General features: G+C 45.5%; 1 protein-coding gene and 1 non-coding gene across 3 annotated transcripts; both read right to left on the bottom strand.

Moving 5' to 3' along the window:
* Nucleotides 1-7,666: 7,666 nt before the first annotated feature.
* Nucleotides 7,667-28,648, bottom strand: Psmd9 (proteasome 26S subunit, non-ATPase 9). Of its 2 annotated transcripts, XM_045133100.1 has the most exons (6): nt 28,357-28,645; nt 23,551-23,653; nt 13,628-13,839; nt 10,991-11,092; nt 9,051-9,139; nt 7,667-8,364 (listed from the first exon to the last, which is right to left on the bottom strand). In XM_045133100.1, exons 1-6 carry the CDS (start codon nt 28,492-28,494, stop codon nt 8,337-8,339), a joined length of 672 nt encoding a protein of 223 aa, XP_044989035.1. In that variant the 5' UTR covers nt 28,495-28,645; the 3' UTR covers nt 7,667-8,336. The 2 variants fall into 2 exon arrangements, with proteins under 2 accessions (XP_044989035.1, XP_044989036.1); XM_045133101.1 differs by lacking the exon at nt 10,991-11,092 and having other exon boundaries at nt 28,357-28,648.
* An 8,675-nt stretch (nt 28,649-37,323) lies between these two features.
* On the bottom strand, nt 37,324-37,451 carry LOC123454385. The gene has a single exon (XR_006633351.1). It is a non-coding gene; the product is annotated as a small nucleolar RNA SNORA33 (small nucleolar RNA).
* Nucleotides 37,452-52,547: the final 15,096 nt, after the last annotated feature.

The following is a 52,547-nucleotide window of genomic DNA, read 5'->3' as shown; positions in this document are numbered from 1 at the left end:
TGTGTCCTGGGGAATCAAGCCTCAAACCTGGGTCCTTAGGTTTCACAGACAAGCACTTAACTGATAAGCCATCTCTCCAGAACCCCCCTCTTTTTCTTTTAGAGAGAGAGAGGGAGAGAGAGAGAATTGGCACACCAGGGCCTAAGCCATTTCAATCAAACTCCAGACATTGGCACCACCTAGAGGGCATGTGTGACCTTGCACTTGCCTCACCTTTGTGCTTCTGGCTTTAGGTGGAATCTGCAGTCAAACATGGGTCCTTAGGCTTCACAAGCAAGCACCTTAACCTCTAAGCCATCTCTCCAGTCCCCTGTTTTGTTTGTTTGTTTGTTTTTTTCATGGTAGAGTCTCACTCTAGCTCAGGCTGACCTGGAATTCACTCTGCGGTCTCAAGTTGGCCTCAAACTCACTGTGATCCTCCTACCTCTGCCTCCTGAGTGCTGAGATTAAAGACATATGCCACCATGCCTGGCTTGTTTTGTTTTGTTTTTAATGTTCATGTGTGTGTGGTTAGTGTATTACAAATTCCTTGGAATTGAAATATTTCTTCTTGAAGGAAGGATGGAAGCTCAAGAGGTCAAGTCTGGGAGAGCTGAAACTTAAAAAGTCATAAGGTCACTCCCACTCTCTTAAAATTTTTTTAAAAAATTTCTTTGTAAGAAATAAGTGGGGGGGGGGGGAGAATAAATATGGGTGTGCCAGAGTCCCTAGCCATTGCAAATGAACTCCAGATACATGCACCACTTTGGGCATCTTGCTTTACATGGGTAACTGGGGAATCAAACCTAGGTCATAAGGCATTGCAGTCAAGTGCCTTAACTGCTGAACCATCTCTCCAGCCCCAACTCCCCACTCTTATAGGACCAGCTGGAGGGGAAGACTGACCAAGGCTATGTAACATTTTTTCTGAACTGAACTATTCCCTCCCAGTGGTGGTGTGCAAATGAGAGGAGATGGGAGGGAGACTCAGGAGTTAAACAAGACAGAGAACGCTAAAACTTAAAAGCTAAAAGAGTGTAAGGGGCTGGCAAGATTGCTTAGTGGTTAAAGCATTTGCCTGCCATGCCAAAAGACCCAGGTTCCATTCCCTAGGGTCCACGTAAGCCAGATGCACTGGTTGGCATATGCGTCTGGAGTTCATTTGCAGTGGCTGAAGGCCCTGGCAAGCCCATTCTCTCTCTCTTTCTCAAGTAAATAAATAGCCAGGTGTGGTGGCACATGCCTTTAATCCCAGCACCTGAGAGGCAGAGGTAGGAGGATCACCATGAGTTTAAGGCCACCCTGAGATTATACAGTGAATTCCAGGTCAGCCTGAGCTACAGTGAAGCTTTACATCAAAAACAATCAAATAACAATAAAATATTTTTTCAAGGTTTGTAAGAACACTTCCTAGGGTTATATAAAGGGAAAATAAATGCATGGGGGGGACCCTCCAATCAGGGAGCAGGCCTGCAAGCTTCTGTGAGGGGTCACCTATGCTGGAGTGGGCTTTTCTTTCTTTTTTTTTTAAATTTTTTTGTTTATTTTTATTTATTTGAGAATGACAGAGGGAGAGAGAAAGAGCCTGGGGAGGGGGAAGGAAGGGAGGGAGAGAATGGGTGTGCCAGGGCCTCCAGCCACTGCAAACGAACTTCAGACACATGCGCCCCCTTATGTATCAGGCTTGGGTGTGCCAGGGTCCCTAGCCATTGCAAATGAACTCCAGATACATGCACCTCTTTGGGCATGTCCTGGGGAATCAAGCCTCGAACCAGTGTCCTTAGGCTTCAGAGGCAAGTGCTTAACCTCTAAGCCATCTCTCCAGCCCTGGAATGGGTTTTTCATTGATGGAGCTGCCCTTGAGTCACCCACGCTCCATGAAGCAACCCCACCACCTAACTCTGTAAGTGACCCCAGTAAATTCACTGGTTTACCAAAACTGGTTTTGGTGCAATTGTGTTTTGGTCTGGAATCTGTGCCTTATCTGGGGTGAGGTAAATAGATGTGTCTGTGTGACCTCAGGGAAAAAGTTTCACGCAACAGTGGTGTATGCATAGTTTTGTGTACAGATGCAAATGTCCGGGGAACACAGATGTGAAGGCTGGAGGACAACATCACGTGTTTTCCTCTCTTGCTCTTCAGCTTCATTTTCTTGAAATGGCCTCTCACTGAACCCAGAACTTCCATTTTTTGGTCAAACTGGCTGACCAGAGAGCCCCAATGATTCTCTGGTCTCCAGTACCCACAAGACTGGGGTTATAGGGAGGTGTGGCTATGCCCATCTGTTTATGTATGTGCGAAGAATCAAACTCAGGTGGTCTTGGGTCCTTTTAGGTCCTCATGATTACCCAGCATGCACTCTTATCCACTGAGCCAACTCCCTATTGCCCTCAATTGCCATTTTTTTCTATCAATCTGCCTGTCATAATTGCTGCACTAAACATGGGTTTCACTGTGGGTCTGCCTTCCTATACACCTTGGAACTCCCTTTTTAAAAATAGGCTGTATCTTGCTTTGGTTGTATACCCCCATGGCCCAGCATTAACTAGGCATGCAATTAATGATAATGAATGGGATGCATTACAATTTCAACTTACAGAAGATCCTGAAGTGCTTAACTGGAATTCAATTCTTTCCTCTGATTCTTTTTCCATCTCCCCCTCCTCTTCCTCCTTCTCTTCTTCTTCTTCTTCTTCTTCCTCCTCCTCCTCCTCCTCCGCTCCCTTTTCTTCCTCTTCCCTCTCCTCTTCTTCTCCCTCTTCCTCCCTCTCTTCTTCCTCCTCCCCCTCCTCCTCTTCTTCCTCCTCTTCCTCCTCCCCCCTCTCCTCTTCTTCCTTCCCCTCCTCTCCTTTATCCTCTTGCTCTTCCCTATTTTCTTTCTCCTCCTTTTTCTCTTTCCCCTCCTCCTCCTCTCCTTCCACCCCCTTCTCTCTCTCCTCCTCCATCTCCTCCTCTTTGTCTTCCTCAATTTCCTCCTTTTCTTCCCTCTGGGCCTCCTCAACCCCTTCCTCCTCTCTCTCTTTCCCTTCCTCGCCCTCCTTCTCCTCTTGAGATTCTCCCCATGCTTGAGTGTCTTCTTTATAATTTGGGTTATATTCTTCCATTTCTGCTTCTTTACTTTCCCTTGTTTCTTCCCGGAAATTTTCCTCTACATCCGACATTCTTCTTTGTAGAGTTTCCTCTAGAGAAAATTTGACCATAAAAATCAGCAATCCTCTTAGGCTCCCACTCTAATTTCCCAAAGCACTAATCTATTGATGAAATGTGCAATACTAGCTCTGGTTCTTTCTCAAGGGAATAAAAAAGAATGGCACATTCTTGGGAAAGCCTGGCTCAAATCTTAAAAATATTGATTTCATGGTCCCTCATCTTTCTAAGAACAATCTTAAGAGTCTTCCAGCTCAGTTCAAATATATTCATATTGCTATAAGCAGCAAAAAAAAAAAAAATTTGCATTAGAAAAAAACACATATAGAAATAAGAAAATCAGGGTCACTTAGTAGTTTAAGAGTGAGCTTTGCAATTTATAATAGCTGGGAAATGGAACCAGCCTAGATGTCCCTCAACTGATGAGTGGATAATGAAGATGTGGCACATTTATACAATGGAGTTCTACTCAGCGGTAAAGAAAAATGAAGTTATGAAATTTGCAGAAAAATGGATGGATCTGGAAAGGATTATATTAAGTGAGGTAACCCAGGCCCAGAAAGCCAAGCGCCACATGTTCTCCCTCATATGTGGATCCTAGCTACAGATGACTGGGCTTCTGCGTGAGAAGGAAAATACTTAATAGCAGAGGCCAGTAAGTTAAAAAGGAGATATAAAGGGAAGAGAAAGGAAGGGAGGAGGGTACTTAATAGGTTGGTATTGTATATATGTAAGTACAATGATTGAGATGAGGAGGTAATATGATGGAGAATGGAATTTCAAAGGGGAAAGTGTGTGGGGGGAGGAAGAGTATTACCATGGGATTTTTTTTATAACCATGGAAAATGTTAATAAAAATTGTGAAAAAAATAAAATAAAATAAAATTTGAATCCTATTTCCAACGTTCTTGTTCTGTGACCTTAGACAAGTCACTCTGCCCTTCAGTGTTCAAATTTCCTTAGAGGCAAAGCTAAACTGGTAACCCCAAATTCTGGGGTGTCTCTGAGGACTACAGACACACGTCAAATGCTCACCACAGCCCATAGACTTGCAAAAACTGTCAGATATTATAGAGCTAAAAGCAACTCTAATTCTGCAGAGAACTTAAACAGTTTAAAAGTTTAAAGTTTAAAAGACATTTCCTCTCATTTTTCTTCCTACGATAAACAAGTGTTGGACATCCAGATGTGCCACGCTTGTAATCCTGGCACTCAGAAAGCTGAGGCAGGATGGCTGCAAGTTCTAGGACAGCCTGGACTCCATAGTGAGTAGTACCAACAGGGAATGCATTAAAAAAAGAAGGGAAGCAGAGGTAGGAGGATCACCCTGAGTTCGAGGCCGCCCTGAGACTCCATAGTGAATTCCCGGTCAGCCTGGGCCAGAGTGAGACCCTACCTCGAAAAAAAAAAGGGGGGGAGTGGACAAAAGTTTGAGGTTTCTGGGAGAAGAAATTTGGATGCAGTGACAGACCTTAAGTATTCTGTATCTCCCTTTGAAAAAGTGATGCTATGAGGTCCACAGAGGGCCCTGAGGCGGGTCCCTGCGCACAGCCCGGCTGCCGCAGGGCATCTTGGGTGGCCGGGGTGACTGGTGGGCGGGTCTGCTGGAGGCATAGAAGCCCAAGGCGCAGCTGGGACGGCGCAAGTCCCCCACCGGGCTGGGACCCCCGCCCCGGACTTACGGATAGCACCCACCTCGCTCCGCAAAAGTCCTGGGTTGTTCTGCCTCTCAGCCACCTGGTTTTTTTTTTTTCTCTCCCTACTGACAGTTGCTACCCAAGCTTTGTCCCCATGGCAACTACTGCACGCCTAGCCGTAAAGCGACGGGCGGGGACTGCGCGCCCCCTGCTGGTTGCTGGAAGAGCGGCTCAACCCTCTGGCTCTTTCCCGCTCTTTCCTCCGAAGAACTGCCTTCAGCCAACAAAGGCAAGATGAAGTGTAGCGCTTTGTAGCCATTTCCTCCAGCTTGGGGCATGTCCAGACGGAGGAGAGCCGGGAGGCTCAAGAAACTCACGAGAAAGTTAAAAAGAACTCGCAGGGAAGTAAAGGATTCAGGAGAGCCCCTCCCTAGGCAGTATATGCAGTAAGCAATTGCTGCAGAATGGCCAGGTGCCGCGTCACACACCAGCAACCCCAGCAGTGGGGAGGTGGAAGGATCAAGTAGCCTGGGTTACAGGAGAACTCGCACTGGGGAAGAGGAGACTTCAGTGGAGCTGTCTGCAAGTTGTAAGGGCAACTCCGATGAGGCATGGTGTAGTTGGGGGGTTGGTGATGTGGTCCGACACTCCTGTAGCCACCATCCTGTAGTAACCCCAATAACTGACTGACTCACCAAGCCAGACTTGGAGGGAATATTTTCTGGGGTAAGCAGACGTTTGCTCTTGCCTTCCCATGAAAAATCATGTAGTAGTGATAAAATTCTCTTTGTCAACAGCAAACCCAATTTCTTTTTTAATTTTATATTTATTTATTTATTGAAAGAACGAACATACCAGGGCCTCTATCCACTGTAAACGAACTCCAGATGCATGTACCTCCAATGAACATCTGGCTTGTACGGGTTCTGGGGAATAGAACCTGGATCCTTAGGTTTCGCCGTAACTGCTAAGCTCTCTCTCCAGCCCTAACCCAATTCTCTTTTTTTTTTCTTTATTTTTTACTTTTATTTATTTGAAAGTGACAGAGAAAGAGGCGGGGGGTGGGGGGGAATGGGCATGCCAGGGCCTCCAGCCACTGCAAACGAACTCCAGACGCATGCGCCCCCTTGTGCATCTGGCTAACGTGGGTCCTGAGGAATCGAGCCTTCAACCGGGGTCCTTAGGCTTCACAGACAAGCGCTTAACTGCTAAGCCATCTCTCCAGCCCCCAAACCCAATTTCTTCTCACAGATGTGACACACATCTGCAACCTTCTCATCAAAGCACTGCACGCATATTTGAGCTGACACTGAACATTATATGATCTCCCTGTCAACAAAAAAAAAAAAAAAAAAAGCACTTTTGCGAACCTAGCTTGGTTAAACCATGTCATTTGTGTCCAAGTGACTCACAGAGGAGCCCAAGAGGTAGCTATCCTAAGTTTTCCAAGGGGAGGCCTGTAGGGAACTGGCCTTCCTTATTCAGAACACTACACTGCTTCCACTTTTGTGGGTCTCCCTGAAACTACACCAGCAAGCCCCAATGCTAGAATGTTGATTCATATTCATACATCTCAGAAAAAAAAGGCAAATTGGATGGTGCAAGCTGTGTTTATTATAGTCTAGGACTTATAAAAAGAAGAGATTGGAAAATATTTCAAATTATAACACACAATTTAAACAGCAAACATTGGCAAACACAGCATGCTTGTGGCTACAAGAGAAGAATACATCATGTTGTATGGCTGGAACTGTTTGGGGAAAAACTTTCGAGTTAAATGTAAGAACCCATGGCTAGAGGCACAAACTGGTGCTGATGGTGTCTGCCCCTAACTTAAACAAACTATCCCAAGGAACACTGGCTTCCTCTGCAGAATGTATCAGTCCTTCTCCAGAATAGAAAGGGGCCTGTGAGAACTGGGAACATGAACGGACACTATGAGAGGAGGAAAGATAGATATACACTAGGAATCACTGAAACCCATTTTACCATCTTGAAAGATAAAGACAGCCAGGTGTGGTGGCACATGCCTTTAATGCCAGCACTTGAGAGGCTGAGGTAGGATAACTGCTATGAATTTGAGGCCAGCCTGAGCTACAGAGTGAGTTCAGGTCTGCCTGGGCTACAGTGAGACCAAGACTCAAAAAAAAAAAAAAAAAAAAAAAAGGCTAAAAGCAAACACAAGGAAGGAAGCAGCATTTCAAGGGATGAAAACTATACTGTTCCAATCAGCCACATCAGGCCTACCTTAGTTTCTGAAACTGCAGATCTCAGGGCATGGCTAGGGGGCTTATTGATAAAAAGTTAAATTAGAAGCTATTTGCAGGGTTTTTTATTCCAAAAGTCAAGGAAGCTTGCTGCTCTTCGGTGGGTTACAAAAGAGGAAGCTGGAATCACAATGGGCTACTATATACATGTGGGGCCTCCTGGCATTCACTATTCTCCATAGAGCTATGGTGGCATGGAGGCCCAACTTCTGAGGACGCAGGGACTATATTTACACTTCCTGTATAGCAGCAATGGTCCAGAGTGAAGATGTTGGTCAAGGGATGACTCCAGAGGCGACAGCCCTGTGGTAGAGCCTTGCCTAGCATGTGAAATCCCAGCTTCAATTTCCAGCACCACAAAAAAATCAAACAAAAAAGCAACCTGCCCTCAGCTCAGTAGTGGTTTGTTCTGGCCAACTTTAAGGGTGCTCAATCTCCTTATGATCTTTGGCTTGAGGGGTTCATTAAAAAATTCAGGTGGGGACTAGAGAGATTGCTCAGTGGTTAAAGGTGCTTGTTTGCAAAGTCTGACGGCCTGGGTTTGATTCCTTAGTACCCATGTAAAACCAGATGCACTAAGCAGCGGCAGGAGGCCCATTCTCTTTCTGCTTACAAATAAAATAAAAAGAAATTCAGTTGGGATAACATGGCCTTATCAGCACTGCAAAATTGGGTTTATTTGAAAAGAAAAAAAAAAAGTGTAAAAGGAGACAAGCATGGTGATGCATACCTGACGTCCCATTACTTAGGGACACTGGGCAGGAGGGCTATATAAGCCTGAGGCCAAGCTGGACTACATAATGAGACCTGTCTCAAAGAAAAAAAAAGCAATATACAAAATGAAAGAAAGGAAGGAAGAAACAAGCAAAGAAAATTCCTAGCCAGGCATGGTGACACACTCGCAATCCCAGTATTTGGGAGACAGAGGCAAAAGGATCAAGGATCCTCATCCTGGAATACTCAGGCTACATGAGACTCTCTCTCAAAAAAACAACTTAAAAGAATAGAATAAAGCCCTCTTAGCACCTGCCAGGATAAGTCTCACTCACTGTCCTACAATCCAGGGAACTCCCCCATACAGCCATGGCCTGGTTTTCAAAAGACAATAAACACAATCATGTTTTTAATAATGCCTCAACCCAGAGGTCAAACCAGGAGGCCACAGGACTGCACCGCTTGCACGGTTAGGCTGCTACCCTCTTCCAGATCCTTATATGTCAGTCAGGGCATGAAGAGAACCAGGAAATCCCCACCAGGCCCAAGTCCAGGTAGAAGAAGCTTCGCCGCTCCTGTTCCCCAGGCACAGTCATCTCTGCAGAGGAATAATATTGCAGCTGCAAAGGAAAGACAGAGGTGGCATGAATTCAGTGGCTTCAGTCAGGAGAATGAGCAGATGAGTAAACCTCTCTGACTTTTAAGCAATGTTCCTTCATTCTCTTAAAGCTTGTGCACAGGGAATGAAAGAACCAGAGATGGTTTAGAGACCTGAGAGCTCCTGCTGCCTCTACATCTGCAGCCTCATTCCCATCACAGTTTAGACCCCCCCCCTTTTTTTTTGTTTTTTCAAGGTAGGGTTTCACTCTAGCCCAGGCTAACCTGGAATTCACTATGCAGTCTCAGGGTGGCCTCCAACTCATGGCGATCCTCCTACTTCTGCCTCTTGAGTGCTGGGATTAAAGGTATGTGTCACCATGCCCAGCTTCATTTTAGATACTTTGCCACAGCAAATGAACTCCAGATGCATGTGTCACCTTGTGTATCTGTCTTATGTGGGTCCTGGGGAGTTGGACCTGGGTCCTTAGGCTTCACAGGCAAGCGCCTAATCCGCTAAGCCATCTCTCCAGCCCCCATCAAGTATTATCACTAGTTTCTATATGTTCTGGGATTCCTGTCACCCAGTGGAACCACCAATGTACCCCACCCTTATGTCTAAAAACTAATCCACTGGCACTAGAGTGTGAAAGGGTGAATGAATGAAGATATTATTCCAGACAGAAAATGAACAAAGCAGATACATTACCCCAACAGTCCTTTTCCTGCCCAGCGTGTTGGAACAAGCCTAAGCTGGTGTTTTCCCCCACTACGGATCACCGTCACATTCAGGGGCTTCTGAAAGGGGACATTAAGATCATTTCAGCCTCAGCTTTACTGATATAAGAAACTCAGGTCAAAATGCCAAGATGCCATATTTGCCTATCACATTGACAGATTTTTTAAAAATTGTTTTAAAGATATTTTTATTTATTTGAGAGAGAAAGAGGCAGACAGTGGGAGGAAGGAAGAGGGAGAGAAGGGGGTAAAAAAACATGCAATATGCTCTTTTTCAGTAGTAGTCAAGATCTGTAAACAACTTTTCAAAAAAATTTATTTGCATATGTGTGTTTATGGGTGTGCCAAAGTCTCTTACCATTGCAAACATATGCCCATCTGGCTTTAGGTGGGTGGCTGGGAAACTGAACCTGGGCTGGCACACTTTGCAAGCAAGAAAGCAAGCAAGGGGCTGGAGAGATAGCTCTGCAGTTGAGGCAGTTCCTGAAAAGCCAAAGGACCCTGGTTTGATTTTCCAGGACCCATATATAAGCCAGATGCACAAGGTGGTACTTGTGTCTGGATTTTATTTGCAGTGGCTGAAGGCCCTGGCGTACCCATTCTCTTTCTCTCTATCTGCCTTTTTCTCTCTCTCAGAATAACCCTACCTTCTGATTTCTACCTGAGGAACATACATGTGTACATAGTCATATAGCCAACTGCTTTGTACTGGCACAAAACTGGAACTATCAGAATGTCCCCTGAGAGAGCAGCGGTGGACAACTACACTCCATTCACAGCTGTGAATAAGAACAAAGTAGGGCTGGAGGGATGGCTTAGTGGCTAAAGTGTTTGCCTGCAAAGCCAAAGAACCCTGGTCCGATTCCCCAGGACTCACATTAGTCAGATGCACCACATTGCAGTCGCTGGAGGCCCTGGTGTGCCCCCTCTCTCTCTCTCTCTCTCTCTCTCTCTCTCTCTCTCTCTCTCTCTCTCTCTCCCTCTTTCTTTGTCAAATAAATAAATAAAAATTTTAAAAAAGAACAAAGTAAACATTCACTTAAAACCAGGTAAAGGGCTGGAGAGATGGCTCAGTGGTTAAGCGCTTGCCTGTGAAGCCTAAGGACCCTGGTTCGAGGCCCAATTCTCCAGGACCCACATTAGCCAGATGCACAAGGGGGCGCACGTGTCTGGGGTTCATTTGCAGTGGCTGGAGGCCCTGGCGCGTCCATTCATTCTCTCTCTCTCTCTACTTCTTTCTCTGCCTGTCTGTCACTCTCAAATACATAAAAAATAAACAAAAAATATTTAAAAAAAAAAACAGGCATAATCTGAGTGTGGTGGCACATATTTTTAATCCCAGTATCTGGGAGACAAGTGTCCAAGGTCATGCTCAGCTGCACAGAAAATCTGAGGTCTGCCAGAGTACATTAGATCCTATCTCAAAAAAGATAGTTACTGTAAATATGGAGAGGAAGCAGAAGATGGGAATTTCAGACAGGGAAGCCAGGATTGAGGTACCAGTGGTATAAAGATGAGTGAAGTGGAGATGTAGGGAAGAAAAGCATCCCAGTTAGAAGGAGCGTAAGTATAAAGGCCCTCAGCAGGGACCACTCCGGCTTACAACACTGAAGCCAGCAAAGGCCCAGCAACATTTTCTGGGCCCAGAAATTTCAGGGCAGTTGACAGACACCCAGTGCTGTGGGCTGACTGTTTGTGTTTCCCTCCGAAAGTCCGTGTGCTGAAAGCCAAACCCTCACTATGATGGTACTTAGAGCTATGGCACTGGTGCCCTTGTAAGAAGCCCATTGTGGGAGGATGCGGTCAGAAGATGCCATCTGCAGACCAGGAAGTAGCCTCACCAGACCCTGCATCTGTGGGGCCTAATCCTGGGGTCTACAAGACACCTAGCTGCCAGCCGGCCCAGCTCACCCCCTCGCTGTGCTGCACCACACTGCCAATGTTCTGAAGTGACTGGAAGTTTTGGGTGTTCACAGAGCCAAACTCCACAATCTCATCATCCACTTGCAGACCCTACAGGAAAGAGAAAGTGAACAGTCCAAAGGTTAAATCTGCTTCTGGTATTGTTTACCCTCTAACACCCAGTGCATTGCAAAGCTGACCCAGACAAGGAGCCCATTTCCTACCGGGGAGGACGGCAGGCGCAAAGCAAAGAGGCCAAAGATTTGGGCCCCTGGTATAGGAAGGGTCAGTGGGCACAGCAGCTACCTCTTCCAGAAGGTTCCCTTTAAGGCAATTGTAGTCAAAGGTGTTCAGGTCTACCAAATGGTGGCTGTGAAGGCCTTGAGGAATATGGGAAAAGCTGGAGAGATGGCTTGGTAGTTAAGGTGCTGGCCTGTGAAGCCTAAGGACCCAAGTTCAATTCCCTAGTACACATGTAAAGCCAGATGTACTGTGACACATGCATGTGGAGTTCATGTGCACTCAATCTCTCTCTCTCTCACTCTCAAATAAATAAACATTTTTAAAAGAGAAAAAAAATGGATAAGCCGGGCATGGTGGCGCATGCCTTTAATCCCAGCACTCGGGAAGCAGAGGTAGGAGGACTGCTGTGAGTTCGAGGCCACCTGAGACTCTATAGTGGATTCCAGGTCAGCCTGGGCTAGAGTGAGATCCTACCTCAAAAAACCAAAAAATAAAAATAAAAATGAAAGGAGATCTTTACAAGGCTGCTCACAACCAGTGTGGCCTTTTTGTCACCACTCATTTCATCCCTCTTTAACACAGTAACAATATCCAGAAACTGGGGACTGGGGAAGAGTGCTTGGTGGTTAAAGGTGCTTGCTTATAAGGTTTGATGGCCCAGGTCCAATTTCCCAGTACCCATGTAAAGCCAGATGCACAAAGGGGGCAGCTGCATGTAGAGTGCATTAGGGGCAGGATCCACCCATACTACCAATCTCTCTTTTCTCACTCTCTCTCAAACAAATACATAAATATATATTTACATAAAGAAAATATTCTAAAGTTGTGGTGGTAGGTGCATGAACATATAAGCTACTGAATTGTATGCTTTAGTTGAATACTTTGTGTCATATAAATTACATATCAATTATATACTACTAACTTTTTTATTTTTGTTTCTTCAAGCTAGGGTCTCACTCTAGCCCAAGCTGACCTGGAATTCACTGTGTAGTCTCAGGGTGGCCTTGAACTCATGGTGATCCTCCTACCTCAGCCTCCTGAGTGCTGGGACTAAAGGCATGAGCCACTACATCTATTTTTTTTTTTTTTTTTCCTTTTTCAAGGTAGGGTCTCACTAGCTCAGGCTGACCTGGAAATCACTCTGTAGTTTCAGGGTGGCCTTGAACTCATGGATGGCAATCCTCCTACCTCTGCCTCCCGAGTGCTGGGATTAAAGGCGTGTGCCACCATGCCCGGCCACCTTTTTTGTTCATTTTTATTTACTTATTTGAGAGTGACAGAGAGAGAGGGAGAGAGAGAGAGACAGATAGAGAAAGAATGGGTGCGCCAGGGCTTCCAGCCACTGCAAACAAACTCAAGGTGCGTGCGCCCCCTTGTGCATCTGGCTAATGTGGGTCCTGGGGAATTGAGCCTCGAACCAGGGTCCTTAGGCTTCACAGGCAAGTGTTTACCCGCTAAGCCATCTCTCCAGCCCCGGCCGCCTTTTTTTATTTTTTTTTTAATTTTTATTAACATTTTCCATGATTATAAAAAAAAATCCCATAGTAATTCCCTCCCTCCCCCCTGACACTTTCCCCTTTGAATTTCCATTCTACATCATATTACCTCCCCATCTCAATCACTGTACTTACATATATACAATATCAACCTATTAAATGCCCTCTTCCCTTCCTTTCTCTTCCCTTTATGTCTCCTTTTTAACTTACTGCCGGCCACCTTTTTTTAAACATTTTTTTTAAGCCATGTGCCACCACACCTAACTAGATTTTTTTTTTTTTTCCTAATTACTTATTTATTTGAGAAAGAGGCAGAACAAGAGTATCAGTATGGATGCTAGTGTGCCCACCAGGTCTGGCCCTAAAAACATTTTCTGAATTATGCTAAGATACAACTCATTTCATAATGGCAGTTCTTAGCCAGGTGTGGTGGCACACACCTTTAATCTCAGCACTTGGGAGGCAGAGATAGGAGGATCACTGTGAGTTCGAAGGCAGCTTGGGACTATAGAGTGAATTTCAGGTCAGCCTGAGCTGTTACAGTCAGACCCTACCTCAAAGAAAAAAAAAAGGAAGGACGGAAAGAAGGGAGAGAGGGAAGAAGGAAAGAAAAGTTCACCATGGCTGCTCTTATCACTCTCTTTTCTTCAGTGTCCAGCTAAAATGAGTTCCCAGGAGAGAGCCTCTTTCCCAGCTGGTATTCCCCTCCATAGGCAGCAGGGTTCAGCCCTTTTCTCCCAACAACCCTGGCTCCCTGCATCAATAGGCCCTGGTCAGTGTTTGTTACAGGAGTAGACAAATTCAGAGCCATAGCAGGGAGAGTGAGTTTGGCTCCTGACAGGTGCACTCCTGACCCACAGCAACGACAGTGGACTTCCAGGGGGTAGGAGTAGGGACGGGGAATTACCGCTAGACTGGCTGGGGATCCAGGACTGACACTGTTCACTTTGGCAAAGGCCTGGGGAGCAGTGCTGTTCTCTGTTGAACCCAGCCTTTGACTCATGGCCTCTCTGTGGGCCTCAGCCATGTCCCGAGCCTGCTTCTCCTTGTCTCGAGCATGCAATTGGTGCAAGGCCTCCTCCACTTGCTTCATCACTGCCTTGTGATCATTCTGTAGACCTGGAAGGAGAACCACCATGTCAGGGGCCAGCCTTAATGACTGTTTCTTACATTTTTTTTTGTTTTTTTTTTTGAGGTAGGGTCTCACTCTAGTCCAGGTTGACCTGGGATTTACTATGTAGTCTCAGGGTGGTCTCGAACTCACAGCAATCCTCCTACCTGTGCTTCCTGAGTGCTGGGATTAAAGGCGTGCACCACCACACCTGGCCTGTTTCTTAATATTTTTTTTAAATTTTTTAAATGTTTTTGGTTTTTCAAAGTAGGGTCTCGCTGTAGCCCAGGCTGACCTGGAATTCACTCTGTAGTCTCAGAGTGGCCTTGAACTCAAGAGATCCTCCTACCTCTGCCTCCCGAGTACTAGGATTAAAGGTGTGTGCCACCACACCAGGCTTCTTATTTTGATTTATATATTTATTTACAAGCACAGAGACAAGGCACACACAAGCAGAAAGAGAGAAAATGGGTGATCCTGGGCTTCAGGCCACTGCAAACAAACTCAAGATGTATGTGACACTTGTGTGCATCTGGCTTTACGTGGGTCCTAAGAAGTTGAACCTGTGTCATGAGGCTTTGCAGTGCCTTAGCCACTAAGTAATCTCCTCAACTCTTACTGATTTTTTTTCTTCAAAGTAGGGTCTCTCTCTAGCCCAAGTTGATCTGGAATTCACTATGTAGTCTTAGGCTGGCCTTAGAACTCCTCCTACTTCAGCCTGGGATTAAAGAGACATGTACCCCCACAATTGAGTTCTTGATAACTTTTTTTTTTCAGGAACATTTATACATCTTTTTAATTATATTAGCTTTACAAGTAACTTTGAGAGCTCTTTCATCCGAAACAAGGCTTTCAAGTCACAGGACTTGAGTTTCGGTATATGAATCCTGCAGTCCTCTGCCCGCCTGCCACAGGTCTGCGTTCTGCAGCTAGTTCACGTGTTGAATGAAGACAGCATTTTATAAAGCTTTCTTGTTAACCACAGCTAACACATAGGCCATGAATGCTTTCAAATAAATTTTAATGGGGAGGGAGAGTATGACCATGGGATTTTTTTTAAATTTTTTATTAACATTTTCCATGATTATAAAAAAAAATCCCTTGGGATATTTTTTATAATCATGGAAGATGTTAATAAAAATTGAGAAAAAAAATTTAGGTAAGTTCTGCCTGGTGACAAGTTAATGGTGCCACTAACATGAAATCAATAAATTTTGAATGGATATGAAAGAAATAGCTATCCCTGATTTCTTGATCTTGCAATGACTTCAGGAAAGTACATAAACTTTTCCAAGAAAAAAAAAAAAGCAATTTAAGACCTGTTGATGACTACCTCAAAACAACTTCCCCTATTGCTTTGGATTCTATTTCCTTTTCAAGCCAGGTTGCTCCTATAAGTCCCTCTGCAGAGTCTCAAAGAAGGCCGAGCACAGCAACACTGTCAGCCAAGCCAGCCTGCCACCCAATGTTCAGGCTTCCAGATGCTTCAGGAGCCTTCAATGGTGCGCCCCGGGCCACCTGACCTGGGTCACCATTCTTGTCACTGTGGAGCCAAGGTGAAGCCCTCAAGTGTTACAGGACCCAGACACTCAGCTCAAAGGAGATTTAAGAAAAAACCCAGACACACCTGAGCAGGAAGGCTGAAAGAAGTGACATTATGTCATATATGGTCACCCTAACTAGAAAACCCATCCTATGTGGTAAGGCCCATGAAGATCCCACTCTCCAGCAACCAGTATCCTCACAAAGCTGTTGGGTAAGAAGAATGATTTTATTGCTAGTATATTACAATTCTAAATCAGCATTTAAAAGGTTTTCTTTTCCTGGGTAAATGTTTCTGCAGTATATTTCAAAAATAAATTTGATGTTGCAACAAATGTATCAAAAGCTGTCATCAGGGGAAACTGGCTACATAGTATATGGGAGCTCTTTGTATTATTTTCCCAATTTGTATATAAGTAAAAATTATTATAAAAATTAAAGTTGGGGGCTGGAGGGATGGCTTAGTTGCCTGAAAAGCCAAAGGACCCAAGTTCAATTCCCCAGGACCCATGTTAGCCAGATGCACAAGGGAGCACATGCTCATTTGCAGTGGCTAGAGGCCCTGGTATGCCCATTCTCTCTCTCTCTCTCTCCTCTGTCAAATAAATGAATAAAACTTTAAGAAAAAAATTAGCCGGGCGTGGCGGCGCACGTCTTTAATCCCAGCCCTCGGGAGGCAGAGGTAGGAGGATCATCGTGAGTTCAAGGCCACCCTGAGACTACATAGTGAATTCCAGGTCAGCCTGAGCTAGAGTGAGACTCTACCTCGAAAAAAAAAAAAAAAAAAAAAAAAAAAATTAAAGTCAGGCTGGAGAGATGGCTTAGCAGTTAAGCACTTGCCTGTGAAGCCTAAGGACCCCGGTTCAAGGCACGACTCTCCAGATGTAAACCTGATATACAAGATGGAGCATGCATCTGGAGTTTGTTTGCAGTGGCTGGATGGAGGCCCTGATGCACCCACTCTCTCTGTCTCTTTCTCTCTCTGTCACTCTCAAATAAACAAATAAAAACAAACAAAAAATATTAAAGTCTGGGACTAAAGGGATGGCTTAGTGGTTAAAGTACTTGCCTCTGAAGCCTAAGGATCCAGGTCCAATTCTCCATGCAAAACGCAAAAGGTTGTGCATGCATCTGGAGTTTGTGTGCAGTGACTTGAGGCCCTGTCATGCCTCTCTCTCAAATAAATAATTAGTCTCTTTTTAAGAATACAATAAGGAAGCCGAGCATGGTGGTGCATGCCTTTAATCCCAGCACTAATGAGTCAGAGGTAGGAGGATTGCCATGACTTCAAGGCCACCCTGAGACTACAGAGTGATTTCCAGGTAAGCCTGAGCTACAGTGAGACCCTACCTCGAAAAACTAAAAAATAAGCCAGGCGTGGTGGCACATACCTTTAACCCCAGCACTCGGGAGGTAGAAGTAAGAGGATCGCTGTGAGTTCGAGGCCACCCTGAGATTACACAGTAAATTCCAGGTCAGCCTTAGCTAGAGTGAAACCCTACCTCGAAAAACCAAAAATAAATAAATAAATAAATAAGTAAATAAAAATAAAAAGGAATACAATAAGGAGCAGGGCATGGTGGCACATGCCTCTAATCCCAGCACTTGGGAGGCAGAGGTCAGAGAATCACCATGTGTTCAAGGCCACCCTGAGACCATACAGTGAATTCCAGGTCAGCCTGGACTAAAGTAAACCAGACCTCAAAAAATAAAAAAAAAAATAAAAAAAGGCTGGAGAGATGGCTTAGAGGTTAAGACACATGCCTGTAAAGCCTAAGGACCCAGGTTCAATTCTCCAGGTCCCATGTAAGGCAGATGCACATGGCAGCACACGTGTCTGGAGTTCACTTGCAGTGCCTAGAAGACCTGGCATGCCCATTCTCTCTCTCTCTAAAACACAAATAAAAATAAATCTTAAAAGAATAGTTTTAGGAATACAATAAGGGTTCAAAAGATTGCTTAGTGGTTAAGGTGGATGCCTGCAAAGCCTAAGGACCCAGGTTTGACTTCCAAGAACCCATGTAAGCCAGATGCATAAAGGCGACACAAGTATGGAACATCATGCAAGTCCACAAGATGGTGCACACATCTGGAGTTTGAATACAGTGGCTAGAGGGCCTGGCTCTCTCTCTCAAATCTCTCATAAATAAAATATTTTTAAAAAGAATAAAATAAAATAAAATTTTTAGAAACATTTTTCAAAAGAGAATACTGGGCTGGGAAAATGAATCAATGGTTAAAGGCACTTGCTTACAAAGCTTGCCAACCTGGGTTTGATTCCTCAGTACCAACCTAAAGCCAGATACACAAGTATTGCATGTTTTTGGAGTTCATTTGCAGCTGCAAGAGGCCCTGGCATGTTCTCCCTTCCTCCCTCCTTTTCTCCTTCCCTCTCTCTCTCTTTCTCTGTCCTCACAATTAAATTGAAAAAAAAATTTTAAGAATATTTTGCCAGGCATGGTGCCACATGCCTTTAATCCCAGCACTCAGGAATAGAGGTAGGAGGATCATTATGAGTTTGAGGCTACTCTGAGACTACATAGTCAATTCCAGTGCAACCTAGGTTAGAGCTCCTACCTCAAAAAACAACAACAAAAAAAGGGGGGGGGGCTGGAGAGATGGCTCAGAGGTCAAGGTGCTTGCCTGCAAACTCTAAGGACCCAGGTTTTATTCCCCAGTACCCATGTAAACCAGATGCACAAGGTAGCAAATGTGTCTGGAGTTCTCTTCAGTGACTAGAGGCCCTGGTGCACCCACTTACTCTGTCTCGATCTGCTTCTCCCTCTCTCTAAAATAAATTAGGGCTGGAGAGATGGCTTAGCGGTTAAGTGCTTGCCTGTGAAGCTTAAGGACCCCAGTTTGAGGCTCGGTTCCCCAGGTCCCATGTTAGCCAGATGCACAAGGGGGCGCACGCGTCTGGAGTTCGTTTTCAGAGGCTGGAAGCCCTGGCGCGCCCATTCTCTCTCTCCCTCTATCTGTCTTTCTCTCTGTCGCTCTCAAATAAATAAATTAATTAATTAAAAAATATATATAAAAAAATAAATAAAATAAAATTAATTAATTAAAAAGAATAGTGGAGGCTGGACATGGTGGTGCCTGCCTTCAATTCCTGCACTTGGGAGACAGAGGTAGGAGGATTGTCATGAGTTCGAGGACAGCCTGGGACTATAAAGTGACTTCTAGGTCAGGCTGGGATACAGTGAGATCCTGCTTTGAAAAAAACAACAAAACAAAACAATGAACAAACAAATGAATGAAAGAAAAAAAGTAAAAGAGAGAATACTGGGGATGGAGAGCTGGCTCAGCAGTTAAAAGGCATTTGCTTGCAAAGCCTAATGGTCTGGGTTCAATTATTCAGAACCTCTGTTAAGCAAGATATACATGGTGCATGTGGAGTTGGTTTGCTGTGGCAGGAAGCCCTAGCATACCCATACTTCTTTCTCTTTCAAATAAATAAATGAGGGCTGGAAAGATAGCTTAAAGCATTTGCCTGCAAAGCCAAAGGACCCAGGTTTGATTCCCCAGGACCCACATAAGCCAGATGCACAAGTAGAGCATGCATCTGTAGTTCATTTGCAGTGGCTGGAGGTACTGGTGTACCCATTCTCTTTCTCTCTCTATCTGCCTCTTTCTCTCTCAAATAAACAAAGTAAAGAAAGAAAGGAAATAAAAATATATCAATGAAAATATATTTAATATACTCTAAAAAGAAGAAAGAAAGAAGGCTGGAGAGATGGCTTAGCAGTTAAGGCACTTGCCTGTGAAGTCTTAGGACCCAAGTTCAATTTCCCAGTGCCCACATAAGCTAGATGCACATAGTGGCGCATGCATCTGGAGTTCATTTGCAGTGGCTAGAGGCCCTGGCACACTCAGTCTCTCTCTTTCTCTAATTTGTTTGTGAGGTGGGGTCTTACTCTAGCCCAGGCTGACCTGGAATTCACTATGTAGTCTCAAGGTGGCCCTGAACTCATGGCAATCCTCCTACCTCTGCCTCCTGAGTGCTGGGATTAAAGGTGTGTACTACCACGCCCAGCCATTCTCTCTCTCTCTATAATACATACATAAATATATTTTAAAAAAAATACTCATAAAGAGGAATTACTCAAAAAAAATATTTTTTTTTAAATTTTTTTTTTATTTATTAACAGACACAGAGAGAAAGACAGATAGAGGGAGAGAGAGAGAATGGGCGCGCCAGGGCTTCCAGCCTCTGCAAACGAACTCCAGACGCGTGCGCCCCCTTGTGCATCTGGCTAACGTGGGACCTGGGGAACCGAGCCTTGAACCAGGGTTCTTAGGCTTCACAGGCAAGCATTTAACCGCTAAGCCATCTCTCCAGCCCTTTTTTTTGGTTTTTTGAGGTAGGGTCTCACTCTAGCTCAGGTTATCCTGGAATTCACTATGTAGTCTTATGTGGCCTTAAACTCACAGCAATTCTCCTACCTTTGCCTCCCAAGTGCTGAGATTAAAGGTGTGTGCCACCATGTCTGGTTTAACTATATTCTTATTTTTATTGATTTCTTTGACAGAGAAAGAGGGAGAGAGAATGGGTGCACAGGGGCCTCTAGCCACTACAAATGAATTCCAGATGTGTGTGCCCCCTTGTACATCTGGCTAATATGGGTTCAGAGGAATCGAACCTGGGTCCTTTGGCTTTGCAGGCAAACGCCTTAACCGCTAAGCCATTTCTCCAGCCCTCAACTACATTCTTTTTTTTTTTTTTTTTTTTTTTTTTTTTTTTTTTTTTAAATTTTTTTTTGTTTGTTTATTTATTTGAGAGTGACAGACACAGAGAGAAAGACAGATAGAGGGAGAGAGAGAGAATGGGCGCACCAGGGCTTCCAGCCTCTGCAAACGAACTCCAGATGCGTGCGCCCCCTTGTGCATCTGGCTAACGTGGGACCTGGGGAACCGAGCCTCGAACCGGGATCCTTAGGCTTCACAGGCAAGCGCTTAACCACTAAGCCATCTCTCCAGCCCTCAACTACATTCTTGATCCTCCTGCCTCCACCTCTTCAGCAATAGCCTACCAGCATGCACCACCACAACCAGTACAACCAGTACCAGTAAGATATTCTTATACATACTAAAGTCATTAAAACTATATATTAGCACCCCAAAGAATACATCAATGGAACAGGGTAAAAAGTTCGGAATAGGGCTGGAGAGATGGCTGAGTAGTTAATGACCCATGTTCGACTCCCCAGATCCCATACAGGCCAAAAGCACCAGGTGACATATGCCCAAGGTCACACATGCACACAAGGTGGTGCATGCGTATGGAGTTAGATTACAGTGGCTGGAGGCCTGGTATGCCAATTCTCTCTCTCCACCCCCCCCCACCCACTCTCTCTCATTAAAAAAAAAAAAAAAAAAAAAAAAAAAAAAAGCCAGGCGTGGTGGTGCACGCCTTTAATCCCAGCACTTGGGAGGTAGGAGGATTGCTGAGAGTTTGAGGCCACCCTGAGACTACACAGTTAATTCCAGGTCAGCCTGGACCAGAGTGACACCCTACCTAAAAAAGAAAAGCCAGGGCTGGAGAGGTGGCTTAGTGGTTAAAGCACTTGTCTGTGAAGCCTAACAACCCATGTTCTACTCTCTAAGTCCCAAGTTAGCCAGACACACAAAGGTGAGACAAGCACAAGGTCACACATGCCCACTTGGTGACATAAGCATCTGGAGTTCAATAGCAGTGGCTGAGACCCTGGTGCACCAATTCTCCATCTCTCTCCCTCTGTCTCTCTTTCTCTCTCTCTAAAAATAAAATAAAATAAATGTTAAAAAAAAAAAAAAAAAAGGCTAGAGAGATGGCTTAGCAGTTAAGGTGCTTGCCTGAGAAGCCAACGGACCCAGCAATTCCCCAGGACCAACGTAAGCCAAATGCACAAGGGGCACATGGGTCTTGAGTTTGTTTGCAGTAGCCACAAGCCCTGGTGTGCCCATTCTCCCTGTCTCTTTTCTCTCTGCTTGCAAATAAATAAATAATTTTTTATTTAAAAGGGCAGTCTGTTGGGCTTGCCTCAAGAAGAAAAATTTAAAACTTAAACAGGGGGCTTGGGGCATAGCTCAGTAGTAAAGCATGTGCCACAGGCCCTAGATTCAAACCCCAACACCTTACATAGAAAAACTCCAAACAATATATAATAAAACTGGCATTTCAAATTAGTGGGAAAAGAGCTGGGTGTGGTGGCACATGCCTTTAATCCCAACACTCGGGAGACACAGGTAGGAGGATCACCATGAGTTTGAGGACACCCTGAGACTACATAGTGAATTCCAGGTCAGCCTGGGCTTGAGTGAAACCCTATCTCAACACACACACACACACACACACACACACACACACACACACACACCCATTAGTGGGAAAAGAATGAACTATTATATAAATGGTGCTGAAACATCACACCAATCACGTGGAGAAAAACAAAAGGTAATGCTACCCCTGCCTTGTAGCACAGCACCCCTCAAATTTCCTCCAAGGTTCTGCTAGTGCAGAAGTGAGCAGATCACATCCCTGGGGAGTCTTGATGGTTAGACGAAGCACAGAATTTCCCTCAAGCCTGGCCATCTTAATACGCTTTTCTCATTTTTTTTGTTTGCTTGTTTATCTTTGCGTGAGCGTGAGCATGCAAGCCACAGATTCGCCAGCCTTCATCTCCCATCACACTGTGGGGTACTGAGCTTGTAACGTGTGCTTCCGCACCTGGCCTTGACATGGATGCTGGGAATCTGAATTCCAGTCCTTAAGCTTGTACGACAAGCCTTAATCTATTGAGCCATCTCCCCAGCTTCTTTGTTTGTTTTAATGTAAAAAAGAAATGCCTCTTTCCCTTCCTAAAATCTTCATGGGAAAGAGATACTGAGGTGTTTGCTAAGGAATCACTGGCATGGTATGCTGCATCCTACCATGAAAGGCCTGGCTTCATGCCAAAACATCCTACAGCTGAAGTCTGGGTTGGCATATCCTCAGTGTAAGTCATTAAGTCTAATACGACTCTAGACTAGGCTAGCGACTGCTGGTTGCCCATGAGGGGCAAGTGAAAGATGCTCACATCCTCATGCACCCCCAGAGCCAGTGCACATGTGACTTCAAGAGGTAAAAGGGATTCTGCAGACAATTAAAGGCCTTGAGGTAGCAAGACAATCTTAGACATTCCAGAAGAGCTTGATATCATCACAGGGACTTGACAAGCAAAAGAGGGAGGCTGGAGGTTGAGAGAGACGTGATGAGAGGCTGGAGAGACAGGATTGCTAGTCCTGAAGGTGGAAGCTGGGAAAAGGAAGGAGTATGCCCCCTCCCCCAATCCTCCAAGGGAGACAGCTCTGCTGACACCCTGATTATAGCCAAAAAAAACCCATCTGGACTTCTCACCTCTACAGCAGTCAGAAAATACATGCCTATGATTGTGTCATGGCAGAAACACAGACTTAATGTCCTAACAATCACTATTCTCTGCCAGTTCCCTAATTAAAACAAACACACAGAAGACTTTACTGAGCAGAGTGGTGGGCCCACAGGAGTACCTTTCCCCAGCTTTCCTGGCAGGCACAAGGGCCTATGAGAGGGAAGTGCTAACTGACACAGGTGGTAGAGGGTGGGGTGCCATCTGGCATAGGAACTTCTGCACTATTACCTTCTTCCTTTCTGCCTGGAACAAGGGCTGAGTCCTGAAAATGGATACAGAGCTTGGCTCTCCCTGTCTCCAAGTGCCCCTACAGAGAGCTACTCCACGTCTTGTATGTGTGAATGACCCCTCGGGTCTCTCTCTTGAAGAGCCAAGCCTGCTTCCTAACAGGTATGGAATGGACATGGTGAGCAATACTGGACTCGCGCTGCTGTTGCTAGTCAGTCAAGTTTTCACAATGAAGTAAAGTTCTTTGGGTCTGTTTTTTATTTGTTTAGCCAAGGTCTCACTTAACTCTTGATCCTCCTGCCTCACTTCCCTTGTGCTGGGATTACAGACAGAGCCACCATGCCCTGCCTGAAGTGAAATATATTAAATGATAGATAAATGCTATCCATGGGGCCTACACTGTACCCCATTTCCCTGGTTCTCAGACCCCTGACAGAGACAATGAGAAAATCATGTAACATGTATACTGGTCATTCCACAGGTGAGCTTTTAGCATCCCCCATCACAAGATATGAGAAAGTCCAAGGGAGGGCCACTCACAGATGATGTTGTGCCTTGCTGTCCGGACCTGGTAGAGATCCACGTCCGCCCGGGGATAGCCCTCACGGTCCACCAGAGGTTCATTCATCCCAACTCCTTTTTGCTGAGGAGAGACATGTGTTTAAAAAGATCTCACAGGTAAAAACAGCAACTCACCATTCCCTAGACCCTTTTGCTTACAAGTCATGATACAGGTGACAGTAATGAAAAGTACCACATAGTGACCTATTAGCACAGAGCACGCTCTTTATCCAAGTCCTCAGATACCCTCTGAAGTAGGAACTGATTTTTTTCAATGAAATTTTAATAATATAAACAATACACTAGGTCAGTGCACACAAAAACCAAAGATCCTAGCCAGATGTGGTGGCGCACAACTTTAATCCTACCACTTGGGAAGCTGAGGTAAAAGGATCATTCATGGTAAGTTCAATGCCTCACTGGGCTAGAGGGAGACCCTGCTTACAAAACAAACAATAGGGGCTGGAGGGATGGTTTAGTGGTTAAGGTGCTTGCTTGCAAAGCCCAAGGACCCAGGTTCAATTCCCCAGGACCCACATAAGCCAGACGTATGAGGTGGTGCATGCATCTGGAGTTTGTTTGCAATGGCTAGAGGCCCTAGTATGCCCATTCTCATTCTCTCTCTCCCCTCTTTCTTTCTGTCAAATAAATAAAAATAAAATATATTTTAAAAATAGGTCAGGTGTGGTGGCATATGTCTTTAATCCTAGCACTTGGAAGGCAGAGGTAGGAGGCTTGCTGTGAGATCGAGGCCACCTTGAGACAACATAGTGAATTCTGGGTCAGCGTGGGCGAGAGAGAGAGAGAGAGAGAGAGAGAGAGAGAGAGAGAGAGAGAGAGAGAGAGAGAGAGAGAGGGGGGCAGGCCACCTTAAAAAACAAAAGACAACAACAAAAAAAAAAAACCACCTAAAATAACCTTCAAAGATTCTAAATTCTGGGATTGTACTTCAGTGATACAGTGTTAAGCATATGTAAGACCCTGAATTCAATTCCCAGTAGCACATAAAATGAACCAAAACACATGGGCTGGAGAGGTGGCTTAGTGACTAAGGCACCCACAAAAAGCCAGATGCATGAAGTGGGGCATGCATCTAGAGTTTGTTTGTAGTGGCTAGAAGGTGTGGCATGCCCATTCTCTCTGTGTGTCTCCTGTGTCTCTGTCTCTCTCTGCTTGCAAAAAAAAAAATGATTTTTTTTTTTTTTTTTTTTTTTTGGTTTTTTGAGGTAGGGTCTCACTCTAGCCCAGGCTGACCTGGAATTTACTATGTGATCTCACGGCGATCCACCTACCTCTGCCTCCCAAGTGCTAGGATTAAAGGCATGTGCCACCATGCCCGGAGAATTTTTTAAATGAAACAAAAACAAAAAAGGGCTTCAAAGAACCTCTGAGCATCTTCTCTAATCCACATCTCCATCCTTATTCCTCCAATCCCTCATCCCACAAGCAGCTGACACCTGGCTGTGAGGCCTTGACATTAAAGGGAGCAAACCCCAAAGAGCACCCAGCTGTAGCCAGGTTTTTTGTTTGTTGGTTTGGTTTGGTTTTTCAAGGTAGAGTCTCACTCTAGCTCAGGCTGACCTGGAATTCACTATTTATTCTCAGGCTGGCTTTGAACTTATGGCTATCCTCCTACCTCTGCCTCCCAAGTGCTGGGATCAAAGGCATGTGCCACCATGCCCAGCTACATTTTATATTTTATTTACCCACCAGCTGAAGGATACTTCAGTTGTTCCTACTTGCCTATTTCAAGCAATTCTTCTGTGAACATTTGTGTGCAGGCTTTTTGACTTATTTAAAAATATTTTTAAGAGCCAGGTGTGGTGGCACACATCTTTAATCCCAGTACTTGGAAGGCAGTGGTAAGAGGAGCATCATGAGTTCAAGGCCACCCTGAAACTACAGAGTGAATTCCAGGTCAGCCTGGACTACAGTGAAACTCTACCTGGGGGAGGCGGGGGACGAAGAGGGAGGGAACATTGTTAGGGCTGAAAAGATGGCTTAGCAGTTAAGGCGTTTGCCTGCAAGGCCTAATGACCTGGGTTCAAATCCGCAGTGCCCACATAAAACCAGATGAACAAAGTTGTGCATGCATCTGGAATTCATTAGCAGTGGCTAGAGGCCCTGGCATACCCATTCTCTCTCTCTGCATGCAAATAAATAAATTAATTAAAATATATATTATTTATGGGCTGGGGAGATGGCTTAGGGGTTAAGGCATTTGCCTGCAAAGCCAAAGGAACTCGGTTTGATTCCCCAGGATCCATGTAAGCCAGATGCACAGAATGGCATGTGCATCTGGAATTCGTTTGCAGTGGCTGGAGGCCCTGACATGCTCATTCTCTTTCTCTCTGCCTCTTTCTCCTTCTTGCTCTCTCAAATAAATAAATAGTGTGTGTGTGTGTGTGTGTGTGTGTGTGTGTGTGTGTAGAAAGAGAATAATTTATTTGGGGGGGGGATGAGCATGCCAGGGCCTCTTGCCACCACAAACAACCTCCAGATGCACCAACTTTATGTGGATACTAGGGAACTGAACCCAGGCCAGCAGGCTTTGTAAGCACTTCCTTTAACCTCTGAGCCATCACCCCAGCCAATGTGTACAAGTTTTGAGATTGATGTTATTTTCAACTGTCTTGGTTATTATGGTAACTATATGGTAACTCTATGTTTAATCTTTTGAGGAAATGCTCAAATGTCTTCAACAGCAGCTACAATTAGCAATGTATGAAGGCTCCACTTTCTTCCACATTCTAACACTTTTTTAAGTACACCCATCCCAGTGGGTATGAAGTAATATTTCACAGTGGTTTTGGTTTGCATTTCCTTAACAGCTAAGACTGGTCAGCATCTTTTCATGTGCTTACTGATTATACATATTTGATTTATTTTTTATTTTTGAGGTAGAGTTTCACTCTAGCCCAGGCTGACCTGGAACTCACCATGTAGTCTCAGGCTGGCCTGGAATGCACAGTGATCCTCCTACCTCAGCCTCCCGAGTCCTGGGACTAAAGATGTGTGCCACCACAGCCAGCTCAAGGGTCTCATTTTCCACATGCAGTGGGATCACAAATTTTCCTTTTTCTTTTGAGACAGGGCTCTCACTATGTAGTGCCCTAGCTGGCCTTGAAGTTGTGATAATCTTCCCACCTATGGCTCAGAGTATTGAGACTACAGGAGTGACCCACCAGGCCAGACAATGTTCTTTTTCAAATAAAACAAGTTCATAACAAAGTCCAAGAGGTGTTCAATTCTGCTTATAACAGACAAGTAACTTCACTTTGAGAAATAGCCTGCTTGAAAGCACAGCTTCTGGATTTAACATACCGGAGGTGTGAATCCCACTTGTGGCTTTCAGCAAGTGACTTCCCCTTTCTGAGCTTCAGGGATACACACGAACATAATAGTGTAATTATAATAATTTCATGGAATAGCACACATACAAGCCAACACCCTTCAGGCATATTGTCACCAGAGAGAAAAATGGTACCCTGGCATCCATAAGTTCTATCATCTAAAGTGCATCCTACCCCACCTATTTGGGTATAATTAACTTATTCTTCCCTCCAAACTGCTTTGTGGTTTAATACTAGGTAGCATAGGAGACGTAGGTCTGGGAGTTGGAGAAATGGCTCAGTGGTTAAAGGCACTTTCATGCAAAGCCTGATGGCCTGGGTTCAATTCCCCAATGCCCATGCAAAGCCAGATACACAAGGTGGCACATGCATCTGTAGGTACTTTGCAATGGCAGGAGGCCCAGGTGCACCTATACTCTCTCTCAAGTAAATAAATATAAACATTTAAATAAAAGGGGTGGTATCTGATTTGGAAGTGGACCTATCAATGCCACTCTATTTTAGCAAGCATTTCCCCACTCTGCGCCTGTTTCCTCTTTTCACAGTAAAGGATAGCAAATGTATCTGTCACTCAAAGCAGTCCTTTGACATCACCATCTCCTGATGCTGGAAGTTGGGTAGAAATGCTGTCTGCTCCCCACCGCAATCAGAATCTGCATTCTATGTGTCTGTCTTTTGTTTTGTTTTGTTGAGACGGGATCTTATGCAGCCCAGGGTGGCCTCCAACTTATTATGTGGCTGATCTTGGACTCTTGTCTCTCCCTCCCGAGTGCTGGCTGGGATTATGGGCATGCACACCCTTCCCAGCTAGAATCTGTATTTTAACAAAATACCCAGTTAATTCTCACATATACCGAAGTTTAAAAAGCCCTGATGTCAGCCGGGCACGGAGATGCAAACCTTTAATTCCAACTTTTAGGAGGCACAGGTAGGAGGATTGCCATCCCGAGACTATATAATGAATTCTAGGTCAGTCTGGGTTAGTGCAAGACCCTACCTTGGAAAAATATAAAATAAAATAAAAAGTCCTAATGTCAAGTAGTTGGCAAAGCACCCGATACCTGGTAATGTATCTGATACCGGAAAACACCTGGTAAATGCTGACTAATGTAGTGGTAATTATCACTACGCCTCAGCAAATACTCTAACCTTGTGATTTAGGCAAGCTTAAGTAATGCCTCAAGCCGGGAGTGGCCGCGCAGGCCTGTCATCCCCGCACTCCGGAGGCCAGGCGGAGCTGTATAAAACCCAAAATACGACAAAATGCCTGGACCGGACATTTCGTCCGGGACTTCAGCTCTGTGGCTGAATGGGCCGACCCATGGAGAGCACTGGACGCAGCGCCCGGCACCCGGCGAGGGCCGGTAAAGTACCGCCTGGCGGAGCAGCCCAGGCCGCGCCCCGCCTTCCGCCCCGCGCCCCGCGCACTCACGCTCTCCAGCACGTCGTAATAGGCCTTGATCTGCGCCTCGATCTCCTCCTTGCGGCGCATCAGCGCCTCGATGTTGCAGACAGCGGCCGCTCGGGCCTCCGAGGAGCCTCCGCCCTCGCCAGCGTCCTTATCCGACATCGCGGACCTCAGCCCGGGGTCTTGGACTCACGGTTTCCTGGACACGGACGCCGGCGGAAACTGTGGCTACGGCTCCACCAGTGGGCCAAAATATCTCCAGCTGGTCCGCGAGTGAGAGGAAAAGTGAGGGACGGCGTTGGAGAGTAGGACTACGCACCGGAAGCCCCCGCTCTGATGGAGCGCGGTTTTCAGATGACCCGGAAGAGATAGGAAGGGGTGGGATGGATTTTCTTAGGTTTCGCTACGCTCATTCACTCGCGACTCACCCTAGCTCGGTTACGTTCGCTCGACAAACATTGACTGTGCCCCAGTATGTGTACGTATGAGAGAATTCTGCCCTGGCACTCCGGTGCAGTTCTTCACATCTACTAAACCCTACAGGATTTAAAAATTAATGTTTCAGGGTGGAGGGATGGCTTAGCGGCTAAGGCGTTTGCCTACAGAGCCAAAGGACCTGGGTTCGATTCCCCAGGACCCACGTTAGCCAGATGCACAAGGGGGCGCACGCGTCTGGAGTTTGTTTGCAGTGGCTGGAGGCCCTGGCTCGCGCTCGCTCGCTCGCTCTCTCTCTCTCTCTCTCTCTCTCTCTCTCTCGCTCCCTCTTTGTCAAATAAAATTTTTTTTTAAAATTAATGTTTCCTATGCCTCTTATTACAGATCCTACAATCCTGGGTTTAAGCTAGTATCTTGCTACTTACTGCAATCTATTTCACCTTAAATAAGTTATTTCACCTCTTTGAGCATGTTACTTCATTTGTGTGACATTGATATCAATCTCGTTCACAGAGCTGTGCAAGTATTCATTGAGTGTTTTTTTTTTAAATATTTAATTTATTTATTTGCAAAGAGACAGAGAGAATGGGTGCACCAGGGCCTTTAGCCACTGTAAACGAACTTCACACGCATGCTCCACTTTGTGCATCAGGCTTTACGTAGGCCCTAAGGAATTAAAACTGGGTTGTTAAGCATTACAGGCAAGCGCATTAACAGCCAAGCCATCTCTCCAGCCCTCACTGAATGCTTTGTGTCTAGCATATACTCATGTGCTGCTGGAGGGAATGGGGTTGAGGCGCAGCATTAAGGTCTCAACAAGTTTTGGTAAAATTATAACAATGGGGCTGGGGAGATGGCTCAGCAGGTAAAAGCTCTTGCCAAGCAAGCACGGCAGCCTGATTTGCCCCGAGTTCAATTCCCCAACACCCATGTAGACAGCTGGGTGTGGCCATGCACACCTGTAACCCCAGGCCTGTGAGGAATAGAAACCGAACAATTGCTGGGGCTCAGTGGTCAGCCAGGCTGCTGGAAAATAGCAGCTCCTGGTTCAGTGAGATCCTTCATGTCAAGGAAACACTTGGATGAGTAAAAAAAAAGGAGGATACCTAGTGTCTTCTCTGACCTCCCCACACACCACACAAACTCACCCCCCCCCACAAGTGGGGCTTGCACATATACACACATGCATACGTATATGGCACCCACATATACTACACCACACATGCTACACAAAAGACTATATATATAAACAATGAAGGACTAGGACCCCAGCTCAGTGACAGAGCACTTGCCTAGCATGCATGAAGTAGGACCTTGATTCCATCCCCAGGAGGAAGAAGGGAAGAGAGATGTATTTACCAAATACGTACTGCTCTAAATGACTTATATATAGTAATTCAACAACCTCTGGGTGTATTGTTATTGTTGTTCCTTTGTTTTGATTTGCTGAGGTAGGGTCTCATTCTAGGCCAGACTGACCTGGAATTCACTATGTAGTCCCAGGTTGGCCTTGAACTCATGGCGATCCTCCTATCTGTGCCTTGCGAGTGATGGGATTAAAGGTGTGTGCTACCACGCCTGGCTTTCTCTGGGTGCATTGTTACCCTCATTAAACAGTTAAAACTCACTTGTCTGTGGGCTGGAGAGATGGATCAATGGTTAAGGTACTTGCCTGCAAAGCCTAACGACCCAGATTTGATTTCCCAGTATTCACATAAAGCTAGATGCACAAGGTGGCACATGCATCTGGAATTCATTTGCAGTGGCTAGAGACCCTGGTGCACCCTTCCTTTCCTTCCCTTCCTTCCTCCCTCCCTCCCTCCCTCCCTTCCTTCCTTCCTTCCTTTCTCCCCCCCACACATAAATAAGTAAATTAATTACTTAAAATCCTTAAAAAAATAAAAACTGTTGGTGGGTGTGATGGTACATGCCTTTAATCCCAGCACTTGGGAGGCGAAGTAGAATTGCCAAGTGTTTGAAGCCACCCTGAGACTACATAGTGAATCCAAGGTCAGCCTGGGCTACAGTGAGACCCTACCTTGAAAAAGGAAAAAAAGGAAAAAAAAAAAATCCTGTCCAACTAGCAAAACATGGAGCCAAAATTTCTACACAGCCTAACCAAGTGACCAAACTCAATCTTTCTTTCTTTTTTAATTAATTATTTATTTATTTTACTTAGAGAGAGAGAATGGGTGTGCCAGGACCTCCAGCCACTGCAAATGAACTCCAGACGCATATACCACCTTGTGCAGCTGGCTTATGTGGGTCCTGGGGAATCAATCCTGGTTACTTAAGCTTTACAGGCAAGTGCCTTAACCGCTAAGTCATCTCTCCAGCTCTCAACATCTCTCTATTTTATTTTATTTATTTGATAGAAATAGGCACATACAGAAAGAGAGAGAATGGGCATGCCAGAGCCTCCAGCCACTGCAAATGAACTCCAGATGCATGTGCCCCCTGTGCCTCTGGCTTGTGTGGGTACTGGGGAGTTGAATCTGGGTCCTTTGGCTTTACAAAGTAAGTGCCTTAACTGCTAAGCCATCTCTCCAGCCCACCATCACTTAAAAATATATTTATTTATTTATTTGAAAGAAGAAAAGAGGCAAATGAGAATGGGCATGCCAGGGCCTCCAGCCACTGCAGACGAACTCCAGATGCGTGCACCACCTTGTGTTAGATGAACACGATAACCACTACACTACAGAAACAACCTTACCACCTTGTGCATCTGGCTGACATGGGTACTGGGGAATCAAAACTGGGTCCTTAGGCTGCGCAGGCAAGTGCCTTAACCACTAAGCAATCTCTCCAGCCCCAAACTCAACATCTTTTTTTAAATTTTTTTTTATTTATTTATTTGAGAGCGACAGACACAGAGAGAAAGACAGATAGAGGAAGAGAGAGAGAATGGGCGCGCCAGGGCTTCCAGCCTCTGCAAACGAACTCCAGACGCGTGCGCCCCCTTGTGCATCTGGCTAACGTGGGACCTGGGGAACCGAGCCTCGAACCGGGGTCCTTAGGCTTCACAGGCAAGCGCTTAACCGCTAAGCCATCTCTCCAGCCCTCAACATCTTTTTTTAAAAAATATATTTTTGTTTATTTTTATTTACTTATTTGACAGACAGAGAAAGAGGCAGGTAGAGAGAGAGAGAGAGAGACAGAGAGAAATGGGTGTGCCAGGGCCTCCAGCCACTGCAAACAAACTCCAGAAGCATGCACCACTCTGTGCAGCTGGCCTTATGTGAATACTGGGGAATCAAACCCTTAGGCTTTGTAGGCAAGTGCCTTAACCACTAAAATCTCACTCCAGCTTGCAACTCAGGATTTATTTATTTATTTATTTTAGAGTGAGAGAAGGGGGGAGGGGGGAGAAAGGCAGATAGAAAGAATGGGCACACCAGGGTCTTCAGCCACTGGAAATGACACATGCACCACCTTGTGCATCTATCTGTCTTACATGTGTGCTGGAGAATCGAACCCGGGTCCTTTGACTTCACAGGCAAGTGCCTTAACCGCTAAGCCATCCCTCCAGCCCAATTCATGATTCTTGATTGGATACAGGATTATTTTTAGTGGGAAGCAGCTGTTAACTGGTGAGAACTGAATCAGGACTTTATGTTAAATTAAGGTATATCAGGGCTGCAGAGATGGCTTAGTGGTTAAGTGCTTGCTTGTGAAGCCTAAGGACCCCGGTTCAAGGCTTGGTTCCCCAGGACCCAAGTAAGCCAGATGCACAAGGGGGCGCACGCGTCTGGAGTTCATTTGCAGAGGCTGGAAGCCCTGGCACGCCCATTCTCTCTCTCTCCCTCTGTCTTTCTCTCTGTGTCTGTCGCTCTCAAATAAATAAATTAATTAATTAATTTAAAAAATTACGGTATATCAGCCTGGTGTGGTGGCACATACCTACAATTCCAGCACTCCAGGAGCCTGAGGCAGGGAAATTGATACAAATTTGAGGCCAGCCTGGATTCCAGAACAGACCCTATCTCAAAAAACAAATAAAAGGAGTGGTGCTTAGGGATGTAGTTTAGTTTGAAGAGCGCTTGTCTGGCATGCACATTGTTCTGAGTTCTATCCTCAGTACAAAAATTTTTTGCAGGGCTGGAGAATTGACTCAGCAATTAAGGCACTTGCCTACACAGCCTAATGACCCAGTTTCGATTCCCCAGTGCCCACGTAAAGCCAGATGCACAAAGTGTACATGCATCTGAAGTTCATTTGTAGTGGCTAGAGGCCCTGGTATGCCCATTTCTATCTCTCTTTCTCTCTTCTGTCTTTCTCTGCTTGCAAATAAATAAATGAAAATTTAAAAAGTTTACAGTATATCAATGTTAAATTTCCTCAGTATGATAATGGTATTGCAATTACACAAGACAGTTTCTTTTTTTTTTTTGCTTTTTCAAGGTAGGGTCTCACTCTAGCCCAGGCTAGCCTGGAATTTACTATGTAATCTCAGGGTGGCCTCAAACTCATGGCAATCCTCCTACCTCTGCCTCCCGAGTGCTGGGATTAAAGGCGTGCGCCACCATGCCCAGCGACAGTTTCCTTTTGAAAGGCAAGAAGTGCCTTAACATGCAGGGGTGTGCAGTCATAATTTCTACAATAATCATTGTAAGTGGTTCAGCAAAAAAAGATACAGACTATGAAGAAGCAAACTTAACAAGCTGTAAATTTAAGTGAAAGGGATGTGAAATCATAACTCTTCTGAGGTTGGAAATGTATCCACAGAACAATGGCAGGGAAACTATTCCCATGTAAGCCAACTGAAACCAGAGCTACTTGCATCACTGCCATATGCTGTTACTGTCGGTATGGCTGTAATTACTGTACAAAGCTACATCCTGGCCCTTCTACTGGCTGGCATCACACTCAAGGCCATCATCACCTCCATTTCTGCTCCCATCCCCACCACTGGGATCTTCCCCTGACTGCAGTTTATTAACTGCCTTCCAGTAATCCATTCCCCACAGCAGCCAGAGGAGCCCTTCTAAAGGGCACCATGTTCACTTTGCGACTTAAAAGCTTTCAGTGGCTTTCCAGTGCCTTTCTCTTGGCCTTCAAGGCCCTTCTGCTCTCTGCTTACTTTTATTTTTTAAAATATTGTATTTCACTGGGCGTGGTGGTGCACACCTTTAATCCCAGCACTCAGGAGGCAGAGGTAGGAGGATCACCGTGAGTTCGAGGCTACCCTGAGACTACATAGTGAATTCCAGGTCAGCCTCAGCTAGAGTGAAACCCTACCTCAAAAAAACAAACAAAAAAAAATTATAAATATGTGTGTGTGTGTGTGTGTGTGTGTGTAGTATTAATTTTACTTTGAGAGAGAGGAAGAAGGACAGATGGACAGCCAGGGCTTCTAGCCATTGCATACAAACTCCAGACGCGTGTGCCACCTTGTGCCAGTGGCTTACGTGGGTCCTGGGAAATCGAACCTAGGTCCTTAGGCTTCACAGGCAAACTCCTTAACTACTAAGTCATCTCACCACTCTCTAGCCCTCTGCTTAGTTTTAGATCCAGGCCTCACACCCTTCTCTCAACACACACACACACACACACACACACACACACACACACACACACACACGTTCCAGCCATGCTGAACTTCGGACAGTCTCAGGGATGTTGGTGGCCCAGGCCTTCTCATCCTTTCCACAGACCAGCATCTCGTGCCCGGCTGCTGCAGTTCTCCGGTGATCAGTTCAGATATGACCTCCCTGGAGCCACTCTCCTCTGGGCCCAAGGCCGGGTTGTTTTTGCACTTTCCACTGCATACTGCGAAGAGTGTTTACCTGCCTGTTCCCAGTGCCCGGGACTCTCACAGATGTGGGTAGAGGCTTGTTTACCTTCAGATGTTTGCCTATGTGCTGTGAGGGCAGCAGGAGAGGCGGAGAGAGCGATCTTTGCTCTTTCACCTCCCTGCTTATTTTGGTTCATCTTGCCTGCAACGGCCACACACAGCCCAAACCTCACGTGTGTTGAGCTAGAAAGGTTTGCCTTTTCCAAACATCCACATCTAGATCGTTTTTCACCTTGGAAAAAGCCAAGGCTGGGCTGGCGGCACACACCTTACATCCCAGCACAAGGGAGGCAGAGGTAGGAGGATCGCCGTCAGTTCGAGGCCACCCTGAGACTACATAGTGAAGTCCAGGTCAGCCTGGGCTAGAGTGAGACCCTACCTTGAAAAAACAAAAATAAAAGAAAAAGAAGGAAAGAAAAGAAAGAAAGAAAGAAGCCAAGAGATAGAGGACTGGATATAGAACTGAGCTGGGGACTGAGGTCCTCCCTAGCAAGACCTGGTGGGTTGTAATCTGCCCCACCTGACTGAAGGAGTCACCAATTGTTCATTCTTCACCTCAGCTCTGGGAATTGGGCAAACTGAAAACAATCCATCTTCTCTTTTCCTAAGTTTCTTTTTTTTTTTTTTAACATATGTGCCACTTTGTGCATCTAGCTTTATGTGGGTACGTAGGGAATTGTACCAGGGCCATCAGGCCATCATACAACTGCCTTTAGCTAATAAGACAACTTTCCAGAACTTTTTTCCTGAGTTCTTTTTTTGTTTGTTTGTTTTTTACTTGAAAGTAGGCTCTTGCTCTAGCCCAAGCTGACTTAGAATTCACTGTGCAGTCTCAGGGTGGCTTAAATTCACGGTGATCCTCTTACCTCCACCTCCCAAGTGCTGGGATTAAAAGCATGCCTGGCTTCCTGAGGTTTTATACGGACCAAATAAAGGATGGGATGCCAAGGGCCCAAAGGGTAGCAGGTTTATGTAGGCTCACACAAGCAGTTTCTAAGAAATCTGAGGGTCTGGGAAGATGGCTCAGTGGGTAAGAGTGCTTGCTATGCAAACATGAGGATCTGAGTTTGATCCCCTGCACCCACCCAAGGCAAACACATTCCTGGAACCCCAGTACTGAAGGAAGCAGAGACAGGAGGGTCCCTGGGGCTCCCTGGTCAGCCAGCCTAACCAAGAAATGAGCAGCTCCAGGTTCAGTGAGAGACTGTTCCAGAGAAATAAAATGGAAGAATGATAGAGGACACTGCATGTCTTTCTCTAGCTTCAGGGAGCATACATCTATCTTCATACCACATGCATACATGTACACCACATATACTTCAGAGAGAGAGAGAAGAAGGAGAAGGGAGAGGAGGAGAAGGAGGAGGAGGAGAAAAAGGGGAAGGGAAGAAGGAGAAGTAAGAAGAAGGGCTAGGGGATGAGGCTCAGATGGTAGAGTGCTCCAGGTCAGCCTGGGCAAGAGCAAGACCCTACCTTGAAAAATGAAAAAAAGTCAGGTATGATGGCGCACGCCTTTAATCCCAGCACTCAGGCAGAGGTAGGAGGATTGCCATGAGTTCGAGGCCACCCTGAGATTACATAGTGAATTACAGGTCAGTATGGCTAGAGTGAGACCTTACCTCAAAAAGGAAGAAGAAAGAGGAAAGGGAGAAAGAAAGAAAAAAAGAAAGAAAGAAGGAAAGAGGGAGGGAGGGAAAGGAAGAAAGAGAAAGGAAAGAAAGAAGAAGAAAGAAATAAGGAGAGAGACCCACATGGGCTTTTGAGATCCACATGGTATACTTCTCCTCATTTTATCTCCCCTTACCTCCCAGCCTTCCCCTTTCCACACTCCTTTGTAAAATCTGAATAAAATGTGGTATTTTAAAAATCAAAACAATAAATAAATAAAAGAAAGAAAGGAAGGAAGGAAGGAGGGGAGAAAGAAAGAAAAAGAAATAAGGAGAGAGAGACAGAAAGAGAAAAAGAAAAGACAGGGCAGGAGAGATGGCTGAGCAGTTAAAGGCACTTGATTGCAAAGTCTGATGACCCTGATTCAATTCCCTAGTTCTGACATAAAGCCACATGCACAAAGTGGTGCATGCATCTAGAACTTAATTTATAGTGGCAAAAGATCCTGACATGCCCATTTTTTTCTCTTGGTCTTCCTCTCTCTCTCTCCCTCTCTCTCTCTCTCTCTCTTTTTCTGCTTTCCAAAAAAGAGGGTGGAGAGAAGAAAAAAAAAAAAAGAGGGTGGAGAGATGGCTTAGCAGTTAAAGGCACTTTCTTGCAAAGCCTGACAGCCTGGGTTCAATTCCCCAGTACCCATGTAAAGCCAGATGCACAGAGTGGCACATGTCCTTAGAGTTCGTTTGCAGTGGAAGGAGGCCCTGGTGTGCCCATTCTCTCTATCTGCCTCTCTCTCTCTCTCTCTTAAATAAATAAATAAATACTAAAACAAGAAAAAAACGAAAGTCAAAATCCATTTCTTTTTTGTTTGTTTTTCATTTATTTATTTTTCAAAAAATACATGTAATTTATTAACTCAGCTTTCATTAAACTTAGAATAAGCTACATTAAATTATTTATTTATTTGAGACAGAGGGAGGGAGAGAGATAGAGAGTGAGAATGGGAGGGCATCTGTGCATCTGGCTTACATGGGACCTGGAGACTCAAACCAGGTCCTTAGGCTTCACAGGCATGTGCTTTAACTGCTAAGCCATCTCTTCAGACCTACATTAAATTTTTAATTAAGTCTTATGAAAATGCGTCAACAATATGATATTGTAGCCATTTTCAGGGGTCTTAGTGGCCTCAGTTGTCCTTAAGGCTTGTAACGTGGCATTATTGCCAGCTTTGTCTTCATTTCCTCAGAAACACATTCAGATAAACAGACTAATTGGCTGGCTTCAAAATCCATTTGTTTATATAAAGACTGTTTCAAAAAAGGGGTGGGCAAGCATGGTGGCTCACACCTGTAATTTCAGCACCAAGAGTCTGACGTAGGAGGATCCTGTTGAGTTCAAGGCCAGCCTGGAGTGAGAGTGAGTTCCAGGTCAACCTGGGCTAGAGTAAGACCTAGTTTCTAAAAAGGAGGGTGGCTGGGGAAATGACTTAGCAGTTAAAAGTACTTGCTTGCAAAGCTTGCTGACCCGAGTTCAATTCCCCAGTACCCACATAAAGCCAGACGCATGAAGTGACATGAGTCTGCAGTTTGTTTGCAGCAGCAGGAGACCCTGGCATACCTATAATCTCACACTCTCTCTCTTCTCACAAATAAGTAAATAAAAACTTTCTTTATAAAAGGAAGGGTGGGGGCTAGAGACATGGCTTAGTGGTTAAGCGCTTGCCTGTGAAGCCTGAAGACCCTGGTTTGAGGCTCAATTCCTCAGGACCCACATAAGCCAGATGCACAAGGTGACGCATGCATCTGGAGTTTGTTTGCAGTAGCTGGAGGCCCTGGTGTGCCCATTCTCTCTCTCCCCTCCACTTTCTCGTTCTGTCTGTTGCTCTCAAATAAATAAAAATAAACAAAAAAAGAAGGGTGCCCAGCGTGGTGGTGCACACCTTTAATCTCAGCACTTGGGAAGCAGAGGTAGGAGGATTGCTGTGAATTTGAGGCTACCCTGAGACTCCATAGTGAATGCCAGGTCAGCCTGAGCTACAATGAGACTCTACCTCAGGGGACGAGGGAGAGGGAAGGGCAGGCAGTAGGGAGGGAGAGAGACATTAGAGGTAGGAGATAGTTAAATTTATTTATATAGTCATTCATGTATTCATTTGCACATATGTGGGTCAGGGTTTCTTGATGCTGCAAATGAATGTCTATCTCCCTTTACGTGGGTGGCTGGGGAATTGAAATCCAGCTAGGAGGCTTTGCAAGCCAGTACTTATAACCTCTGAGCCACCTCCCCAGGCCTTTTCATTGTTGTTGTTTGTTTTGAGAAAGAATCTTACTTTACAGGGGCTGGAGAGATGGCTCAACGGTTTAAGATGCTTGCTTACAAAGCCTGACAGCCAGGGTTCAATTCCCCAATTCCCATGTAAAACAAAGTGGTGCATGAATCTGGAGTCTGCAGTGGTGAGAGGCCTTGGTGTGCTCATTCTTTTTCTCTCTCTTTCCTTAAAAATAAGTAAATAAAATAATTTATTTTTCAAAAAAAAAAAAAAAAGAATCTCATTTTAACCCAGGCTAAAATAGAGGTCTCATACTTCAGCCTCCTGAGTGCTGGGGTTAAAGATGTGAGCCACTATTCACATTTCTGAGCTGGACCCATGTAAGCCAGATGCACAAGGTGGCTCGTGCATCTGGAGTTTGTTTGCAGTAGCTGGAGGCCCTGGTGTGCCCATTCTCTCCCTCTCTCTCTCTCTCTCTCTCTCTCTCTGTATTAAAATTTAATAGTTGTATTAAATATGAAAAACTCTGAGTTATAGCCGGGTGTGGTGGTGCACACCTTTAATCCAGCACTTGGGAGGCAGAGGTAGGAGGATCTCCCTGGGTTCCAGGCCACCCTGAGACTACATAGTGAATTCAAGTCAGCCTGGGCTAGAGCGAGACTCTACTTTAAAAAAAACAATACGCTGGGCGTGGTGGCGCACGCCTTTAATCCCAGCACTCGGGAGGCAGAGGTAGGAGGATTGCCATGAGTTCAAGGCCACCCTGAGATGGCAGAGTTAATTCCAGGTCAGCCTGGACCAGAGTGAGACCCTACCTCGAAAAACAAAAACAAACAAAAAATAAAAAATAAACAATAAAAAATTTAAAAACCCTCAGAGTTACAAGTTGATGTGTACTTTTCCATGTATAATAAGCCTCAATAATAATATTTCAGCTGGGCATACACACCTTTAATCCTAGCACTTGGGCTAAGACAGGGCGAATGGATTGCCATGAGCTCAAAGCACTTGCTATGCAAGCGCGGGGGCCTGACAGGGCCTGGCTCACCCTGAGTTTGACTTCGCGGCACCTGTGTAAACAGCTGGGCATGCCGTGCCCGCAGGTAACCTGCTCCACAGAGAAGCAGAAAAAGCCTGGAGAAGCTCTGGGGCCGCAGCCCAACCAGTTGACCAAAAGCCACAGCTTCGGGTTCAGCGGCAGACTCTGATTCCCAATACCACGCAGATCATTGATAAAGGACACCGATACTCTTCTGTGGCCTCTGCATACCCACACATGAGGCACACACATGCATACACCACACACATGCATACACACATGAAAAAAATACGATTTTCCAATATTTAAAAATACACAAAACCTCAGCTGAGCGTGGTGGCACATGCCTTTAATCCCAGCACTTGGGAGGCAGAGGTAGGAGGATCGCTGTGAGTTCAAGGCCACCCTGACTACATAGTGAATTCCAGGTGAGCCTGGGCTAGAGTGAAACCCTATCTCTAAAAACCTTAAAAAAATACACAAAATCACAAGAGTGGTGAAGTGCATTGGAGCTATGGTGGGTGGGGGGTAGCCAGGTAGACATCACACCTCGATCTTAAAAAAAATGACTTGGGATGGAATTATTTATTATTTTGCCTCATAATATTTTTTAAAGCTAAAAAGTTACTAAAAAGTTTACATGTTCCTTTAAGTCTACATTGTTTGTAATATCCCTATAGAAACTTGAAAATAAAGTCTTCCTTAGGTTAAAAAAAATACACAAACTCATAGAGCATAGAGAATATAAAACCCAGTGCAATTTATTTCATTGAGATGAGATTCACACAACATAGTTATTTTAAAGCCAGGCACGGTGGCACACGCTTTAATCCCAGCACTCAGGAGGCAGAGGTAGGAGGATCGCATGAGTTCAAGGCCACCCTGAGACTACATAGTGAATTCCAGGTCAGCCTGGGCTACCATGAGACCCCACCTCGAAAAAAAAAAGTAAAGTTATTTTAGAGTAAAAACAAGCTGGCCACGGTGATGCACACCTTTAATCCTAACACTTGGGAGGCTAAGGTAGGAGGATTGCCATAAATTTGAGGCCAGTCTGGGCATAGAGAGAGTTCTAGACCAGCCTAGACTAGAGTGAGACCCTGCTTCAAAGAAAGGAAAGAGCCAGGCATTGGTGGTGCACACCTTTAAGGGGCAGAGGTAGGAGGTAGGAGGATGACTGTGAGTTTGAGTTTCTTTTTCTTTTTTTTTTCTTTTTATTTATTTATTTATTTATTTGAGAGCGACAGACACAGAGAGAAAGACAGATAGAGGGAGAGAGAGAATGGGCGCGCCAGGGCCTCCAGCCTCTGCAAACGAACTCCAGACGCGTGTGCCCCCTTGTACATCTGGCTAACGTGGGACCTGGGGAACCGAGCCTCGAACCGGGGTCCTTAGGCTTCACAGGCAAGCGCTTAACCGCTAAGCCATCTCTCCAGCCCTGAGTTTATTTTTCTTTAAAAAAAATTTTTGTTTATTTGAAAGTGTCAGACAGAGAGAGACAGAGAGAGATAGAGTGAATAGTGAATTCCAGGTCATCCTGCACCAGAGTGAGATCCTGCCTCGAAAAACAAAAGAAAGAAGGAAGAAAAGGAAGAAAGTAGGGAGAGAGGGAGGAAAGAGGGAAGGAAGGAAAGAGAGAGACTGGAGAGATGACTCAGTGGTTAAAGGTGCTTGTTTGTAAAGCCTGACAGCCCAGGTTTGATTCTTCAGTACCTACATAAAGCCAGACACACAAAGTGGCATACCTTTAATCCCAGCACTTGGACGGCAGAGGTAGGAGGATCACCATGAGTTCAAGGCCACCCTGAGACTACATAGTGAGTTCCAGGTAAGTCTGGGGTAGAGTGAGACCCTACCTCAAAAAAAAAAAAAAAAAAAATAATTAAAGTGGCTGGACAGAAGGCTTAGAAGTTAAGGCACTTGCCTGCAAAGCCAAAGGACCCAGGATCAATTCCCCAGGACCCATGTAAGCCAGATGCACAAGGTGGAACATGTATCTGGAGTTCATTTGCAGTGGCTGAATGCACTGGTGTGCCCTCTCCTTCCCTTTTTCCCTCTCTCTCTCTCTGCCTCTTTCTCTCTCTGTCTCATGCTTTCAAATATAAACAACTAAACAAAACAAATAAACAAAAATTTTTAAAAGAAAAATAAATAAAAATAAAATATTTTTTAAAAAAAGCTCCATTTCAGGGGCTGGAGATATAGCTTAATGGTTAAGGTGCTTGCCTTCAAAGTTTAAGGACCTAGGTTCAATTCCCCAGTACCCATATAAGTCAGATGCACAAGGTGGTCCATGAGTCTGAAGTTCATTTGCAATGGCTAAAGACCCTGGTGTGCCCATTCCATTCACCCATTCTCTCCCCCTCTCTCTCTTTCCCTCTCTCTCCCTCTCTCTCTTTCTCTCTCTTTCTTTCTCTATCCCTCTTTTTTTCCTCTCTCAAATAAATTATATATATTTGTTTTACTAAGTAGGGTCTTGCTCTAGCCCAGGCTGACCTGGAATTTACTTTGTAGACTCACAGTGGCCTTGAACTCATGCCAATCCTCCTACCTCTGCCTCTCGAGTGCTGGGATTAAAGGCATGCACCACCATGCCTGGCTCAAAAAATATATATTTTAAAAAGTTCCATCTCTAAAAATGAAGAAGGAGGAGGAGGAGGAAGGAGTAAACACCTTCAGTGGCACTCACTGCATTCAAAATGCAGTACAAACAGCACCTTTTCCATCCAGTTCCAGAACCCTTCTTTCCATCAGCTGTACAGGAAACCCTGTACTTATGAAAGGAAGTCACTTAACTGGGTATGGTGGTGCATTCCTTTAATCCCAGCACTCAGGATGCAGAGGTAGGAAGATCACCCTGAGTTCAAGACCACCCTGAGACTACATAGTGAATTCTAGGTCAGCCTGAGCTAGAGTGAGACCCTACCTCGAAAAACCAAAGAAAAGGAATTCACTCCCTCCCCACCATGGCAGCCACCCAGCTGCGCTGTGAGTGTCTGGATGTTTCTCAGGACTGGAGGGCACAGCAACGCAACTAGGCTATTTGCAAACACAGCCTCCCTCCGCAGACTGGTAGCCCAGGCTAACCTTGTGTTTAAGATCCTTCTGCCCAGCTTCCCAAGCTCTGGGATTACCAGGGTATGCCACTGTGCGGCCACAATACAACCTTTTATTATTATTAATTTATTTATTTGACAGAGAGGGAGAGGCGGCTAGAAAGAGAGAATGGGCACACCAGGGACTCTAACCATGGCAATCAAACTCAACATGCATGTGCCATTTTGCGCATCTGGCTTTATATGGGTACTGGGGAATCAAACCTGGGTCCTTAAGCTTTGCAGGCAGGTACCTTAGCTGCTGAGCCATGTCTCCAGCCCACAATACAATTTTTTTTTTAATTATTTATTTATTTATTTATTTGAGGGCGACAGACACAGAGAGAAAGACAGATAGAGGGAGAGAGAGAATGGGCGCGCCAGGGCTTCCAGCCTCTGCAAACGAACTCCAGACGCGTGCGCCCCCTTGTGCATCTGGCTAACGTGGGACCTGGGGAACCGAGCCTTGAACCAGGGTCCTTAAGCTTCACAGGCAAGTGCTTAACTGCTAAGCCATCTCTCCAGCCCAATTTTTTAAATATTTTATTTATATATTTATTGGAAAGAAAGAGGCAGATAGAGAGAATGGACATGCCATGGCCTCCAGCCACTGCAAACGAACTCCAGACACATACATACACTACTTTGTGCATGTGGCTTACATGGATTCTGGGGAATCAAACCTGGGTCCTTAGGCTCCACAAGCAAAAGCCTTAAACAAAACACACATAAGCCAGATGCACAAAGTGGCACATGTGTCTGGAGTTCGTTTGCAGTGGCTGGAGGCCCTGGTGTGCTCATTCTCTCTCTCTCTTGATAAATAAATAAAAATGAAATATGTTAAAATATATTTTTTTTATTTATTTGTAAGGAAAGAGAAAGAGGGAGAGAAAGGAGAAGATGGACGCACCAGTGCCTCTCACCACTGTAAGCAAACTCCAGACATGTATGCTACATTGTGCATTTGGCTTTATATGAATGCTGGGGAATTTAACCCAAGCTATCTGGTTTTATAAACAAGCACCGTAAACCTCTGAGCCATCTTTCCAGTCCCACAGTACAACTTTTATAGCAGTGGATTTTATACAACACTGGAATTTCTAACTTTTCACATCTGCTCAAACTGGTCCATGACCCATAGGCAACAAGTGGCTGGAGTTGTTACTGCTTTTGTTGGCACTCACCCCTTCCCGTAACGACTCTGGTCTCTGGGTCACTCCTGGGGCTTCCTGGGGTGTTTGGGTTCAAGTACATGCCTAGTGGTCTCTCAAATTACTATCATTTGAAAGAACTCAAGGATCTGCAGAGACAGAGAACATTGGGGAGGCGAGAAACTAGGATTAGGGTAAAGAAAGCAGATCCCAACTCTACCTGTTATACAAACCTCTTAATTTCCTTGGGCCTCTGTTTCTTCAGCTATAAAACAAATATAGGACTGGAGAGATGTCTTAACGGTTAAGGCACTTGCTTGCCAAGCCAAGGGACCCAGGCTGAATTCCCCAAGACCCACATAAACCAGATGCATATGGTGGTGCATGTGTCTGGAATTTGTTTGCAGTGGCTGAAGGCCCTGGAGCACCCATTCTCTCCCTCTCTCTTTATCTGCCTCTTTTTCTCTCAAACAAATAAAATTAAATTAAACTAAAAAAATAAAACATGGGCCAGACGTGGTGGCACATGCCTTTAATCCAAGCACTCAGGAGGCAGAGGTAGGAGGATCACCTTGAGTTCGAGGCCACCCTGAGGCTACATAGTGAATTCCATGTCAGCCTGGGCTAGAGTGAGACTCTACCTCAAACAAACAAACAAGCAAACAAACAAATGTAATACCTGTAAGGTTCAGGAGTGACCAAGACCACAGAGGCCACTCTGAGGCAAAGATGGAAGCTTTTACTTGGTAAAAACACGAGCTGCTAGGATTGACTCTCAAGAGCCGAGCACAGTCAATTTGGAGATTACAGATGGTGGGCTGTATAGAGCTCTTCAGCTGGGGGAAGGTGAGGAAGGGAAATAGCTAGGGTGTGAGACCAGAACACTGACCAGGTGACCTGAGAGATGAGGGGGCAGGAAACCTAGACCTGGGCATTGCTAGGCAAGGAAGGGTAATGGCTGGCTGGTTCCTTGAGGAATGCGTATGACCCACTTCCTTCTGTCTTGGTCACCCTCCTGCTGTGACTCCATGTTGCCCTGAGCTAACAATACCTACCTCAAGGGCTGTTGTGTTGAATTGCTACCACCATCCCTGTAGGCCAAAGAGACTCACAACAGCTCACCTTAAACACTCAGAAATGGGCAAAGGAGGGTGCAGAGAGGTTAAGCAACTCAGCAAATCAGAAGCCAAAGTAAATTCCCTGTTGCCCTAGGCAAGAAGGAGAGTCAACATTCTAAGCTCAAAGAGAGATGTTCAAAAGCTTGCAGGCTTTGGCAAGATGCAGGTTCATCACAGAAGAGATCAATGCACAGCCCCCGAGTAACTTCACCCTCCTCCTATGAAAGTGCTGATGCTGTGGCCTGACAGTAGTCTGGTCAGAAAGAACAATCTCTTTGACGTGCCCCGGTCTTTGATGACATATTGGCTACTCAGCTTCCCAGCCAGTCTTTCTCCATCCGTTCCCCAATCGTGGGGCTTCCTGTCTCTAAACTTAAGCACCTGAAGGGGAAGGGCAGCTGTTACTGGCTCCTGGGAGCCTCTGTTAATTCTTCAAGGAGTGTGTGGGTCACTGGGACCAGGGCTGTGGCTCAGTTGGTAGATTACTCGCCTAGACTCAGGGTTGGATCCTCAGTACCACTTAACCTGGGTATGGTAAAGCATGCCTATAATGCCAACGCTCAGGAGATGGAGGCAGGAGGATCAGGAATTCAAGGTCACCCTTAGCTACATCCATACATGAGTTCATATTAAAAAAAAATAGGGGGAGTCTGGAGGGATGGCTCAGCAGTTAAGGCATTTGCCTGCAAAGCCAAAGGACCCAGGTTCAATTCCCCAAGACCCATGTTAGCCAGATGCACAAGGGGCGCACACAGCTGGAGTTCACATGGAGTGGCTGGAGACCCTGGTGCACCCATTCTCTCTCTCTCTTTCTCTGTCAAATAAATAACAATAAAGTTTTAAAAAGAGAAAGAGAGAGAGACTAATTGAGAGGGGGCGGGGATATGATGGAGAGTGGATTTGTGGGGGGGAAAGCGGGGGATGGGAGGAAAATTGTTATGGAAGTTGTCAATAAAAAGAAGCTTAAAAAAACTTGTGGATCAGTTTAATATACTATTAAACTTAAGTTACATTTAAGGGCTGGAGAGGTGGCTTAGCAGTTAAGGGACTTACCTGTGAAGCCTAAGAATGCTTGTTTGAATCTCCAGGTTCTACATAGCCAGACACAAAAGTGACACAAGCATGCAATGTCCCACATGGACATAAGGGGGTGCATGCATCTAGAGTTCATTCACAGCAGCTGAAAAGCTCTGGCATGGCCATTCTCTCTGCCTCTTTCTCCTCTGTCTGTCTCTCTCTTAAAAATAAAAAATAAAAAAATATTTTAAAAATAAAACCAGAAGCAGAGTTGGAGAGATGGTTCAGTGGTTAAGGCACTTGTCTGCAAACCCTAATGACCTGAGTTCAATTCCCCAGGACCCATGTAAGCCAGATGCACATGGTGGCATATGTACAAGGTGGTACATGCATCTGGAGTTCATTTACACTGGCTAGAGGCCCTGGTGCACCCATTCTCTTTCTCTCTATTTGCCTCTCTCCCTAAGAAATAAATAAAATATTAAAAAGCTACCTGAGCATGGTGGCACACGCTTTTAATCCCAGCACTCTGGAGGCAGAGGTCAAAGATCACCGTGAGTTTAAGGTCACCCTGAGACTACATGGTGAATTCCAGGTCAGTCTGAGCTAGAGTGAAACCCTACTTCAACCTCTCCAATATATATATGAGCTAAAGGTAGACTGGGCATGGTGGCACACGCCTTTAATCTCAGCACTCAGAAGGCCAAGATAGGAGGATCGTTTGAGTTGGAGGCCACCCTAAGACTACATAGTGAATTCCAGATCAGCCTGGGCTAGGGTTAGACCCTACCTTGTGGGGCTAGAGAGATGGCATAGCAGTTAAGGCGCATGCCTGTAAAGCCTAAGGACCCAGGTTTGATTCTCTAGGCCCCACATAAGCCAGATGTACATGGTGGCATATGCATCTAGAGTTCATTTGCAGTGGCTTGAGTCCCTGGCGTGCCCATTCTCACTCTTTCTCTCTCTCTCTTTCCCTCTCTCTGTCTCTAAAAAAATAAATAAAATCTTAAAAAAGGGGGGGGGCTGGAGAGATGGCTTAGCAGTTATTGCCTGACAAGTCCAAAGGATCCTGGTTCTGGGCTGGAGAGATGGCTTAATGGTTAAGTGCTTGCCTAAGGACTCAGGTGTAAGGTTCGATTCCCCAGGACCCATGTAAGCCAGATGCAGAAGGTGGTGCATGCATCTGAAGTTCATTTGCAGTGGCAAAGGCCCTAGCGTGCCCATTCTGTATCTGCCTCTTTCTCTGCCTGTCACTCTCAAATAAATAAATAAAAATAAAAAAAATAGATCCCCGTTCAATTCTCCAAAACTCACGTAAGCCAGATGCACAAGGGGGTATGTGCATCTGGAGCTCATTTTCAGTGGCTGGAGGCCCTGGTACGCCCATTCTCTCTCTCTCTCTGTGTCTGCCTCTTTCTTTCTCAAATAAATGAATAAATAAATAAATAAAATATACTTTAAAAAACTTTAAAAAGACCCTATCTTGAAAAAAAAGTCAGAAGCCATGGCAAGCTTCTGTAATCCCAGCACATTGCTGACAGCAAGATGGGAGGTAAAGACAAGGGAATTTCCCCCAGAAAGCTCTCTGCCTAGCACAGCAAGGAACAGAGTGAGAACTCACAGAGACTCTGACCCAAAAGCAGTCCTCTGACTCCACATGCATGCTGTAGCACGTGCATGCGCACTCATACATAGACACACACACAGGAACATGCTCATACCACACACAAACACATCCACACACATTCACAAGTAGTAAAATACATTTGAGCCAGGTGTGGTGTGGTGGAGCACTCCTTTGATCTCAGCACTCCAGAGGCCACCCTGAGACTACATAGTGAATTCTAGATCAGCCTGGGCTAGAGCGAGACTCTACCTCAAAAAACCAAAATAAAATTACATTTAAAATTTAAGTTTAGGGCTGGAGGGATGGCTTAGTGGCTAAGGCACTTGCCTGCAAAGCCAAAAGCCAAGGTTCAATTCCCCAGGACCCACGTTAGCCTGATGCACAAGGGGTGTATGCATCTGAGATCATTTGCAGTAGCTGGAGACCCTGGCACGCCCATTCTCTCCCTGTCTTTCTCTCCCTCCCTCTTTCTCTGTCAAGTAAATAAATAAATAAAAATATTTAAAATTTAAGTTTAGAGCCTGTGGGGATGGCTCAGTAATTAAAGGTGCTTGCTTGCAAAACATACGCTTCTGTGTTTAATTCCCCAGTGTTAGAAAAAGGTTTCGGCACCATGTGTTAGAAAAAAAGTCAAGTAAGGGCTGGAGAGATGGCCTAGCGGTTAAGCGCTTGCCTGTGAAGCCTAAGGACCCCGGTTCGAGGCTCGGTTCCCCAGGACCCACGTTAGCCAGATGCACAAGGGGGCGCACGCGTCTGGAGTTTGTTTGTAGTGGCTGGAGGCCCTGGCATGCCCATTCTCTCTATCTCTCTCTCTGTCTGTCTCTTTCTCTCTCTGTCACACTCAAATAAATAAATAAAAATGAACAAAAAAAAAAAAAAAGAAAAAGAAAAAGAGGCAAGTAGGAATCGCAAGCCGAGGGATGCTCCCATCTCAGCAAGTCAGGACTCCAGAGCGGTGACGTGCCAGTGCAGCACTTGGCAAGGGGTTTATATCAGAATATGGTGGTGGTGTTGGCAGGGAGGGAGAGGGGGAAGGCTTAGCAAGTGTGAAGGAAGTGAACTTTGAACTCCCTTCTTTCAGGGAGGTTATCCAGCTGCCCTGCACTCATCTAGATAGCAGGGCCCAGTCTCCAGACAGACTGATTGGCACCCGGCAGTAGTATGTTGAATTTTTGAATTTTGCTAACTCCTTCATCCAGCACATACAGAAAGCCAGACACAAAAAGTGACCCATATGGCTAACATTTATTTGCTACAGCAAGAGACCCTGCAACACCCACTGCCCCCACCCCACACACGTATGAAAATAAATAAGTCAAAATATTTTTAAAAAGTTAAATTTAGAGGCGGGCGTGGTGGCACATGCCTTTAATCCCAGCACTCAGGAGGCAGAGGTAGGAGGATCACTGAGAGTTTGAGGTCACCCTGAGACTACAGGTCAGCCTGAGCTGAGCTACAGCGAAACCCTACCTCAAAAAAACAAACAAAAAAAATTAAATTTAGGCCAGGCGTGGTGTTGCACACCTTTAATCCCAGCACTTGGGAGGCAGAGGTAGGAGGATTACCATGACTTTGAGGCCACCCTGAGAATCCAGAGTGAATTCCAGATCAGCCTGGGCTACAGTGAGACCCTACCTCAAAAAACACCAAAAAAACAATTAAATTAGGCTGGTATGGTTGCACATGCTTTTAATACCAACATCTAGAGGCAGAGGTAGAGGATCACTATGAGTACAAAGCCACCCTGAGACTACAGAGTGAATTCCAGGTCAGCCTGGGTTAGAGTGAGACCCTTCCTTAAACAGAAACAAAAACAAATTAAATTTAGAGCTAGATGCCAGGCATGGTGGTGAACGCCTTTAATCCCAGCACTTGGGAGGCAGAGCTAGGAGAATTGCTGTGAGTTCGAGGCCACCCTGAGACTCCATAGTGAATTCCAGGTCAGCCTGGGCTAGAGTGAGACCCTACCTCAAACAAACAAACAAAAAAAATCAAAAATCAAAACAAAACAAAATTTGAGCTAGAGAGACGACGCAGCAGTTAAGATGCTTGCCTGCAAAGCCGGAGGAACCACATACAGGCAGATTCACAAGATGGCACATGTGTCTAGAGTTCGTTTGCAATGGCTAGAGGGCCTGGCGTACCCGGTCTCTCTCTCTCTGTCTTTCTCATCAAATAAAACATATTAGGGCTGAAGAGATGACTTAGTGGTTAAGGCCCTTGCCTGCGAAGCCTAAGGACCCATGTCTCACTCTCCAGGTCCCACATAAGCCAGGCGCACAAGGTGACACAAGCGCTTGGTTGCACGTGTGCACGGGGGCGCACGCATCTGCAGTTCAAGTACAGGGGCTGGAGGCGCTGGGGCACCTATTCTCTCTCACTCATTTGCTCTTGGTCTCCCACATTAAAAAAAGGGGGGCTGGAGAGATGGCTTAGAGGTTAAGCACTTGCCTGGGAAGCCTAAGGACCCCTGTTCCAGGCTCGATTCCCCAGACCCACATTAGCCAGATGCACAAGGGGGCGCACGCGTCTGGAGTTCGTTTGCAGTGGCTGGAGGCTCTGGCGCGCCCATTCTCTGTCTCTCTTACTTCTCTGCTTGCAAATGAATAAATAGTATATTTTTGAAACCGTAGTTCATAGCCAAGCGTGGTGGTGCATGCCTTTAATCCCAGCACGCGGGAGCCAGAGGTAGGAGGATCGCTGTGAGTTCGAGGTTACCCTGAGACTCCGTAGTGAATTCCAGGTCAGTCTGGACCAGAGTGAGACCCTACCTCGAGAAAAACAAAAGCAAAAACAAAAAAAACACTAGCTCATAAATGGAAATACTAATAAAAAACTGCTGAAATATTGTTGAATTTGCCATTTTGTGCCAGTAAAACTAAACAATGTTTACCAGTAATAAGATATTCCTCTCTGCTGGATCAGACTATGCCTCCCAATCTCACAAAGGTGAAGAAGTGTTCACAGATAGTATTTTGTTGTTACTGTCCTGTTTGTCAGGGATAATGGTTGTGAATGTCAGAAATTCAAATTAATTTAAGCAAAAAGGAAAGTGTTTGACTTATACAGAAGCATGCTTGGAGCAAGTTCCCAAGACATCAGGACTCTTCAATTCTGTTTTTCCTGGCTCGCTTCACACAAATTTCCCCTCAGCTCACTCAGATACGGCCAGCAGAGCACCCTCTGACCAGCCCCTCAAACCCAGAGCTTGGACCACATCTTTCTTTTTGTTGTTGTTTTGGTTTTGTTTTTAAAATATTTATTTATTTTGAGAGAGAAAGAGAGCCAGAATGAGGCAGAGAGAGAGAGAGAGAGAGAGAGAATGAATGGGTGCACCAGGGCCTTCAGCCACTGCAAATGAACTCCAGATGAATGTGCCACCTTGGTGCATCTGGCTTACCTGGGTCCTGGAGAATCAAACCTAGGTCCTTTGGCTTTTCAGTACCTTAACCCCTAAGCCATCCCTCCAGCCCATTGTTTTTTTTTTGTTGTTGTTGTTGTTTTGTTTTTTTTTTTTTTTAAGTAGGATTTCAGTCCAGCAAAGGCTGACCTGGAATTCAGTATATAGTCTCAGGGTAGCCTTGAACTCATGGCGATCCTCCTACCTTTGCCTCCCAAGTGCTGGGATTAAAGGTGCGTGGTGTGCACCTCATGCTAACATCAGACCACATCTTTCTCAAGCAAAAAAGTCTCAGGGCCAACCCACATTGGTCAGTTTCTGATTGTGTGATCATCCCTGAACTACTGGCCACTTCTAGCTCACATGACCCAACTCGACCACAGTGACAGAGGAAACAGGGTCTTTTCCTCAAAGAAAAAGTGAGATGATGTTAGAAGAACAGAAGTAGGAGTAATAAGAATGACACAAGCAGGGCCAGACATGGTGACACACGCCTTTAATCCCAGCACTTAGGACGCAGAAGCAGGAGGATTGCTGTGAGTTTGAGGCCAGCCTGGGACTACAGAGTGAGTTCCAGGTCAGCCTGGGCTAGGAGACTCCTACCTCTGAAAAAAACAAAACCACAACAGCAACAAAAAATTGGCACATCCCAGAGGCTCCTCAGTGACCCCAGTGCCAGCACAGAGGAAAACCTTCAAGTCTTGTCAGAACCAGTGCTCTTTGCTTGCAGTTTGGAACTCTGGGGCTAAGGGAAGCTTGGTAGTGGCCCACGATCACAATCAGTAATGTCCAGAGAGCCTGCATCCCACCCCACCCAACCTCCAAACCCTCCAGCCTTCACTGATGCCTGGAGATACAGTTGCCTGGCATCCCAAAGCTGGGGCTCTGGGCACTGTGCCTCCGAAGATAAAGGAGAGCCCCAGCCCAGGAGCCTAGCCCAGCTGTGCTAACCAGGATAACAGAAGCAGTTGGGAACCCTGGCCAGCCCAGACCTTCTCTATCTCCAACTGCGACCTTAGCCCTTGGCTGGGAGGGCTGTGGAACCTGGATGGGGAGAGAGATTGTTCTACCTGTGGGTTTAGGCTTGAATCCTCACTACCTCTGTCTGGAATTGTAGATTCTAGGAAACAGAACATAGGGCTGTTTGGTTTTATGTATGTATTTTTTAAAATTTATTTATTTATATTTGATAGAAAGAGGCAGAGAGCCAGGTGTGGTGGCGCACGCTTTTAATCCCAGCATTTGGGAGGCAGAGGTAGGGGGATCACCGTGAGTTCAAGGCCACCCTGAGATTATGTAGTGAATTCCAGGTCAGCCTGGCCTAAAGGGAGACCCTACCTCAAAAAACCAAAAAAAGAAAAAGAAAAGAAAGAGGCAGAGGGAAAGAGAGAATGGGCACAACAGGGCCTGTAGTCACTGCAAATGAACTCCAGTTGCATGCACCACCTTGTGCAGCTGGCTTACATGAGTACTGGGGAATCAAACCCGGGTCCCGAGGTTTCATAGGCAAGTGCCTTAACTGCTAATCCATCTCTCCAGCCTTTTGGTATTGTTTTGTTTCGTTTTGAGAGATGGTCATCCTATGGTATCCATGCTCATCTTTTCTGTTTTTCAGGGTGGGGGTCGGGTAGAGGCAGGGTCTTGCTCTGGCCCAGGCAGACC

This window comes from Jaculus jaculus, chromosome 13 (assembly GCF_020740685.1).
Source record: "Jaculus jaculus isolate mJacJac1 chromosome 13, mJacJac1.mat.Y.cur, whole genome shotgun sequence".
Lineage (NCBI taxonomy): Eukaryota > Metazoa > Chordata > Mammalia > Rodentia > Dipodidae > Jaculus > Jaculus jaculus.
The sequence above is the reverse complement of the archived record's forward strand: the minus strand, read 5'-3'. Positions and strand labels throughout refer to the sequence as shown.

Excerpts from the sequence above, each read along its gene's own strand:
- Psmd9 (XM_045133100.1), bottom strand. The coding sequence starts at position 28,494 with ATGTCGGATAAGGACGCTGGCGAGGGCGGAGGCTCCTCGGAGGCCCGA. Across the intron at positions 23,654-28,356 it reads ATTACGACGTGCTGGAGAGC|CAAAAAGGAGTTGGGATGAA; the intron begins GTGAGTGCGCGG and ends GTCTCTCCTCAG. Across the intron at positions 13,840-23,550 it reads AGCAAGGCACAACATCATCT|GTCTACAGAATGATCACAAG; the intron begins GTGAGTGGCCCT and ends TTCTCCTTCCAG.